Here is a 60,664-nt window from a genome sequence, read left to right on the forward strand (position 1 = left end):
TCAGAGCAAATTCACTCTGTTTGTATTAACTTTTTGAATGAGATCCTAGACTCTTTTTGTTATGAATAGTTCTAATCCCTTGCCATAGATTCTGATGATGAGGCTGACTTTTAGATGACCTATAACAAGCTCTTAAAGGAATTTGTTAAATTTACTAATTATCATAAAATTTCCCTTAAAAAGCTTAATGATGTTAAGCATAAAAATTAGTCTTTGATTACTAAATTTTTTGAATGACATGCCTCAATTGACTAATTGAAATCTGAAAATACTATGCTTGTTGAAAAGAATAAATCACTTGAGAGCCAAAGGAATCTAAGGAACTCTTACATAAACTCTTTAATGATATTTTGAAAAACCTTTTTTTGTATTCAAAAACCGGTGTGGCCATGTCTCTACGTCCACCTCTAACTTCAATGTACTATAAGTTTGCGAAAAAAATTATAAGACTATGAAATTTAAAAGAAAATAGAGACAATAAATTTTATGTAGTTCGGTCTATAACCTACCTATATAAGTTAAATTAAAGCATTAAGGGTTATATTTTGCTCCTATTCACTTGATGATATGATTTTGTACAAAATGCTCTATTTATAGAGCTTACAGATGATTTGAATTTATTCAAATTTAATCAAATTTCTTTATTTAGGATGGTATAACTTAATCAAATCTTCGTCAAATTTAAAAGTTTGAGTTTTATATATATATATAGATGACAGACGGCGACAACGTCAAAAACTTGCTGGAGTTGGTGGCTGATGACAGTAATTAGATGTAGTCGAAGGGAATGATTGGAGATGGGCCTTAACGGAGTTTTATATACATATATATATATAGATGACAGACGGCGACAACGTCAAAAACTTGCTGGAGTTGGTGGCTGATGACAGTAATTAGATGTAGTCGAAGGGAATGATTGGAGATGGGCCTTAACGGAGTTTTATATATATATATATATAGATGACAGACGGCGACAACGTCAAAAACTTGCTGGAGTTGGATGCTGATGACAGTAATTAGATGGCTGATGACAGTAATTAGATGTAGTCGAAGGGAATGATTGGAGATGGGCCTTAACAGTGAGTAGACTACCGTTAGCACCTTTCAATAATTGTGCCGATTGTGAACCCACACTTCTGTATTATTTGGAGCTGTTGGCATTGGAGTTGCAGTTTATTGGGAATGAAACTATAGCAAAATCGATTGATGCGAAAGAAAGTGGAATGTTTTATGAAAATTTTTTGTCTTTTATTAATTTTTTTATTTGAATAATAATATAAAATTATTTATGTAATGTAAAAAGTAAATATATTATTAATGGGACATGTCTTATTTATGGCTTCAGGATCTCTCTAAAAATATCATAACTATTAACTAAATATTCTTCGACGTCACTCTTCTACCAACCCAATTCCCAATGTCTCAAAGTATACATTTTGAAGATAATCCTTTGATTACAAGAAAAAAAAAAGAAAAAGAATGACCCATAAGATATCCTATGATTAATGTGTTTTTTAAGTTGATTAATGTGTCTCTGAGTTGCTACTTGTATTGTCACCGAGGATATTGAGGGCACTTCCATATAGTTTTCCGAGCAAGTAACACATTTGACCATGATAGTGTTGCTAAAGTATTAGCATTCGTTTAGAATTGAATAGTTCAATCGGTTAGAGACCATGCTTTATAAAGTGGAAGTCAATAGTTCAAACTACTCTCTATTTTTTCCTTTCTTTGTACAAATGTACCTAACATTTATTATGTTAGCTACTAAACAATTAAATTTGATTACAATTTGCTACATTCATTTATAATAAATTATATTAAAAACTATATAGTATCATAAGCAATATCCTTAATAAGATATTTTTCCTTCTATCTTGTTTTGTTTTAGGGGCAACTTCACTTATATTCCTATAAATATAAGCTCTTTTGCAATCATAACCTCGAAGTTTAAAGATTTGCCTAATGGTTACCCATATTTTAGCTCCTTTTAATTTCACAATTTTTTTTTTTTTTTTTAAATGCCCCAATTTCGGCCCCTTTTTCTCTCACCAAACTTTTTAGTTTAGTTTTTGAAATTTCAATTTTTTTTTTTTTTTAAAAAAAAGGCCCATTTTGGGCTTTTTAATAAAAAAAATGTTAAATTAAAAGGATTAAAATATGGGAACCAATATTTTTAAACTATATATATATATACACTTCAAGCGTTGTAAGTGAATTCCAGTTCTTTTTTTTTTTCCTTTTTTTTAAAAGGCTTGTAGACTTGTAGTAGGTTGCCCACTTGCCCTTATACACCATTGGGCTACAAAGCTGGTAAAAGAGATCCATGGGCTGTAAGTGTCAAAGAAAAGATCCATCGGCTGTATACCATGGGATGTTTGGACGGTTCACCATGAATCACCCAAGGCAGGGTGAGTGGAGCAAAGACAGGCCCATTTAAGGTGAGCCTGACGGTTCTAACGATTCAAGTAAATTTCCAAAATTACAAAAATGGAAGTCTCCCACCTACAATTATTCCCACCCAACGTGTATGGTGCCTATGGACACATGAGGAAATTAGTAAAGAAATTTGTGGGTATAATTCATTTTATAAAATCGATTCAAAAAGATAGGGTTGTTCATTGACTCCACTCCTTAGAACATGCTCAAGTAATGTGGGATAATTCCTGAACCCTCCCTCACCACCCCCCCTACAAAATATGCATGCCAGTATACATTCATTCTGTGGTAGGCTCTGATACCATGAAGAAATTCATAGGCCTAACTCATCTCATAAAACCAGTTCGATAAGAGAGAGTTGTCCACACCTTATAAACATACTCAAAATCTTGTCCACATACAATGTAAGATTATTCATCAACAGTTAAAAATAGGCCAAAGCCCAATTGAATGGAATCTTGGCTCGCTGGTCAAGATACGGGCCACCTTGATCATATATAAAAGGAGGTGGTGGTCATTAATGATGCCTTTTGGCAATGTTTATGTGATAATTTACTATATACTTTGGATGTTTACATTAAGTGGTCGATGAATTACACTAAACTTTGTTAAAATACTAATTTTTTTTTTTTTTTTTTAATATGTCCACACAAAAGAGGAGAGGGGATTCGAACTAGTGACATTCGCTTCATTAGGAACGTTAAAATACTAATTACACTAAACTTTAGGACATGTAAAATACTAATTATTGTTAAATTAAGAGGTCAAGGAGAATCACCACTTTCCTTGCATTTCACGTTCTAGATCAACATGCTCATATGGACCAGGGAAAACGGATCAGGAAATACATGAGGAAACAAGAAGGGAAATAGAAAATGTTGAGATAAAATAATTATAGGATCACAAATGAAGCAAAAAAAAATAGTATAATAGAAAATAACAATCAGTCACAGAAGACACCAATATTTAAGTAATTTGACTTAACAAGCCTTTATCCCCTGCGCAAACGATCTAAGAGAAATTTACTAACAAAAGGTAGAGTACAAAAAGTAATACAAACAAAACCATTTAAACCCAAAAGCCCCAATACACCCAAGCTCATAAACACACAAAAAATAATTAAATTACAAAAGAGAAATTAATTTATTAATTCTCTAAGAGCAGCTGCCTCTCGTTCTCTCTATTTCTCTACACCACACGGAGGTGTTTCCCTGCTGCCCTCTCAGACTCTCACCTCTCAATTTTTCTCTCTAACCCACAAGCTGCAGCACATTAGCACATTTTCACTCAAAATGGAGCTAATGCCCAGCTCTACCAAAATGACCAAATGGCTATATATAGAAGAGGAAAATCGGCCAAGGTGCTTCATAGTTAAAGGAAAAGAAATCTTCCTCTTGAAGAAAGCTGCTGGATGGTTCAAGTGCTTCGTGGTGAAGCAAACAAAATGCTCGTCTGCTAAGTAAGCTAAAGAGACAAAACGCGGCAGGAAAAAAAAAACCAATAAATAAAAGACTGAGGGCCACCATAAGACTTGAGAAATCAAGTCATTTTCAAACAGAATAGATCAGGCACTATTAAAAATTTCCCCTCCACCAACTTTCACCTAATTTGTAATATTTTCCAGATTTTAAAAAGTGATAATGGACCTCTTTAACTACCTAGCCTGTTTACTTAGCTCCACGTTATCCTCACAATCAACTTGAATATCAACATTTCAAGTCCATAAGAATTTTGTTAAATTCATAAAATATCACAAAGATGCGTACCTTACTACATTTTAATGGTATATATCCTTTGCTTTAAATACATCCGGTTAGTGAGAGACTAGCTTTTTCATGTACGAGCTTTTCAGTTTCTTCTAAAGTTTAGTGGCAGTTACTGTGAGCTTTTTCTTGATCAAGTTCCACAAGTTCTCCCTTTGATGATGTTGATAGCGCCTCACCATCCAAAATCTTCGCAAAGTCTTGTGCACCTAAGTTCATATCTTACAAAGTCTTATTGATGTGCTAAAAACTAAATTTATTCTGACCATCAAACTTTTTGACTTCAAAACTTCATCTTACAAAATTAGAAAATATATATATATATATATATATATATATATATATATATATCAAGCTATAATACCAATTTGTCGTTAGGATCCCCAAATAAGAAGAAATGAACACAATAAAAATAATCCAATAATAGATTACAATAAGATTTTTTGGTTTAATTTAACAATCTTACATTCAATCTCAAAAGAAATTTATATCAAAAAGATGAAATACAAAAAATAATAAAGAGAAAACTGCTTAAAATCTAGAACTCAAATCTCACTCTCACGTGAAAGAAAAAAACACATAACAAAAGCGACAACTCTTTTTAATTTTCTCTTGGTGGCGTGCGGCAAACCAATACGTGAGGAAAACAAACTCTCAGTTTTGCAGTGCTGGTCTATCTTACAAGATTTAGGTGGTGTTTGGCAAAATCCCCACACAGCGTAGACACTGTTCAATCAAAATTGTGGCTCTTTTCCCTGACGTGCATTTACCGTATTACCCTTCAATTGTTTCTTCAAAAACATCCCAGCGCCCGGCCATTTCCTCCAGGTCCCTTCATCGATACTGCGAGCCTTGTGAGCCCGTCTCACCCCCACCCCCAAACTTGCATCCTCACTCCCTCTGTCAAAAATATAAATACGCAAAAGAAACCCAGAGGGGCGAGGGAGAAGAGGGCGGAGGGTTTGAGTTGAAGACGAGGAAGAGGTGCCACGTGTGGAGGAGCAAGAGTGGGATGAGGAACCGCTAGAGGGCTGGAGATTGAGCTGAGCCCTTGAGCCGTAGAGGATGATGGCGGCACGGTCATAGGCTCGAACGGCATCCTCGGCGATGGTGAAAGTGCCAAGCCACTTGCGTGTATGCTTGGGTGGCTCTCGGATCTCGGCTACCCATTTGCCCCAACTCCGCTGCCAGACTCCACGGTACCTGAACTTGCTGTTGTCGAGGCCTCCTTTACCCTTGCATTTCCTACTGCTTGAGCAGTTATCGGCGGTGGCGATGGTTGCGGCCGCGTCGGTGTCTGTGATGAAAGAGAAGGAAGGGATGGGTGGGTGGGTGTCTTGGGGAGGGTGATGAGTGTTGTCCATAGGGTGAGGGAGCTTTATACACATTGTTTATTTTTCTTGTCTATCACGCAAAAGCTGGCCAGATTAGAACATTTCTTGGACAGCTTGTTGAAAAATACCCACAGAGCAAAACAGAAAAGAAAAGCTTTTTGTTCCTAAGCCTTCTATTGGTTCAAAAGTAACGCCATTTTTCTTGGAGTTTTTGTTTTGGCTCTGAAGGATCTTCATGTTTCAAGGAAAAAAAAATCAATAAGTGAAGGATGGAGAACAGGGTTTGGGACGCCTGTTTCGGTGATTTGGACATTTTTAGGAAAAAAAACTCAAAAGTGGTCAGAGAAAGATAAGGGCAATATAGTCAAAGTGTTGATGGTCAAAAGGTCAAAAGTGAACAGGGTCTGGACCATGGCTTTTGCCAAACGAAGCCTAAAGTGAGTCAAATCAAACAAGAAGTCAAAACGACAAGTTGAATTGATGATAGAAGTTACCTCACATCACATGCGCCTCTCTTGGACTAGTAGAAGGAGAAGTAAATTAATACTAAGAGCAACTCCTCTCTGCCCAACACATGACTTTGAGAAATTTAAGTCATTCACGACATATTAGTCAAATTTTCTTCTTTGGCTAGTAAAAAGAAACAAGTCATCTTTCTAATACTATTCGTGTCAATAAATAAATAAGATTATTTTAAAGGTTAAACATGGCTCTCGCATGATCATAAAATATAAATTATATTGTGAATACATTTATGAATATTAAATTTCACATTAAAAAAATATTTTTTTAAAAAAAATAGGTGGACAAATGACGGCTCTACTCGCTACTACACATTACTAGTGGAGACAAGAAAAAGCATTGCTTTATGGGAGTGATTGGACAGATGCTTCCATTCTAATGTTCTTAGTATGCAATCTTAAATATGATTTTTGGACTGTTTTTGAAAGCTGGATGTCCTGTCTATAACTTCATTGACTATTGAATACCTAGCAATTGTTTTCATATAGCGGAAATTCCCTTGCACCCCTTGAAGTATAAGTGATTTTAATTACAATTATAAGTTAGAAATTTAAAAAATTGTAATGTTGATATCCTACGTTTTAGCCTTTTTTAATTTCTTCAAATTTTTTTTTTATTATTACAATGCCCTCCCCCTTTCCTAATTTAGTGAAAATTCTGGTGACCGATGGCGTAGCCGTAGACTGACCCATGGTCATGTTGTGGGTGAGTCCAAGGTATGTTTCAATTTTCACTTTATTTTCTTTTAAATGGGGCATTTTGATAAAAATAAAATGGGTAGAATTAAAATGAGCTGCAACGTGAGATATCGACATTACAAATTTTTAAATTATGATATTATGATTACAAAACTACTTATTTTTCTAGGAGTGTAAGTGAAGTTTTCAAAGTTCGAATTAGTTGATTAGATCCTTTAATTTTAAGACCGTTAAAATGTGATCAATGAATTCAATAAATGGTAGCAGAGACGTGTGATTGTGATGCCGTTGCTATACGAGCTTCTTTTCTTCTTTATATATATAGGGGAGTGCTAGGGAGCCAAACAAATGAACTCAGAAAAATTTACAAACTAATGTGGTAAGGGCTATTAAATTAAAAAAAAAAAAAAAAAATGCAATTCTCTCTCCCTTGCCTACCACTTACAGTCAGCCACGTCAGTTTGAAAATTTTTCTGGGTTAATTTGTTTGGCTCCTAAGCACTCCCCATATATATATAGTCTTGCCAAATGAAAATATAAAAAAATTTACTTTTGTCTTTTCTATCACAGGTGTACTAATTTGCAAGATTTGCAATTTTTAAAGTAATGATTAAGTGATTAAATTTACTTTTTTCCTATAAATTTAAGTTTTTGAGACAAGTGATGATATAACATGGTATTAGAGCCAATTGTGACTCACGTCTCTCACATACATGTCTTCTTCTTCAACAGACCCCTCCCCTGCCCTCCATAGCTTGCAAAACTTTTTTCGAAACAAATTGAAAGCCGATAACTATCGCCTCTCGAAAACATAGGTTGTCCCTCTTGAAGTAGCCATTGGAGATCACTTTTCTCTCGAAGTATTTGATTTATCCTTTGCTATGTTCTATTACTAATTGGTTTGCATCATACAACATCTCGATATTTTGGTGCTTACCAAAATATTTGACACAATTTCAAAAAAAAAAATGATATTCCTCGAAAGTCTGACAATGAACTACATTATGCTCATAACATTGAAGTTATATTTTCAATTGTTTTTTCTTATGTTCGATAAAGTTTTGGAGATAAAACTTGTTTATTAACTAACAAATATCATCAATTTTGATGCAAACTTAGATCAAATTTGTTTTAGGCTATATGAAACCACGTTTATTTGTGAACTTAATTTTTTAGACCCCTTTTTTAAAAGGCAACTACTGGCAAGGGTCGAACTAAAAAAGTGTAAAGTATATTCATATACCACTTTTACAAATGAGGCAGGTTGATGTGTTCAAGTACGTCCGTCTCTAACGTCAATGTACCTGTGTCAACTACAGCTGGCTAGCGCTTACCAATTTTCCTATTTTTATTTTTATTTTATATTTTTATCTATAGTGTTTGAGTGAAACCATAAGTATTTTATGTTGTTGGGGAGATTGATAATTGGAATTCATAAAAAAAATGATATTTTGGAAAGTCTTTGAGTGAGTTTATAATATAGCATGCTAAGACATGACCCAACCCAAAAATTAAGCTTATGAGTTTTGAGTTATTTATAAATATATTTATGTTAAAAACAAAAAAAAAACAAAAAAACAAAAAACAAAATTTAAGATAGAAAACAAAATTGTAATCAAACGTAGCCAAAAGCTACTTTATTTGCAACTAGTTTTTCATTTTCGGCACACGTCTTTGCCACACGTACATGTTCGAAATTGATAGAGAAAGGTCTATTTCTCAATGATTCAAACAGGCTCTATTATTAATGACAGGACTCGATTTTTTGCTTTTTTGTCTGGTGCTCCATGCCCATCTCCATATTGGTATGTGCATTGAGCAATCCGAGCAAGGTTGATTGCTGTTACCACTAAATCTTCCCCAAATGGAGAATCAACTACTCGCTCTTCATTCATCTTTTTCCAAGTCCTATCAATCATGTTTCTCATGTGTTTGCTAGCAATTTCCTCGGAAACACCAGTTTCACGCATGTAGCAATGAATTGAATTTACAGTTTCTCCTCTCTTTAACTCTCCCTGTATTTCAAATAAGCAGCTAAATATGTTAGTATGAAGTAGTGCTTCCAAAGATGATCATATAGACCTTAAAATTCATTCAACACAAAAGACACTATGGAATGCTGTAAAATGAATACCGCTGAAGTACTGAGATCATTGCAAAGTCGAAAAATAATTGAAGGCCAACGCAAAAGGTCGTGGTATTTTTCTAAGCCCTCAAGTCCCTGCTTTGTGAACTCTTGATTCAAGAAAAAATAAGAATGAACAAGGGCAATCGCCCCCGAAACCGATAACCAAGCATTATCAAGATAGTCCTTGAAGGTTGGCATATCTTTGTTGTAACTCCACTTTGCTTCTTGTAGGAATGTTTTGCACAGGTCAGCCCACTAAAATAAAAGAAGAAACCCCAAGACTATTAGGTTTAATATTTCAATGGAAATTCTATTCATATAAAAAAAAAAAAAAAAAAAAAACAATAGAATGGTTGCACATACTGCTTTTGTTAGGTATGGAAGGGTGTTATCTCCTTTCTCCTTAAGTGTTTCATATACCATCTCATTAATAGTGTTGTAGAGAGCTAAGAAGCATAACTTCATATAGTGGGGAAGATTTTTCACGGCATTGATATCCCATCTGAAAACTCCATGCATCGAGAAATTAAGAGTATGATTCTCATAGTTGTATAACATAAAATTTATAAGTAAGGGATTCCATTACATTCCAAGTTTTTCTATCTTTTTGTCTCATATTTTTATTTTTATTTTATTTTTTTGGGTGGGGTGGGGTTGGGAAAGGGGAAATTAAGGGAATAGTTATCAAGAATTAACCTTTCAACCGCATCAGTAAATAGCTCTAATTCATCCAAGGTACCATAAACATCATAGACATCATCAATGGTGGTAACAAGAGCAGCCACTTTCGTTAACCCTTTACGAAAATTACTTAATTGAGGTTCAAAGGCCATTCCTATTGTCCAAAAATAGCATTCCATCAATCTATCTCTAGTGAAGCTCAACTTGTTTGCCAGGCCCATATCTTTCCACCACCTAAAAGTCATAAAGTGAAACCAAATAAGTTTTCAACTTAAGATTCAAGTCATGGCAAAGTCAATTTTCTACTTTTAACAAAAGTCTACCTTAATTGCTTATGTGAACAAATACTTCAAACATTTCTTACTTACCTTGACATATCTTGAAGTTCTCTTTGAAACACAGATTGCACTATGTTAAAATCCAACTTTGCAAGTTCAAGTAGAAGATAATTTGCATCTTCCCTCTTATTGTATGCCTCAATATACCACCGAGCTTCTAGCCTTAGCATTCTATGGTGTAATGGAACCTCCAATGCATGACTAACTTGTTCTGCCATGCTTTTGCTCACATCTCGTTTGAGGTCCTTGAGATGAATTCTTGTGAACGCCATGGCCTCGTCCAAGAGGCTTTCTCCTTCAAAAGCAAGATAAGAAGCTTCATATAGACTCAACATTCCTTTGACATCCTTTGTAAGGCTTTCCTTGAAATTCCCACTATCCTCCTTGAAACTGTTAAATGCATCTGCGTTTCATACAAATATGATATAAGAAGATGGTGAGATGAACATGGGAAATGAAATCAAGATGCTTTAATTAGCGAGTGTATCATATACGTACTTTGAGAGACCTGATAGCCTTGTTGTCTGAGGAGCCTAAAGCTTAAGGCAGTAGCATGGAGACTCTTCTCAATTCTTTCATCATTACAGCCTTTTGAAGATGCAAAGTTGTCAAGGGCTCTTGTTATTTCCCTCTCAAATCGGTATCCCAAACCTAATCTTTGAACATCATCAATCAGTTCAAGAGTTGCCAATAAGTCGGCACTTTCATTATGAATCATACTCCTCACATCCTCCTCCAGCTTCTTTGCCCTATCTTTGTACTTTTCATCCTGCATGCATGATCACAATTTGAGATATCTAAATATGTATACCGTACGTTAATGATAATAATTTTTAATCTTAAAATCGAAATCAAGGTGGGGGAAATAAATAAAGCACACGTTGGTGTTATACATATAAAGAAATGGTTCATGCTTACCGCATAATGATTGTTTAAGGACTGCACAAAATCGTAACTCCAGAAGCTTGGCTTGTAATTGGCGGACTGTCTTTCAACTTGTAAAGGGGAAGTTTGTGTTTTTGCTGAGCATCGGGACTGCCCACATTTGTGGTCGACAAGAAGAGGTGTCTTTATCATTGTGTTATTTTGGAAAGCCTTGAGGCAAAGAGAAACTGTGGGATAAGGGGAATACGCAGATTGGTGACATTCCACGTATGGTAGTCGTGAACCGCTATATATAGAATTTCTTTCATTAAGTACTTGTGGGACACTGGCCACCGACAAATGTTTGGTTGATCAGTTAATTAACATAGCGTACGTGAAACGCATGGGCTGCGATATGATGGAGAGGTTTTTTTTTTTTTTTTTTTTTTTTTTTTTTTTTTTTTTTAAAGCAAACAGGGGAAGGGGGAATATGATGGCGAGTTTACGTAGGGTTTATGGTTCCCAACTTGGGCAGCCAAAATAACGTTTTTAGCTTGATGCAATGTTCTAACTGGTCCCAATTAAGGATGTTTTATTGACATATCAACAGAAGTAACATCTTAATTAACCACCAAAGAGTCCGTTCACGATTACAAGGGTTATGATGTGTATATATAAAGTAATATTACTACACTTATTCTCACTTCTTCACACATATGTATTACATTTATAGGCAACTTTTAAAACAACAATTAGATATAATTATAAGATGAATTTTTATTGAATTTTAATTTTATGGTGGTTTTAAAAGTCTCTCATAAATATTGAAAAATAGATATAAAGAAGTCAAATTAAGTGTAGCATTTTCCTTCTCTTTTTTTTTTTTACATGTCTATAAAAAAAAATTAAACTAATAATCTTGATTAATTATGTCTCATCTGATTGAACTAGGGGATGGAATTAAGCGTAACATTACGAGTACTCATATATATGACTTGACTAATTTGTCAGTCAAGCTGTCGAGGAGACGTAGGTTTATTGGTAACATATATAGTCCGTAAGGTCTGCATCAAAATGTGAAGCACATATAGATGGGTACGTACAGAATTTTTTTTTCTTTTTTTTTTTTTTTTGTCCCAAAAAAATATTTATAAACAAATCAAATACAAAACAATTCTCTCTCTCTTACACACACACACACACACACACACACACACATATATATATATATATATATATATATATATATATATATAATCTAAAAATAAAAAATATGCCACAAAACATATTAATAAAACCAATAATTTGAAAGCAAAATATATGTAGGCCACAAAACCGATGATTTGAAAGCAGAGCTGATCAAGGCCACAAGTTTGGAGTAGACAAAATTAATGTATATATGGTTGTATATACGGGTTGTGAGCTGTCTGAGATGTATATATGGGTTGTCTGGGCCGTGATAGCAGAATTGTATAGAAAGCTGTTTGCTGTTAAGATTGCTTTGTTTCTTTGTGTTTGTATTGTTTTGCTGGTTTTAGATGCTTTTTTTCTAGTCTTCTTTGTTGGTTATTAGTAAAATTCATTCATAAAAAATAATAATAATAAAATCAATTTACATGTTATTATCATAATTAATTAAATAGCTGGCTTGTGAATCTAAACGTACGGTGGAAATTAAATAGAGATAGAGATTCTCATGGTACCATTTTTGTGGCCAATTTTTTTTTTTTTTTTTTTTGTTAAACGAGTGGGGTAGATTGAAGGTTAGAAATTTTAAAATCCTTTAAAGAAACTCACGGATTCTTTTAAGGGAAAGTCCACATATCCCCTCAAATTACCACTCAATTGACAATATCCCCCTTAAACTTTTAATTGTGACAATGTTCTCTCAAAATTACCAAAAATTGTCAATATTCTCCCAATAACGAAATTACACTTACTAAAATAAAAACAAAAATACAAAAACTTTTAGAAAAAACCTAAAACTAACCAAAAAAAAAAAAAAAAATCCAAATGGTGGCCAATTTTTTTTTTTTTTTTTTAAATCCATTTTATAAGAAAAAAATTAAAAATTTTCAATTTTTTTTATAAAAATTGAAAATTTTCGTTTTTTTATCTTTATTTTTGTCTTATAATTTTTTTAAAATAAAAATTTACGTTTAAAAATAAATAAAAATTTTCGTTTTTTAAAACTAAATAAAAAATATTTTTTTAAATAAAAATTTCTATTTAAAAAAAAATTAAAATTAAAAATTTCCGTTTTAAAAAAAAATGTTTTTTTTTTAATATTTTTTTAAAATTAAAATTTTTCATTTTTTAAAAAATCATTTTTTTTTAATTTATAGGGGTATTTTTGTCTTATGGATAAATCTATAGGGGCATTTTTGTCTTGTTGCTAGTCTTAGTGGGGGACATTGACATTGTTTTGGTTGTTTAGAGAGAACAATATTGTCACAATTGAAAGTTTAGGAGGGACATTGTCAATTGAGTAGTAGTTTGAGGGGGATATGTGGACTTTACCCATTCTTTTATTAAGCTGGAGTAAATTTGTCTAAAGTTTGGAAAACTACCTTTTGCCCTCATGAACTATAACGTCTTGGCACTTTCTCTCTATGAACTGTCAACTGTACTACTTTATCCCCATAAACTACCATTTTGTGCCCAAAATTCCCTTCTGTCAATCAAAGCCGTTAACTCAGATTGTCAACCCTTCACTTTGTGTCATTTTGCTCTTATTAATTACAACACATTGTCACTTTGCCCCCATGAATTATATTGTCATTTTTACTATTTGAGTTAATGACTTTGACTGACGAAATGGAGTTTTGGTTACAAAATAATAGTTCGTATGGGCAAAGTAGTACAGTTAGCAATTCATGCCAAAACGTTGTAATTCATGGAGGCAAAAAGTAATTTCCCTAAATTTATATTAATTCTCATTTTTTTTCTGCTGGATCAGGCGGTTCAGCTATAGATCGATCAAGGCCTATATATGACACTTGTTGCAAGAAGCACTGCAAAATAATTGCAGATGATTTAACAACGTTGACCAAAATATCATTTAGCCGGTTGGAATCTTCTTAGTGGTCCAAAGATATGTCAATAGTGACATCATGACCACCAGAGTCCCACCTATGACTTCAAGGGATATAGAATCATGCTATATTTACTCATACTTTTTCACATCTATTTTTCATTTTCATATTAAAATAATAATGGAATATAAAATAAATTTTTATTAAATTTTAATTTTATGATAATTTTAAAATTCACTTAAAAAATTTAAAATTTAAAATTTTAAAAAAACAAAACAAAAAAGAAAAAAACAAAAACAAAAACAAAGGGAGGAGAAAGAGTGTGCTCCTATATCTATGGCTGGACTAATTTGTCAGTCAAGCTGTCGAGGAGGAGACGTAGGTTTATTGGTAACATATATAGTCCGTAACGTCTGCATCAAAATGTGAAACACATATAGATGGGTACGTTTTTTATTTTTTTTTTTTGGTCCAAAAAAAATATTTATAAACAAATCAAATACAAAACAATTCTCTCTCTCTCTCTCTCTCACACAATATATATATATATATATATATATATATATATATATATATAATACTTTTTCAATCTAAAAATAAAAAAATATATGCCACAAAACATATTAAGAAAACCAATAATTTGAAAGCAGAATATTATATGTAGGCCACAAAACCAATGATTTGAAAGCAGAGCTGATCAAGGCCACAAGTTTCAAGTATACAAAATTAATGTCATTTAAATCGTACGTAGAGGTAGATATGAGATGACGAAGAAAACACATATATGTTTTGTCAGTCAAGCTGTGGAGGAGGAGACGTAGGTTTATTGGTAACATATATAGTCCGTAAGGTCTGCATCAATATGTGAAACACATATAGATGGGTACGTACAGATTTTTTTTTTTTTTTTGGTCCAAAAAAAATATTTATAAGCAAATCAAATACAAAACAATTTTCTCTCTCTCTCACACACACAAATATATATAATACTTTTTCAATCTAAAAATAAAAAATATGCCACAAAACATATTAATAAAACCAATGGTTTGAAAGCAGAGTTGATCAAGGCCACAAGTCCGGAGTAGACAAAATTAATGTCATTTAAATCGTACGTAGAGAAGATATCTGAGATGACGAAGAAAATGTTGAATCACTCCGGAAATGATATGTTTTATCATAATGTGAATGGCGGTCCCAATATTTAGAGAGACGTTGAATTAGCATCTGAATGGTCCCCACATCAGATCAGGAATATACCCAAGGAAACCTCCGCGTGCTTAAAAAACCTTCAATTTTAGTGACTAACCTTTAGTGACGTGGCCAAAAAAACGTCATTAAAGTTTAGTAAGGTGTGTGGCAAGTCAAAGTCGGTGTCTCACTAATGAAACCTTAGTGAGGTTTGAAAAATACACGCGTCGCTAAATTGGTGACGTGTGGGACTAATGGAACTTGAGTGGAGTTTTTTGACACGTCCATGTAAGAAAAGAAAAGAGAACGAAGATTCGATCTAATAATTTCCAGTTCATGAGGCGTGTCAATGTTACCAAAGATATTTTATTGACATGTACTCGAGAGAAGTTCGTGTCCCAGTCCCAAATAATGTATATCTCACATTAGAAACTTTTATAACTTTCATTAAGACCTCAAATGCGTTAAAATTGAAGATCTTGAGATTAAATTTTTCCTATTCATGCTACCTATACCCACCACCAGCCGCCAGATCTCACTGCTGGCCAGACCAGACCACATCGGCAAGCCAGACTCCACTCATATTCAGAGGCTTTTTTTTTTTTTTTTTGCAATATGCTCTACTCTTAGTGAGAGAGAGAGAGAGAGAGAGAGAGAGATTATCGGCGTGGAGGAGTGCTGTGGGCGGCGTCGTAGCCAGGGGAGGTGGTGGTGGCAAGTTTGGGTGGATGAATAGAAAAAGTGGGAAATAAGTTTTTTATATTTTTTACTTTTAACTCATATGAGTAATATGAATATAAAAATCAGGTGTTTTTTCTTATTTTTCTTAAGGTGTTCGATGTTGATTTGTCAGGCTGTTATTGGAGGGCACAAAAGTCTTAATTTGTGTCAAGACTTTATAGAAGTTATTTTTCTCAAATTATCACTACCAGATCCAAGCTCTAAAATTTTGATATTGTGTTTTAGCTAATATGAGACAAAAATGCGTTAATACCTTGTTTTCTCTTTATCTGAAATATATAATTTGTTTTTTTTATTAGCAACTTTGATGTAGCGTGACGTCGTGGGTTGCAAAGACAAACAACAAGAAAGAAAAAATTCTTCTTAAAATCCTCTATCAAGGATTCAAGGAAAACATAAAAGAAAAATCAACCTCATAGTATTTCTCTTTGATAAACCCATCATAATAAAAATCAACACTGCCTCTTATATATTAGGCCTATTGTATTTATAACAAAAGCAAACTTGGACTAAAAGTAAACCTAAGCCTATTATGGAAATTTCTAGAATAGTAAAGAAAAAATTACAATTAAATAAAATCATAATTTAAATAACTTAAATAATAAAATTTAAAATATATATATTTGATTGCTAGATTATTTGATTTGATGGAATAAAATCTTCATTAAAGTCCCTAATAGAGCAATCAAGTCTTTCGGTCTTGGATCCTTTGTAGCCCATTTTTACCTAGGAAACATCGGAATTAGCCAAACCTCAAGAAACATAACTTTGCAGATCTTTAAATTAGCTTTCCAATACCACCAAGCTTCTTTAAATCTGATATCCGAAACTCGAGATATGACATTTTTAATAAAACTCATCAATATAAATATATATATACACACACATCAAACTTTGAGGTAAACACTTGAACTTATTTATTTATTTTTTAATCATTTCTGTCTCCTCTATTTTTTTTGCCAGAATCATTTCTCTTTTCTCTTTCTTGTTGCATGGTAAGAAACCAAAAAAAAAAAAATTAAAAAAAAATAGAGAATTGAATAAAAAAATTTATTGAAATTTATATTAAATATATAGTAGGTAAAATAACATATAATACATTTTGGTTAGTTAAAATGCATTGGCAAAACAAAGTTGCACAATCACAATGGCTTATGTAATAAAGACTTGACTCATGAGGAGACGTGGGTTTACTGTCAACCTAGGATCGATTAGTGTTTGTCTTGTATCATCCGAATGTGGGCAGAGATGATGAGTTTTTGTAAGCCACTCGTAGAGGAAGATATTTTCGTTGCAACTCCAAAAAGAGACTTTGAATCATAAGCTTGTTTGAATGGAACTCAAAGGTGTCGCAGGTACGTCATGTTGGAATATATTCAATGTATTTTGATATTTATATGATTGAATTTATACCAAATTTTGTAATAATTTCTTTTTTAATATACAACGTCAAATAATTACTCAAAAACTCATCTTAAAACATTTTTATTGTATAAATAAGTCAATATTTATATTTTTTAACATGTTTGTAAAGTAATAAAAGTTCCAAAAAAAAAAAACAAACAAACAAACAAACAATTGACTGTAAGGGAAAATAGTCCATCCACATGAAAATCATAAAATAGTTAGATAAAATTAAGCTATGACTTGGCCTATACCGACGCTCCCTTGTATCTGTCAAGAGATGACAAGTCTTTGATCGATTGTCAACAGTAGCTTTAAGTTTCATATAAGTAAATAAATGATGAACTTTCAGATATTCGAAACATACCCAAAAGCTTCTCTGCCTGAAAATTAAAATCTAAAATTATGATTTATTAATGAGCGTTATGGCAAAGAAGGGATTATTGAGATACAATAATACTGCTTCCTACGACCATTCTAACAAAAGGAAACAGCCAAACAAGCAACCAAATTTGTGGGAGTGATCTAACTAAGAAGTTGGCCTTTCATGGAGCATTAAAGTTCACAAGAATGCCAGGCTAGCAGCCTAGCATGCAATGACCGTACAATATTTCCTACTCCTTATTTCATATCAACAACACTACTACTGTACGTTTAGATATCCAAGCCAGCATATTTTCCTTGAGGAGACAAGTTTTGGAGTAGTGTTAGACTACTTACACCGAGTGAACAGTATATACGGATTTATTGTTTTTAATTTTTTCTTTTTAAATCCGTACATACTGTTCATGATCCATAATAAGTACTATTCACTCACGCCAGGTGCGCTGTATATCATTACTGTACTTTTTGTGTTATTTTATTCTTCAAAAACCCGATCTCATTGGTAATAGGAGAATTGCCTCTATTATTTTCAATATAGTTGGTTTTCTTAGTACATTTGATAAGATCGAACATGAATTTTTATACTCACAATTAGATTACTATTACCAGTTCATTAACAGCTTTCTCACAATTTTTTTTTCCTAATCGGCGGCAATTTTGGGGTCGTCGCTATTGAGGACTAAATAGCGGCAACATGAAGTTGCCGCTAATTACCTTTTAATTCTTTTTCTTTTCTTTTTTTTCTCTTCTCATTAGCGGCGACTCCATTGTCGCCGCTAATGACCCCTCATCAGCGACGACTATGGGGGTCGTCGCTATTTAGGACTGAATGTTGCTGCTAATTGTTTTTAATTTTAATTTTTTTTTTTTTTTTTTTTCATGTTATTAGCGACGATTCTAAGAGTCGCCACTATTTACTCATCATTAGCGGCTACTATTAGCGGTGATATGAAAGTCACCGCTAATGGTCAGCCATTAGCGGCGACATGTAAAATTAAGTCACCGCTAATGACCCCTCAATAGCGGTGACTATAGGTGTCGCCACTATTCGTTTGGTCGCTAACGACCATATTGCTTATAGTGAATTACTGGAAGAGGTAAATATCTGGGATGGGCAACATGTTACAGATCAACCATCTAACGGCAGTTTTAAAACCAAGCCTTTATTAACATTGACTAACCTATATTAGCCTTAAAAAAAAAAAAAAAAAAAAAAAAAGGTGCGACGTGTTTTAAATTTGTCATTGAATATGTGAAACCCACAGAGTTATTGGTGGATTAACCCATATCTTGTACAGAAATGGATAAAAAATTAAAAATATATATTAGCCCATCTCCATGGAAAAACAACTACTGGTTCAGATTTAACCAAACAACTACAATTTATTCTCATTTAAATCTTTGAAGCAAACATTTGCTTAATTAAGCTATATATATGACTTCACTACAAAAAATTAGGTTATAATTAGCCGCTGATAGTTTTTTTTTTTTGGTCAACACTACAAGGGTTTAGATCCAAAAGCATATGTCACCACTAATGATTGGAAATTAGCGCCGATCCAAAAGTCTTGGTTAATGAGTTTCCGCGTCGACCCAAAAAATTGGAGTTCCACCATTTTGTGTCTTGGTTAATGAGTTTCGACACCCTTGCGTCCTCTGCTAAAATTCGCCTTGGGGATTGGACATAAATAGATATTGGGGTTGGAAACCTTCTATATATCACCCCATTCCCGTTTATCTCTTCCATCAATCACTTGCCATACAAGCCCATTTTTTAGCAAATCACAAGCCTACAATAAACTCTGTCATACAAATGATAGTCTTCTCCTCAAATTAGCTTGTAAAATAGTGCTATGTGTTAGGGATAGACACACCCTTGACTCAATGGTTGTGCAAACTCCACAGAATAATAATAGAATGATAAATGCAAGAGATCAACACACAGTATTTACGTGGTTCGGCAGTGGGCCTACATCCACGGGACTAACTCCGATCAATCCACTATAAACAACTTGTTACAGTGGTGTTTATTCAAGTTATGCAAAACTTGAGTTAATATAAGAGTAAAATAATACAGAGAGAAACAACCTCTGTTGAAACTAATATACACTCTCAGTGGTGTATTAAAACACTCTTTTCTTAACTCTCTCTCTGGAGTATAACTGAAGCTCTCTTGACTTCTCTTCTTGTGTGTGTTGTTTTTGATCTTCCTCAAGCATCAATCATCTAAGGCATAAGGCCCCTTGGCTATTTATAGCCAAAGTTAGAATCATCTAGATAATGAACTTAGCCCCCAAGTTTGAACCTTCTAGATGAATGAACTTGGCCTCCAAGGTAGAACCTTCTAGATGATGAAGACAAATTGAGAACCTTCTAGATAAATAGAGAATCATCTAGATACATCTTGAAGAAAACCTTCTAGATGGATAGAGAACCATCTAGAATAATCTTTGTAAAGAACCTTCTAGATGGATGGAGAACCATCTAAATAAATCTTTGTATGACTTGCTCCATTTTGTTTGATCAAAATCTTATTTTAAGTAGGGAAAAACATTGTCAGCAGGGAACAAATCTCCCCCTCCCTACTTAGAGGAGCAAGCCACGGCTAACTTCACTCACAAGAAGGTTAAACCGGCTAACTGAGAACATAGCTCATACTTCCCAGTCAGAACCACCTTAGTCAACATATCAGAGGGATTCTTTTCTATATGGATCTTTTCAAGCTTCATTTGCTTCTTGTCTATCACCTCATGTAGCCAATGATACCTCACATCAATATGCTTCGTTCGAGAATGATAAGTAGCATTTTTGCTCAAGTCTATAGCACTTTGACTATCACAAAATACCACATACTCATCTTGCTTTACTCCAAGCTCAAGAAGAAATCTCTTCATCCATAGCATTTCCTTGGCAGCTTCTATAGCGGCAATGTATTCCGCTTCTATAGTTGATAATGCAACACACTTCTAGAGTTTTGACTACTATGAGACAGCTCCCCCTGCAAAGGTAAACATATATCCGGAAGTAGATTTTCTGTTATCTAAATCCCCTGCCATGTCAGAATCAGTAAAGCCTATCAATTCTGGTTTGGAACCACCATACATTAAGCATAACTTGGAGGTACCCTTCAAATATCTAAAGATCCATTTCATAGCTTCCCAATGATCTTTGCCCAGATTTAAGAGAAATCTGCTGACAGTACCTACACCATGTGCAATGTCTGGTCGTGTGCACACCATGGCATACATAAGACTCCCAACAGCTGAGGAGTAAGGAATGACCTCCATTGCTTTCTTCTCTTCCTCTGTACACAGACATGAGTTTCTACTAAGCTTAAAGTGATTAGCAAGTGGCGTGCAAACTGTTTTAGCATTTTTCGTGTTGAATCTTTCAAGCACCCATTCAACATACTTCTCTTGTGACACCCACACCTTCTTGACTTTTCTATCACGTATGATTTGTATACCCAAAATCTGTTGAGCTGGCCCTAAGTCCTTCATGTCAAAGGACTTGAACAACTCCTTTTTCAAGTTGCTAATCATTTTTGCATCTTGTCCTACTATCAACATATCATCAACATATAGCAAAAGGATAATGAAGTTACCTTCATCGAACTTCTTGAAATAAACACAATGGTCTGCCTCAGTCTTGTTGTACCCGTGACCCACCATGAATGAGTCAAACTTCTTGTACCATTGTCTTGGTGCTTGCTTGAGACCATACAGACTTTTCTTCAATTTGCAAACCAAGTACTCCTTTCCTTTTACTTCAAAACCTTCGGGCTGCGCCATGTAAATCTCTTCCTTCAGATCACCGTGAAGGAATGCAATCTATACATCCAATTGTTCAAGCTCAAGATCCAAGCTAGCTGTCAGACCAAGAATGACTGTGATAGAACTCATCTTCACAACTGGAGAGAAGATCTCATCAAAGTCAATGCCTTTCTTTTGTGCAAAGCCTTTAACTACTAACCGTGCTTTGTACTTTGCTAGCTTTCCACTGCGATCCCTTTTCAGCTTGAACACCCACTTGTTCTTCAATGCTTTTCTTCCTTTAGGAAGTTCTACCAACTCATAGGTATCATTTTTTTGCAGGGAATTCATCTCTTCTTGCATGGCTTTTATCCAGCAGATTTTATCCTTATGAGATTGTACTTCTTGGAAACTCTCTAGCTCTCCCTCTTCAGTAAGCAAAATATATTCTGAAGTAGGATATTTGGATGACGGTCTCTGCTCTCTCGTAGATCTTCTAACCTGAGATCTTGAATCTTCCTGATCATGAGGATGCTCCCCCTGCTCAGTATCTTCATTATTATCAAGCAACTCTGGCTCATCACTGGGAGTCAATTCTGGTGTAGCATCATGCAAAACTTCCTCATCTGGAGTATGCTGAGAAGGATTGGAAGATAAATCAACTATATCTTCAATCGCAGCTTTAGACTTCTCAGGTTTATCTGCATCACCATAGAATTGGTCTTCATAGAAAACCACATCTCAACTTCTGACAATCTTCCTCTTGATTGAATCCCATAGCTTGAATCCAAATTCTTCATTTCCATAACCCAGAAAAATACAAGGAAGTGCCTTGTCATCAAGCTTCAACCTGTTCTCCTTTGGAAAATGTGCAAAGGCCTTGCATCCGAATACCTTCAGATGAGAATATGAGACATCTCTTCTGCTCCATACTCTCTTCGGTATGTCGAAACCCAAAGGAACTAAAGGTGAACGGTTGATTAAATAGCAGACTGTCAGAGTGGCCTCTCCCCAAAATGACTTGTGTAATCCAGCCATTTTTAGCATGCATCTAACTCTTTCTACAATGGTGCGGTTCATCCTCTCCGCAATACCATTGTGTTGTGGGGTGCCTGGCACAATCCTTTCATGCCTTATTCCATGCTCTAAGCAAAAGCTTCTGAATTTCTTCATAGTATATTCTCCTTCGTTGTCAGTATGGAGACACTTCAACTACTTTCTAGTCTCTCTTTCAACCATGGCATGGAATTGTTGAAAGATATCAAAGACTTGATCTTTTGTCTTTAATAGATAGACCTACACTTTCCTTGATGCATCATCAATGAATGTGACAAAATATCTATTGCCACCCAAGGTTGGAACTTTGATAGGTCCACAAACATCTGAGTAGACCCTCTCCAGAATAGTAGATTTTTTTTGTGAAGACGTTGCAAAAGAAACTCTATGCTGCTTCCCGAATAAACAATGTTCACATGGATTAAGAGCTTTACCTTTGTTAATAGGAATGAGCGACTTCTTTGCCAAAATCCGCAGCCCTTTCTCACTCATGTGACCCAGCCTTTTGTGCTATAAATTTGGAGATGAACTATCTTCCACAACGAACAACCCATCACGACACACCTTCATATGTGTCTCGTATAATGAACAACAAGACTTGCCTCTAGCCACCACCAAAGATCCCTTGGTGAGCTTCCAAACTCCTTTGCCAAAGTAACTTTCATACCCTTCTTTATCAAGGATATTACCAGATATGAGATTGAGATGCAGGTCGGGAATATATCGAACATCCTTCAAAATCAATGTACACCCGACATTGGTTTGAGCACGGATGTTACCAACCCCAACTATCTTCGAGTTGCTAGTGTTACCCATTCTTACCATACTAAAGTCTCCTGCTTTGTATGATGTGAAGATCTCCTTGTTAAGAGTAGCATGGTAAGAGGCAGCGGTGTCTACAACCCACTCCTCATCATTACCCGCAACATGCAAACAATCCCCAGCGCCATAAGATAGAACTACCACATCTTGCCCCAAACAAGTGGCAATTGTATTCTTTTCATCATAGTTTCTTTGGTTGTAGTCAGCTTGGTTTTGTTCTCACTTCCAAGCATAGCAATTTCTCTTCATATGACCCTCCTTGCCGCAATGATAACATTTTCTTCTTTCAATGGACTTCCCTCTTGACTTTGACCTCCCTTTAGATTTATCACGACTCTTGAAACCTCTGTTTTTGCTTCTGCCCCTGTTCTCTATGACAAGAGCTTGTGCACTGTCAGTCCCAACAGCCTGTCTTCTAGTTTCTTCATTGAACATGCTGCTTGTAACTTGCTCCATGGTCATCTTGCCATCGGGAGTAGAGTTACTCAAGGACACCACCAAGGTTTCCCAGCTATTTGGTAGAGAGCTCAAGAGCATCAAAGCTTGTAGCTCCTCATCAAGAGTCATCCTCATAGTGTTCAGTTGATTTACGATATTCTGAAAATCATTCAAATGGTCGAAAACTGAGGCACCCTCCTTAAACTTCAAGTTAACAAGTTGTCGAATCAAGAAGGCTTTGTTTACGGCTGTCTTTCGCTCGTATCTTGCTGTCAGCTTCTTCCATAATTCACGAGCATTGGTTTCATTGGAAATATGATGGTATACTTTGTCATCCACCCATTGCCGAATGAGACCAACTACTTGTAAATTTAATTTCTTCCACTCTGCATCTGAAGTCTCCTTTAGCTTGGCTGTGTCACCTTTAATTGGAGCATACATATCTTTATAGTAAAGTATGTCCAACATCTTGCCCTTCCAAAGTAGCCAATTGCTACCATTTAGGCTTATCATTCTGCAGCTTGTACCGTCCATTGAAATTGCACAACAATCTTCAAATGAAAGACGTCGGTGAATAGTACCGCATTACCATCAGCCTGGCTCTGATATCACTTGTTAGGGATGGACACACCCTTGACTCAATGGTTGTGCAAACTCCACAAAATAATAATGGAATGATAAATGCAAGAGATCAACACACAGTATTTACGTAGTTCGGCAGTGGGCCTACATCCACGGGACTAACTCCGATCAATCCACTATAAACAACTTGTTACAGTGGTGTTTACTCAAGTTATGCAAAACTTGAGTTAATACAAGAGTAAAATAATACAGAGAGAAACAACCTCTGTTGAAACTAATATAAACTCTCAGTGGTGTATTCAAACACTCTTTTCTTAACTCTCTCTCTCTGGAGTATAACTGAAGCTCTCTTGACTTCTCTTCTTGTGTGTGTTGTTTTTGATCTTCCTCAAGCATCAATCATCTAAGGCATAAGGCCCCTTGGCTATTTATAGCCAAAGTTAGAATCATCTAGATGATGAACTTAGCCCCCAAGTTAGAACCTTCTAGATGAATGAACTTGGCCTCCAAGGTAGAACCTTCTAGATGATGAAGACAAATTGAGAACCTTCTAAATGAATAGAGAATCATCTAGATACATCTTGAAGAGAACCTTCTAAATAGATGGAGAACCATCTAGAATAATCTTTGTAAAGAACATTCTAGATGGATGGAGAACCATCTAGATAAATCTTTGTATGACTTGTTCCATTTTGTTTGATCAAAATCTTATCTTAAGTAGGAAAAAACATTGTCAGCGGCCAACACTATGTGGATATATAACATTTTGACTTGATGATTACTTGCTGCGAAGGAGTTGGGATCGATTCTGCAAAAGCCGCCAACATTGGCCAATAGAGCTTTATTGAAGATCGCCGAATCTCTAAATCTCATTTCACCTTGAGCTTTAGAAAAACCCATTCGTTTTCCGCTCATCCAATGAATCTTGGAATTGTTCTCTTTATGCTTCCACTAAAACTTCTGCATCATCCCATTAATTTACTTACATGGAGTGGGTTAAAGTTGAAAGACACTTATAATGTAGGTGGAGATTGCTTGAACCACATACGGCTTTCAGTAAAACTTATATCCCTGCTTCCGAGAGGAACCAGACCTTCTAGTTGTGCAAATAGTTCCATACTTTATCTTTAATCCTTTTAAAGGCCTTATTAGTACCTAATCATGTCAAATCCTTTAATTTAGAGAGTATAAATCATATTAATATATTAATATGATTTATATCAGTGCTTCACATGCCACATTGTTTGTTACATATATATAGTTCATACGGAATAATCATATATGCTTGTGTATTATTATTATTATTTTAAAAGATTGTGTTTTGATTTTTCTTTGTTGTAATGTTTCATATAGCACACTCTGGTTTAGGAAATTAACTAAACCCTAAACGACGAGAAAATTATAGAATTTCCTGACAGTCTTTTTTACATTGTGAATTTTTTACTTTGATCAACCAAAAAAACTTAAGGGTCCCAAAAAAATGACGTCGAGAAAAAGAAATGTGATAAAAGAAAATAATAAAAAAATTAATGGTGTTTTTTTTCCCAAATTCATAGTGTTTTTGAAACGCTAAAAGTACATCTTTATTGTAGTAGTGAGTAATATGGTCACTGTCACATTAATAATTAATGACCAACACAATAAGTATTACGTAACTATTACATCAATTTAGAAAAATTATAATTAAATTATAGCACCGTTAACAACACTTTGAATCTATATTTCTAAATGTACTATAGGTAATTTTCGAAAATGGTTAGTACTAAATAATAATTAAACCGACAGTAAACCCCACACTTTTGTATATTTTTTATTATTATTATTATTATTCCAATAAAACGGCCAAAAAAAAAAAAAAAAAAAAAACGGAGGCCCAAAAGCTCCATCAATCATTAAAGTGTAACATTTTGTAGCTAGAAGACCTCTACTTTATTTGGAACCAAATATTTCATTCTCAGCACACATCTTTGCCACATACATGTTCTAAATAGATAAACAAGAGTCCATCACTCAACTAGTGCAATAGGCTCTACTATCAATGACATGACTCGATTTTTTGCTTTAATGTCTGGTGCTCCGTGCCCATCTCCATATTGGTACGTGCATTGGGCAATCCGAGCAAGGTTTATTGCTGTTACCACTAAACGTTCTCCAAATGGAGAATCAACTACTCGCTCTTCATTCATCTTTTTCCAAGTCCTCTCAATCATGTTACTCATGTGTTTGCTAGCAACTTCCTCATAAACACCGGTTTCACACATGTAGCAATTGATTGAATTTGCAATTTCACCTCTCTTTAACTCTCCCTGCATTTCAAATAAACAATTAAATATGTTAGTGTGAAGTAGTGATTCCAATGATGAATTAAACCTTAAAAATCATTTACCCAAAATGGATGCTATAAAAAGAATACCGTCGAAGTACTCAAATCATTGCAAAGTCGAAAAATAATTGATGGCCAACGCAAAAGGTTAAAATATTTTTCTAAGCCCTCAATTGCCTGCTTTGTGAACTTTTGATTCCAAAAAAAATAAGCATGAACAAGGAACACTGCCCCAGAAACGGATAGCCAAGCATTGTCAAGATAGTCCTTAAAAGTTGGCATATCTTTGTTGTAACACCATTTTGCTTCTTGTAGGAATGCTTTGCACAGATCAGCCCACTAAAATAAAAGAAGAAGATTGTTAGATTTAAAATTTCAAACAAAATGCAATTCATCTTTAAAAAAAAAATAGAAGTGGTTGCACATACCGCTTTTGTTAGGTATGGAAGGGTGTTTTCTCCTTTCTCCTTAAGAGTTTCATATGCCATCTCATTGACAGTGTTGTAGAGAGCTAAGAAGCATAACTTCATATAGTGGGGAAGATTTTTCAAGGCATTGATATCCCATCTTAAAACACAATCAAGAAATTAAAATTAAGGTTTGCTTATTAGTTGCATAACATAAAAGTTGCCAGTACGGAATTCCATGATATTACAAATTGTTCTTTGTGGGGGTGGCGGGGGCCGGGGGGAAGAGGATGAGAAGGGGAAGGAGAAAAGTTATCAGGTATTAACCTTTCTACAGCATCTGTAAACAGCTCTAGTTCATCCAAAGTGCCATAAACATCATAGACATCATCAATGGTGGTTACAAGAGCAGCCACTTTCGTTAACCCTTTACGAAGATTACTTAATTGGGGTTCGAAGGCTATTCCAACAGCCCAAACGAAGCATTCCATCAGTCTATCTCTGGTGAAACTCAGGTTGTTTGCCAGGCCCATATCTTTCCACCACCTAAAAGTCATAAAGTGAAACCAAATACGTTTCCACTTAGCGTTCAAGCCATGGCAAAGTCAATTTTCATCTTTTAACAAACGCCTACCTTATAGTGATTTGAATAAATAGTTTGAACATTTTTTACCTTGACACATCTTGAATTTCTCTTTGAAACACAGACTGCACTATGTTAAAATCCAACTTTGCAAGTTCAAGTAGAAGAGAATTTGCATCTTCCCTCTTATTGTATGCCTCAATATACCACCGAGCTTCTAGCCTTAGCATTCTATGGTGCAATGGAACCTCCAATGCATGACTAACTTGTTCTGCCATGCTTTTGCTCACATCTCCTTTGAGGTCCTTGAGATGCATTCTTGTGAATGTCGTGGCCTCGTCCAAGAGGTTTTCTCCTTCAAAGCCAAGATAAGAAGCTTCATATAAACTCAACATTCCTTTGACATTCTTTGTAAGGCATTCCTTGAAATTCCCACTATCGTTCTTGAAACTGTTAAATACATCTGTGTTTCGTACAAATATGATATAAGAAGATGGTGAGATGAACATGGGAAATGAAATGAAGAAGCTTTAATTAGCGTCTGTATCATATACGTACCTTGGAAGACCTGATAGCCTTGTTGTCTGAGGAGCCTAAAGCTTAGAGCAGTAGCATGGAGACTCTTCTCAATTCTTTCATCATTATAGCCTTTTGAAGATGCAAAGTTGTCAAGGGCTCTTTTTATTTCCCTCTCAAATCGGTATCCCAAACCTAATCTTTGAACATCATCAATCAGTTCAAGAGTTGCCAATAAGTCGGTATTTTCATTATTAATCATACTCCTCACATCCTCCTCCAGCTTCTTTGCCCTGTCTTTGTACTTTTCATCCTGCATGCATGATCACAATTTGAGATAAACATGTATACCGTACGTTAATGATGATAATGTTTCATCTTATTGGTCAAACGTGCCTTGTGTCTTGTCATGTTTAGTTGCAAAGACGCATTTTGACTTTAATTAAAAAATAAATAAATCAAATGATCAGTGGGGATGAGGGTTGAGGGGAAATAAAGCAAGTTGGTTACCGCATAATCATTCTTTAAGGACTGCAAAAAATCGTAACTCCAGGAGCTTGGCTGGTAATTGGCGGATTGTCGTTCAACTTGTGAATGGGAAGTTGGTATACTCGCAAAGCATCGAGAGTAGTGCCCATATTTGTGGTCGAGAAGAAGAGGTCTAGTTTTCAAGGGATATTTAGGTATGTTATGTGGCAAGGAGAAATTCTGGGATAAGGGGAATAGGTGTATAAGTGCCATTCCTCTTTATCTTATAATTAATTTGCCTGTAATTTTCATAGGAAGGCATGAAGCTCTATATATATATATATATAGAGAGAGAGAGAGAGAGAGAGAGAGGACCTCAGTAACTTGTTGGTCATTGATCTTCGGGGCAAATAATAATGTGGGTCACTGGATTTATGTGCGTTTTTCCTCAGCAAAACGAGGAACTCATTGGCGGAGGTACTCTTAAAGATTCTCATGTCCGATCCATCTCCTGATTGGACATATGTTGTAAACTTGACATGCAATTTGTCAATGATCATCATAAGCAATGGAGGAAGAGGCGTAAGTTGACAGTTCTCCTAATAATGTGAGTTGATAATAATTAAGCTCAATGACTTGTGGGTCACTGGATTTATGTGTGTGTTTCCTCAGCAAAACGTGAAACTCATTGGCAGAGTACCATCTCTCATGTGCGATCCATCTCCTGATAAATGTGTTGTCAATTACGAACTGTGTACGTAAAAAGTCTCGACATGTATTGTCATACGCATTGACAAGTCCACTTAGAATGTGAACCACGCAACCAAACTTGCAAACACGTAGTGCGATCTTTTCCATAAAAGCACCCATCAAACTTCACAAACTAATAACTATTCCAACAACATAATGTGGGGAATGTGTGCCTTGAACCTAGGGGTGGGACCTAACCGGTTTTGATGTGTTATATAAGGATTGGAATTCCCTTTCATGGTTGGGGTTGAAGTTTTTGTCTTACACAAAAGTGGGTTTCTTGTTGGACTTTTAGTAAGAAAAAAGCACGGACTATGTGCTCCTATATAAAGACAAGTGTTGTGCAGCAATGTGAAGAAAGCAAAAATCAAAGTAATATTTGCTTTGGTGGGCCAACAATAGATAGAAAAAGAGAGAGCAAGAAAGAGTGTCTTTTTCTCATTTTTTGTTATTACTCTCCTTTGGGCAAAGTGAGAATTGGGTGTATTTGGGGCTTTGGGTTTGAGTGATTTTCTCACCCTGTTCCTCTCTTGTACTCATCTTTTGATAATGAATTTTCTTTGGGTCATCTCCGTCAGTAGATGTAAGCTTGTTAAGCCGAACCACTAAATTTTTGTGTCGTGTGTAATTGCTTATCTTTGTTATTCCACATTCTTCTTATTTTTCGCATCTCACGGGTCTTGAGAAATAGGATTAATTTCCTAACACATAAAGGGTGCGTTTTTAAAAAAATAATCTGCAATTTTAAACCAAATTGCAATTTTAAAATCACAAAAAAATCTACGATTTTCATAAGCTAATTAGAAGGTGCTTATTTGAAAAAAGTGTGAATTTAAAATAAAATCACGATTTCTATTAAAAAGATATTTGGCGTAATAGCTACCTTTTTTTTAGCGGGAATGAAAAAAATACCAAAAATATCCACCTAAAATATATTAAAACCCTTATTTTCTCTTCTTTTTTTTTTTTTCTTCATCCTCTCTGTCTCGTTCATCCTTTCTCTGCCCTGTAGCAGTGTGCGTCGCTGTTGTCCATCTCTCCGCCCCTTTTCCAGGTAATAATCTCACCTAAATATTTTATCTCTCTCCATATAACTCCTTTGCTTTTATAAAACTTTTCACTATTTGGTGTTCGGTGTTATTTTATGTGGTTTGTGTGATTACTGTGCCTTTTTATATATACGTTTATGTTCTTCAACCATTTCTACAAAGTAAGGTTGTGATTTTTTTTTTCAAAATTTTATTTAGATTACCATGCATGCATAGTGATCTGCAATCTATCATAGTATGCAGTAATAGATCACTGTACACGCATAGTAATGTGATAGTGCGTGTATAGTAACTGTGTGAGGCTTTTTCTTTTTTTTTTTAAAAAAAAAAAAAATGTACAGCGACCAAGATGATGATTTTTCTCAGGTCACTGTGTACTGCATAGTAATATGTATAGTGACGATTTTTTATGGCTTCTTTTTTTTTTTTTTTTTAAAGGTACTGTATAGTAACAATTTGTGATGGATTTTTATTTTTATTTTTTAATGGGTAATGCACTCTAACAATTTGTGATATTTTTTTTTAATATATATTTTTAATGGGTAATAAACAGTGATAATTTATGATTTTTTTTTAAAAAAAAAATTTCTCATTATTAGTTTAATTTAATGGATTGTTCTTTTATTTTTTATTATATGTCTGTTTTGAATATGTTTCAAGAAAAAAAAATACAAAAAGAAAAAGGCATATAGAAACAAGTAATATAGCAATATATAATTGCCTAAGTAGAAAACTCAAAGTTAATGTCAAATTATAAGTCATTTGTTTGCATAGGTGTTAAAAATGGAGTTATAGACAATGTTAGTTATTTTACTGTTATAAAGAAATGTCCTTATTGGTAATTTGGTCATGAAACCGCAATTATATGCTAATGTTATCCAAACACTCAATTGATAAAAAAAAAAAAAAAAAAAAAAAAACTTTTTAGCATGTTTTACCAAATGCCTGTGCGATTTTAAAAAGTAACGATTTTAAAAACACAATTTTTAAAATCGCACTTCTTAAAATCGAAATCCCAAACAGGCCCAAAATATAACTATCAAAGCCAAAAACATAAACTTCAAAATAATCATCTCTATCATAAGATAAGACGTTCTAAATGTTTTGAAAAGTGACACTCTGATGTAGACTACAATGCCTGTGAGTATATGAGGAAGACCCGAAGGGATAAGTGTGTGAAGACGCCCCAGAAGATGGTGACAAGATCCCAGACTCGCGCAGTAAAAGAAGTAGCCCCAGGAATTGCGATCGATCGCACCTTGCTTGTGATCGAGCGCAGTTCCCCTGTTTTAGAGAATGGAGTTCTGGAACTGTGACCGATGGCCCCTGCTTCAACGATCGATCGCACGATTGAGCACAGAAGTCCCTGAAACTGCAACCGCACCTATGATCAATCGCAAGATCGAGCGCAAAAGTCTCTGGTAGTACGATCAATTGCACTCTACCTGCGATCGAGCGCACTCGGGGCCTTCTATGTTATTTTTCCGCTATTATTTGTTTTAAACCGACTTAGTTTACTTGTTTTACTTGGATTAGGGTTGTGGGAGCCCTAATTCCATTCTTTATTAGTATTAGGGGTTTTGGGGCTATAAATACATAATTATAGCCCCTTAAAAAGACGGTTTATGTTATTTGATCAGTTTTCCTTCAATAAGAATTACTCAGATGAGTTTTCTTCATATTTTTCTTAAAACCCTAGATAGACTCTATTGTTTTGAGAAGAATTCTCAGATCCTTAATAGACTTAAGATCTAAGAATTATTTATCCTTCTTCTTGTATTGTTTTATTCACTTCCACATAGTCAGGCTGCATCAGTTAGTATCAGAGCTCAGTCACTTTCCATGGCTCCAAACACAGGAGGGAGGAAGGGCAACCGCTTTGCAAGCTTACACAACGTGTATGAACGCGATGATTCAGTTCATAAAGAACATAAGGTGACACCGGAAACGAGAAAGAAGGGCAGATTGCGGCTATGAGGGATCAAATTGAAGACTTCACCACCCAACTGGCCGACGCACGCCTCCATGACTGGCGTCTACGTCGACTCCCACCACGCACGCCGGAGGAGGAAGACGAAGACGACAACGGGTATGGATCTGCAAACCCTTTTGCGGAGCGCCGAATGAGGGTCGTCGACCCCCTGCACAAGCTCATGCTAATCGGTGGGAGAGCGGGTTCAAACTTGAGATTCCAGAATTCCACGGGGGCCTGGAACCCAAAGAATTTCTAGATTGGGTGGCGGCAATTGAAGAGATTTTCGACTTCAAGGAGCTACCGGAAGTTCAGCGAGTTTCTTTGGTCACAACCAAATTTCAGGGAAGGGCCATGGCGTGGTGGCAGCAATTGAAGCAAGCTAAGGCACGCAAGGGCAAGCGAAAGTTCGACAATTGGGAGCAATTATTGGGCAAGATGTGACCCGCCTTTTTGCCACATAACTACCTACGCACCATGTATCAATGGCTGCAAAATTGGAGTCAAGTTTCGAAGTCCGTAGATGAATACATGGAGGAGTTCTACAAATTATTGACACGAGTTGATTTGTCTGAGACGGAGGAGCAATTAGTGTCCCAGTATATTGGAGGGTTAAGGCCACAAATTCAACACACATTGAACCTATTTGACCCCTCTAAGGTGTCAGAGGCTCATCAAAGGGCGTTGTTAATTGAGAAGGCGTCGGCACGTGGGTCATTCAACTCATTTGGACGTAGCAGCGGTGGAAGCTACAACCGGCCAAGGGTTCCGTTCACAACTCGGGAGGCCCCTTCCCAAGTTACCGGCCCAAGTAAAAACCCCACACTTGTGGGGCAGCCAAGCTGACCAGGGGCTGCAACTAGGCCCAAGTGTTTTCGTTGTGGAGAGATGGGCCACCGAATGGCGGATTGTCGTAAGGGTGAGAAGTATGGAAAGGCCCTACTCGTCGATTCGGGAGAAACCTTCGATGAACAAGGCAATGGAGAAGAGCAAGCAGCAAATTTTGATGATTACGATGGGGCCGAAGAAGAATTTGCCACTAGGGATGACACTCCTTTATTGATGGTGCGAAGGATATGTTATACACCCCAGAAGGTAGAGGGAGATGACAGACAGCGCCATAATCTTTTCCATACAATTTGCACGGTTGAAGGCAAGAGGTGCAAACTTGTTATTGATGGGGGTAGCTGTGAGAACGTCGTGACTGAGGAAGTGGTTCAGAAATTGGGCCTTACAACGGAGAAGCACCCTACCCCATATCGCTTGGAGTGGCTCAAGAAAGGAGATGAGGTAATTGTGTCTAAACGTTGCCTTGTGAGTTTTTCAATTGGGAAAAGATATAAGGATAAAGTGTGGTGTGACGTGGTGGCAATGGATGCGTGCCATATATTACTTGGGAGACCATGGCAATATAATAGGAATGCGCACCATGATGGAAGGAAGAACACATACAGCTTCTTGGTTGACAATGTGAAGCTCACTCTCCTTCCCGATCCGGGTGAATGTCCCAAACCGTCAACCGGAATGGGTCAAACATTTTTGGCCAGACATGAGTTCATTAAGGAGATGCTAAAAGCGGATTGTGGGTACTTACTAGTATGTAAAGAAGGAAAGAAGGTAGAAGAGGTGCCGGAAGAAGCCAAGGGGTTAGTCGAAGAATTTGCAGATGTATTTCCAGTTGAGTTACCCGATGAGCTACCTCCTCTTCGTGACATACAACACCAAATTGATTTGGTGCCGGGATCGAACCTACCAATCGACCACACTACCGCATGAGCCCCAAAGAGAATGAACAATTGAGGCGACAAATGGAGGGGTTATTAGCCAAAGGACACATTCGAGAAAGCTTGAGTCCTTGTGCGGTACTGGCTTTACTCACCCCTAAGAAGGATGGTTCATGGAAGATGTGCGTGGATAGTAGGGCCATAAACAAGATCACCGTGAGATATTGGTTCTCTATTCCCCGGTTGGATGATTTGTTAGATCAATTGAGTGGGGCAACGATATTCACCAAGCTGGACCTAAGGAGTGGATACCATCAAATTTGGGTGCGACCAAATGATGAGTGGAAAACAACGTTTAAGACACAGGAGGGACTCTTTGAATGGTTGGTAATGCCGTTCGGATTATCCAATGCACCTAGCACGTTCATGAGGGTGATGAACCAAGCTTTTCGGCCTTTTATAGGGAGGTTTGTCGTCGTGTACTTTGATGATATACTCATTTACAGCCCCAATAGAGATACGCACCTCCTACATGTGCGGGAAGTACTCCAAGTGCTCCGGAAAGAGAAGTTCTACGCATCACCAGCCAAGTGCTCATTCATGACAGATTCGGTGCTTTTCCTTGGTTATCTGGTATCTAAAGACGGGTTGGCGGTGGACGAAGCAAAAATCGCGGCCGTTCGGGATTGGCCCATTCCTACCACATTACACGAGGTACGAAGTTTTCATGGGTTGGTGTCCTTTTATATGCGGTTCATTCATGACTTTAGCACCATCATGGCACCTATCACGGAGTGTATGAAGACAGGAAAATTCTCTTGGAGTGAGGCGGCTACCGAAGCATTTAAGTTAATTAAACCTTGTGCCCATTTTGGAAGATTCGTCGGAGGAAGACGCGAATTCGAGGGCGAATTATGTTCAACGTGAGGAGGATGATGTAGACTACAATGCCTGGGAGTATATGAGGAAGACACGAAGGGATAAAGGTTTGAAGACACCCCAGAAGATGGTGACACAATCCCAGACTCGCGCAGCAAAAGAAGTAGCCCCTAGAACTGCTATCAAGCGCAGTTCCCCTGTTTTGGAGAATGGAGTTCTTGGAACTGCGACCGATGGCTCTTGCTTCGACGATCAATCGCACGATTGAGCACAGAAGTCCCTGGAACTGCGACCGCACCTGCGATCGATCGCAAGATCGAGTGCAAAAGTCCCTGGTAGTGCAATTGATCGCACTCTACCTGCGATCGAGCGCACTCGGGGCCTTCTATGTTATTTTTCCGCTACTATTTGTTTTACTTGGATTAGGGTTGTGGGAGCCCTAATTCCATTCTTTATTAGTATTTGGGGTTTTCGGGCTATAAATATATAATTATAGCCTCTTGAAAAGATGGTTTATGTTATTTGATCAGTTTTCCTTCAATAAGAATTACTCAAATGAGTTTTCTTCATATTTTTCTTAAAACCCTAGATAGACTCTATTGTTTTGAGAAGAATTCTCAGATCCTTGATAGACTCAAGATCTAAGAATTATTTATCATTCTTCTTGTATTGTTTTATTCGCTTCCACATTGTCAGGCTGCATCACACTCTAAGCACTCTTGTCAGCTTTTGCAGCCGTGGCAGCAACTTGCCCACAGAGCCGACCAGTCCTTCTGGCTGCCATAAGACCAACTTTCTGTCCGGGAGGAGCATCTCGGTGAATGGTACTTGCATGCCCAATATGCTGATGGTGACCACCACTATGAGGATGCTCCACAGGATTCATAGCAACACCACGAACCTTGGGCCAGCAGTTCCTCTTCACCCTAAATTTGTGATAGGCATTTCCTGCCTTCAACATGGGCTTCTCAGTCCTTCCTCCACCAGCAACCTGACCAACCAAAGCTCGGCAATTACTTGGAACAATCTTTTTGGCGCCAGAAGGAAGCTTGATTCTAGAGGAATATCCCAAAAAAAAAAAAAAAAAAAAAAAAGATTAATGACCATCAAAAAGAAATAGTAGCAAGGTGTCTCAATAATCAACACAAACAAATCCCCATCTTAGTTGGTATGCCAAATTATCCAACAATAGAGTAAAAAATTAAAACAGATTATGAGATATCTGTAATGCAAACCAAACGCATTGAATGTCAATAACAGCTAAATTGCTTATAAGAACAGAGTATACATGTTCCCAACTCTAACTATAGTTCCTGATGCATTCTCAAATACAATCCTAGCTAGGCAGCTCCAAATAAAGAATGTCGTCAATTTTTTTCTCCAGCATCAACTACTCAATATAGGACGAATGGAATACAGCCAAAGATGGACTTAGGAGGGACAGTCATGGGCCATGGCCTCCCCCCCCCCCCCCCCCCCCAAGTTTTGAATGGTTCTATATGAATATGTTTCAGAATACATCTTTAGGCCAAAAGAAATTTAGTTTGGCCCCTTAAAAAGGGGTTTTAAATATTAAGTACACAAACAAATGTGGTCCCATATGGCCTAGAAAAAAATGATCCCATATGAATTTGGTCTAAATTTACACCAAAATTGATAATATATGTTAGTTTGTAAACAAGTTTTATTCTCCAGACTTTACAGATCATGAAAAAAATAAAAACAATTGAAAATAAAACTTCAGCATTACAAACATAATGTAGTTCAACATTCACAGTTCTAAGGATTGTGCCAATAATTGGTAAGCACCAAAAGATCAATTGTCTACCAACTTATTTATTGACTTGTTGTACTTGTACTAACTATTTTTGTTTCTATCACAACTATAAACCAAGTATTTTCAACCACGAATATTGTCAAAGCTAGGCTTTGCAACAAAGTTAAAGATAAGTTTCTCATTGATTCATTGATATTGTACATCAAAAGAGAGATTGTTAGGAGATTTAATACATATTCAATCATAAATGATTTTTGGGATCTAAAATAACGTCAAATTCCATTTTAATAGGTAATTGAATTAAAAAATGAAATATATTTAAAATAATAATTATTTTGTGTCTTTTTTTTTTTTATATATTTCCTTAACACTTAATGAGCACTAATTTTATTTTTTTATATTAGTTAAATCTTCGATCTTAATATATCTTTCATCCATACTTTAGCCCCCTATCTTAATATATTTCTCATTCATGCTTCAGCCTCCATTGATAAGAATTCCTAGTTCCATACCTGAATACAGCAAAATCTGCCCTTAGAACAGCAAATCATTCACAAGTTCATCATTCACAAGTTCATATGAAACCTTACCAGCTACATAGGTAACTTACAAAACCAAAAATTCAAGTATTGCCTTTCCAAACTTTGGACCCACCAACTTGCACTTACCGTTGGAGTGTGTTCCAAAAACACTCTTATTTGTCCTTTATTTTATTCAACCTATTTATTTGTCTAGGAACTAGTTCCAAGATTATGAATAATTATTTGTCTAGGAAATAAATAACCTTGATTAGTTGGCACTAGCCATTGTACGCTAAAAGTTTTGGACCATTTCAAAACTAGCTTTTTACACTCCCACATGTTATAGCCGTTGATGATTGGACCTTTTTGCAACCGTGGGTTGTTAGCTTATTTTGTAAGCTAACTTTCTCTTCTATAAATTCCACAAAAGAGCACTTGAGATTATATCTCTTTCTACACTCTTCTTCTTCCTTTTATTGCTCAAATAAATTCTGAAATTATCTCACAAGAAAAGAAAAGGAATTGTTCTATTAGCCATCGATTTTGGAAGTAAGTCCTTAACAAAGGTAGACACAACAATCTAATCATTGGAGATTGCATATCAAGAGATCCAATCACACCGAATTAAATACTTGGAAAGCACGAATCAACCTTTACAAACAACGCTCTTACATGATTCAATAACATTGTGAGATATTTTCATATCCTACTTTCATCTCTTATATTTTACTTATCTTATTGTTAATTTACAGATAAGTATTATTTTGTTTCAACAAGAATTTGTGTACAATCCAAATAATTTCCCAACAACTTTTGATTCACCTTGGAAATCTGAGAGTCATTAAAATTCACAATCTTTGACTCTAAAAATTTTCCAATATTTAAAAGTGACATTCTCAGTTCTTCAATAATGACCACTACCTTGCACAAGATAAGCATCAAGCAAAAATGAAGGACTAAACTTCCATCTTTAATCCCAAAATTCTCTGCCCCTGTGATTGTACATAGATAGAGGTAAACAGAGAAAAAAGAGTAAAGTCATAACAACCTAATCACATTATTACTCCCAACCATCAACCCACTAACAAGAAACAATCACAAATCCAAATAACATTGAGAGTCAACATTTCCCACAGCAAATCACTTGATTCGAACCCATCAAATAAAACCAAAACAACAAAAACCCAAAATCACATTCAAAAAGAGAACGAAAATCGCATATACCTGGAAGTTCCATTATCAGGATTGTGACTGATCACAATAGCATAGTCCCCAGAGGCCCTAGCCAAGACCCCACGGTCACCCACATGGTGCTCGACGTTGCACACCACCGTACCTTCTGGGATGGCCCCGAGGGGCAGCACGTTGCCGACCGTGAGGTTGGCCTTCTTTCTGCAGTACACAAACTGGCCGGTGTACATGCCCTCGGCGGCCACGAAGAGCTCCTTCTGGAGCTTGTACCGGAAGGGATGGCGGAACTGGACCCGGGCCAACGAGGCGCCCCGACCCGGATCCTGGATGATCTTGGTGACCACACCACAGAGGTAGCCGCTATTGAGGACTGAATAGTGGCGACATTAAGTTGCCGCTAATTACCTTTTAATTAATTATGTTTTTTTATATATGGAGGGTCAATAGTATTGCCTCAAAATTCGTTTATTTTTTAAAATTTTTGTTTTTTTTTTTTTTTACCTTTAATTATTTTTTTTTTTAATTTTTCTCTTCTCAATAGTAGCGACTATGGAGTTGCTGCTAATGACCCCTCATCAGCGGCGACTTTGGGGGTCGTCATGTCGCCACTAATTACCTTTTAATTAATTTTTTTTTTTCTCTTCTCAGTAGCAACGACAATGGTGTCGCCGCTAATGACCCCTCATCAGCGGCGACTATAGGGGTCGTCACTATTTAGGACTGGATAGCAGCAACATTTGTCGCTGCTAATTGTTTTTAATTGTTTTGTTTTTTTTTTCAATTTTTGATCATGTTATTAGCGGCGACCCTGAGAGTCACCACTATTTACTCATCATTAGCGGCAATATGAAAGTTGCTGCTAATGGTCAGTCATTAGCAACGACATGTAAAAGTCGCCGCTAATGACCCCTCAATAGCGGCGACTATAGGTGTCGCCGCTATTCGTTTGGTCGCTAATGACCGTATTGCTTGTAGTGAATTACTGGAAGAGGAAAATATCTAGGATGGGCGACATGTTACAGATCAACCATCTAACAGCATTTTTAAAACCAAGCCTTTATTAACATTGACTAACCTATATTAGCCTTAAAAAAAATTAAATAAATTAAAAAAAAAAAAAAAAAAAAAAAAAACCTGAAGAAGGGTGCGACTTGTTTTAAATTTACCATTGAATATGTGAAACCCATAGAATTATTGGTGGATTAACCCATATCTTGTACAGAAATGGATAAAAAATTAAAAATATATATATATTTCCTATATATATATATTAGCCCATCTCCATGGAAAAACAACTACTGGTTCAGATTTAACCAAACAACTACGATTTATTCTCATTTAAATCGTTGAAGCAAACATTTGCTTAATTAAGCTATATATATGACTTCACTTCAAAAAATTAGGTTATAATTAGCCACTGATAGTTTATTTTTTTTGGTCAACACTACAAGGGTTTAGATCCAAATGCATATGTCACCACTAATGATTGGAAATTAGCGCCGACCCAAAAGTCTTGGTTAATGAGTTCCAAAAAAGTTAGCGTCGACCCAAAAAATTGGAGTTCCACCATTTTGTGTCTTGGTTAATGAGTTTCGACAGTACCCTTGCGTCCTCTACTAAAATTCGCCTTGGGGATTGGACATAAATAGATATTGGGGTTGGAAACCTTCTATAAATCACCCCATTCCCGTATATCTCTTCCATCACTCACCCGCCATACGAGCCCATTTTTTAGCAAATCACAAGCCTGCAATAAACTCTGTCATGCAAATGACAGTCTTCTCCTCAAATTAGCTTGTAAAATAGTGCTATACGGATATATAACATTTTGACTTGATGATTAGTTGCTGCGAAGGAGTTGGGATCAATTCTGCAAAAGCCGCCAACATTGTTTGGCCAATAGAGTTTTATTGAAGATTGCCGAATCTCTGAATCTCATTTCACCTTGAGCCTTAGAAAAACCCATCCGTTTCCCGTTCATCCAATGAATCTTGGAATTGTTCTCTTTATGCTTTCAGTAAAACTTCTGCATCATCCCATTAATTTACTTACATGGAATGGGTTGAAGTTGAAAGACACTTATACTCTAGGTAGGGATTGCTTGAACCACGTACGGCTTTCAGTAAAACTTATATCCCTGCTTCCGAGAGGAACCTGACCTTCTAGTTGTGCAAATAGTTCCATACTTTATCTTTAATCCTTTTAAAGGCCTTATTAGTACCTAACCATGTCAAATCCTTTAGTTTAGAGAGTATAAATCATATTAATATATCAGTGCTTCACATGCCACATTGTTTCTTTTATATATATATTCCTGACGTGCGTATGTGGCACGTCAAGAGGGTGCCTTGGGAAGGCCAGCGCCTGCTGGCCGTCCCATCGCACGCACCCACTCCTGATCGATCATGATTTTTTTTTTTTTTTTTTTTTTGATTTTCCCTCTCTCCCTTGATTACTCCTCTCTTCTCTCCCACCAGGCAGCCAAAGTCCCTCAGCCGAGTCAGCCCAGCCATTTTTTCTTCTTCATTTTCTTCTCCTCCCTCATCTGAAATCTCCCTCACTCTTCCTCATCTCCTGCTCTCTCTCTGTCAGCTCTATCTCTCAGCTGGCAGTACTCGCTCTAGCTAACTCACTCCCCATCTTCGGCGGCCACCTCCACTTCTCCGTTGCCGTCTCTGGCGATTCTCCGACCAAATCTGCTCCGCCAATCTCCTCCACCTCTCCTATATATATATATATATATATATATATATATATATATATATATATATTGTTTTATTTTATATATAATATTTTTTTATTGCAGAATATATGCTATATATATACATTGTGTTGTTTTATCAATTTTATGTTTTATTTTGTCATATATTCGCATGATGTTTCAATAATGCACTGGATTGAGTATTTGTGAGCATCTAATTGAGGTGAAATTTTTTTTCTTTTTTGGAATATCTATTAATTAATTATTTATTGTACGTTCGATATGCACATGCATGCAAAATGATGTTTCTCATGCTAGCTAGGTTTTTGTTTGAAAATATAATTGCTTTTTAAATGTGGCTCTGTTTTTTTTTTTTTTTTTTTTTTTTTTTGGTTTGTTTAAATGAAAAGGTTGGCTTATTAGTAAGGAATTTATAAAACATTATGTCAATTTTAATCTATCATTCATTTCAATATCGTTTTAATTTAAGACTTTGTTTAATTAATATTCAAAATTAATGAGTTTTTTAATATTCTTTTAACCATAAACGTTATGGATTAATTTGTAAGTTATAAATTCACACAGCGCGAGAATTCAATCCGAATTACATGGATTTAACAGGAAAAAGAGTTGGCAAAAGTGCAAACCTTGTCAAATTTAGAGAGACTTCAAATGAATAAGTAAAAAGTCATGACTTTGTTTTTTAGACTTTTTTTTTCACACTTTTGTTTTGAGTTTTTTTAACAAATCTAATCATAATTAAACACATATAAAACACTTGCAAAATATATTCAATTCAATTCTTACTTCATTCTATCTCACATATATTATTATTTTCAAACAAAAAAAACCATACAAAACGGATTAAAGTTTTGGTTAATTTGAGGAACTTATAAGCTTGTTCAAGTTGAAATATAACGCATTAAAATTAATATTACCTAAAAACTAGTTTGAATTTTGTTAAAATTGTGATTAATATGAAAGAAATTAATCTAATGTGTCAATAACCCAAGAAACGTCCGGACCAAAAATATATATTACGAAAACATTTACCATATTTGCAAGACACTCAAAATTCTTTTAACCTTTATATATATCATATAAAAAATAAATAAATACACCAAACAAAAGAGTTGTATGACCCATGCATGTCGTCACCTACTAATTAATGCCAAAGTCTAACGACATGTAAGCTATATTTATTGTATTTAGGGTCCTCATAACGAACCTAGCTCGGTAGATGTATTAGAACAACCTTATAAAATAACCTAGCTAGAATTAATTTGTTTAAGGTCTCCACCAAAGAAAATGCTAAAATTTAGATCAAGTATTTTTTTTTTTATTGGTTTTTCTAGATTAATTATAGGGAAATCATATCTAAAATCCTTAGGTAAACGCGCTTTTTTAAAAAACTCCCTGGGTATTTTTTTTCGGAAATTTAATCCCTGGGTCACTCGAGACTACTTAAAAACTCCTTACCGTTAATTTTTGTTAACTTCCGTTATTTGAGTTAAACGCACCGTTTTACTTAAGTCCACCTCAGTAGAATTTTGTATCCTACGTGTTCACATTGGACACGTAGGATATAAAACTCACCGTTTTGGACCATCCAAAACGGTGAGTTTGGCTTAAACTTGAGGGCTTATTTTTTGAAACCCTCAAGTTTCATACGGTCACAATACCAGCCTCCCGATACACCTCAAGCGGCAACCCACCGACGCAGACGCCACACCGACGCAGACCCCGCGGGCGACAGGACCCACCGGAGACAGAACCACCGGCGACAGAGGCCACCGGCGACAGTACCCACCGGTTAAATCACCCATTTCGGCGTCACTTTTCCGGCTAGGTTTCCGTCAAATCACAATATTTTGAATCGGAAAAAATCTGGTTTCGACGAAGGTATTTTCCGAAATTTCTTTGTGGGTTTTGTTGATTGACTGAAATGGAAGCCTTTAATAGTTGTTTTTTGAATTTTTTTGTTGTGTTGGAAGCATTTGGTCGAAACCCCATCCCCAACCTGTTTTTTGTCCAACATCTGTCCCCATCCGCAACTTGTTTTTTGTCCAACATCTGTCGAATATTGCACTTTTGAGCCAATATTAGTGTTGATTGGCAGTGGGTGTGGTCCATCTTGGTTGTGGTCCTGGAATGAGACAGTTGTTGTGTCGTGTGCACTGGCAGGTTTGGTCAAGGGGGATTTTGTCGTGTTAGGCAGAAGGGATTCTATCAATTTTTTTTTCTGTGGGGCTTAATTTCCTTCCATTTAATGTACAACTCAACTTGCTCAATATACAACTCACCGTGCTCATTCTAGAAGTGGATTGATGTTCTGAATTTGTAGAAGTCAAATTTGGTGTTTAATTTATCTGTTATTTTATTATGGGATTTAATTTGGATGAGGCATTGATAATGAAATAGTAATTTGAAGATGGTATATATATATATATATATATATATATACTGTTCTTTATATTTAAAAATGTTTTCCTTTAGTAGTTAGCTCAACCACATTTTACCTTAAACAGAAGGTTTTATTATCTCATGAGCTGTCTTCTAGGATAAATTGTCTATATCCTCTTGTGATAGCTTTCCAATATGAGATTTAATCTCTCACGCTCACAAGTGTATATAATTGTACCTATATTCAACTACTTTCTTGGATTACATGCCCTCCATGCTATTGTGCATGGTAAATTTCATGTCAATCTGGTGGGATTTACTATAATCTAAAACTTATTTATTTATAAGCTTGTTTAAAATTCTTTTTAAAGAAACTTTATCTTTAACATTTCCATAACATTTCCAGATTAGACAGTTTCTAATCTCTCATTCTCTTAATATTTAGCAAGCATGATGGACATGTATATTAATATAATGTAATGGTGACTTTGGCAAAATAGTGATCCTATGGAAAGTTATTAAGTAGCAAATGTAACTTAAACCTGCATCTTTTACGTATATTGATGAATTTTTGCATAATTTTAGGCATTGAATAGGTTAATGGTTCTTATAGAAAGAGAAATTTTTTACATGTATTGTATGCATTTGTTGAGCTTTCCACATATAACAATGAGCGAAAAGTGCACTTTGCACCTATAACATGCATGTGCAAAAGTATATGTTTATTATTACTATTATGTTTTGTCCTTTTTTCCCAATTGAATGGTTGCCAACTATGTCAACCTAACTTCCAAAATCAGCTTAAGTTGGGCATCTTGAGTCCAAAACATGCATGTATAATTTTTAATGATATATATATATATATCATTAAATCATTTCATTTCATGCAATAGATAGATATTATTGTTTTTTGTGTTTTCTTGTATTGACAAATATTTTTTCTTACACTCTTTTATATTTTTTCTTACACTCGTTTATATGTTTACAGATATGGCTGTCAATATAATCATGCACCACGGTGGAACAATGACACATACCCCATTTAACTACGTTGGTGGCGACGTCCATGAAGTGAAAGGCTATGATGTTGACTATTTTAGTATGTGGGAAGTCAAAGAGTTGGTTCGTGACTTAGGATACATGAGCGACGTTAGATGTTGGTATAATGTCGGTGATGGTCCACATAATCAAGTGATATCTTTAAATAGTGATGCAGACGTTGTAGATTTTGTAAATATTATGGATGAGTACAGAGCACAAGATGTTCATTTATACGTTGAACATATGGTGGACAGTGCTATAATAGTAGATGAGCATTTATTTCTTGAAGCTGTTGAAGGACAACATGGAGAAGGTGGTAGCGGGGTGGGTGAGATACCTAATACTGCCCAGCATGACGGAGATGGAGAAGGTGGTGGCGGGGTGGGTGAGATACCTAGGGCTCCCCGTCATGATGGAGATGCAGAAGGTGGTGGCGGGGTGGGTGAGATACCTAGGCCTCCCCTTCATGATGGAGATGGAGAAGGTGACAGGGTGGATGAAATACCCCGTGCTGAAGGTAGTATACTTATTTCTTATTTGTTAACTTAATTGTTTTTTCAAATAATATATCATGAGAGCACTTAGCCTTCCCTTCCTGAATGACTAACAACAAATTTGATTGTTTCTTTTAGGGATGGAGGACATACCTAATGCTGCACGTGAAGATGGAGATGTACAAGGACAAGGTGGAGAAGGTGGACATTCTCAATCAAAACATTTCAAAAGCCCCCGAGTTAAAACTAAGGCTGCCCGTTCTGTTACGCCATCCAAGAAACCAAGCGGGCAACCGACCACCAGCCGAGGAGGTACATAGAAATTGAAATTGAGTTGGACTCTTATGTTGTCACAATTATTTATGGTTTTTATTAGTTGATTCTTTTGTTTTAGGTTTTTTATTTTAATTTATTTGTATATATTTTTCAGTACGTAGAAGAAGAAGAAGACGGGTTGCTCAACCGGTTTTGCAGGACGAGGAAGACAATCAGAATGTTGGTGCGGACACCGTGCCCAAAACTGGTAAAAAAAAAAGTGGACGTGGTGGTAGGCCACGGAAGAAGAAAGTGGAAGAGGATATTGATGAAGTTATCAAGGAGTTGTTGACTGACTTCGAAGCAACAGATGGCGAGGATGAGGACCTTTTCTATGATGCTGCTGAGGTCAATAAAGAGAATGATGGGACGTCGAAATGGTGGGAAAAAGTTGACATTAACATAGGTGATAAAGGAGCCGATTTTGGGGAAGAGGAATCTGCTGATGAAAGTGATGGTCTTGCAAGTTTGCAAGAAAGTGATGCTGCCGAGGTTGGAAAAAAAAGGAAGCGGTATAGACAGTTCAATCTGAAACATGACTTGAAGATTCCAGTGACGTTTGAGCTTGGGGATCAATTTGCAGATTCAAGTTCCTTCAAGATGGCACTGAAGACGCATGCTGTGCAGAAAGGGTTTGATTACAACTACAAGCACAATGACACGAGTAGGGTGAGTGCAGTCTGTAAATTAGACCATTGCTCATGGAGGATTCATGCCTCTACTGATGCTACCAGGACTTCTTTTCAAATTAAGACGTACTACCCGATTCATATTTGTGGTAATCAGTACGAAAACTCCAGATGCGATGTTGAGTATCTTGTTCGTGCTTATAAGAGGGACTTCAAGGATGACCCCACGTGGACACCATATGCATTGAAACAGAGGGTGAAGAGAGACCTTAACATCGATGTTCCTATTGACCGTTGCTATAGAGCGAAGAAGGAGGCATTGCATCAAGTTTTTGGTAGGCACTCTAAGCAATATCGCCTCACACGGAGATACGCAATGGCAATACTCAGCACGAACCCTGGTAGTAGTGCTTTTGTACACAGAGATGGAGTATTCTTTCAGCGGATGTATATTTGTCTTGATGCATGTAAGAAGGGGTTCAGACATGGTTGTCGGCCCATAATTTGTTTAGATGCTTGTCATCTAAAGGGGGAATATGGGGGGCAATTGTTGTGTGCCATAGGCAAGGATGGCAACGACGACATGTTCCCCATTGCAATTGCTGTGGCTGAGGCAGAGACAAGAGATTCATGGCAGTGGTTCATTGCCATTTTATTGGAGGACTTATGCGGGCCAGAAGGCGGACTTGGTTGGACTATAATGTCTGACAGACAGAAGGTATTTAGTGTAAAATACTATTTATGTTCTTATTGTGTTATTTTATTCCTTTTATTCCTTTATGTTGTTCCATATAATTTAACATAAATTTATGTGTGTAGGGGCTTGGAATTGCAGTTGAGGCTGTGTTGCCACATGCTGAGCATCGCTTTTGTGTTCGGCATCTACATGCGAACCTCAAAGCGAAAGGCTACACCGGGAAAGCTATGAAGGATGAGTTGTGGGGGGCTGCACGTGCAGCCAATGTTTATGCGTTTGACCATCACATGCAGAATATATTGTCAATGGATAAAGGTGCACACGATTACCTTAGTGGTGTACCGAAGGCATCATGGTCCAGACATGCTTTCAACTGCCAAACCAAAAGTGATATGTTATTAAACAACTTGGCCGAGAGCTTCAACGCGTGGATTAAGGAAGCTAGGATTAAGCCTATACTGACTATGCTTGAAGAAATTCGTCTGCAAATAATGGCACGCTTCCAGCAGAAAAGGAATGGAATCCGGTCGGCTTTTTTTGTTTTATGTTTGTAATATAAAAAACAATTGGGGGATTCATTTTGGGACTTTATGTGCTTGTAAAATTCAATGTTGTTCATGAAGCATTAAACGTGCACTGTTGTATATTGAATTATATTTTGGAATTTCGTCATGGCAATTACTAATTCCAGATTGTATTAGTGGACGGATAAAATTACATTCTGTCTGCAAATTCTACTGTAGGGTTCAATATTTCAGACTTAAGAGCAACATACAAATAATCATAAATCGCCGCATACAAATAAAACTAATGCATGGAAATAGTTGTTCCAAAAAAGTAATCAGCCAACCTGATAATTACGTCTGGATTTTTACATAATTGTTACATAGAAGCCATAACCATATATCCACGTGGACAACATAGCTCAGTAAACAATATCCTTGACAACAACAAAATAGATAGTCTATTCCACTGATAATAATCTAATTGCCTCATTCTCATGCCTCAATGCCCCATCAACCTTAGACAAATCAACAGTACACAAATCACCAACAAAAAAACCAACAAATATGTTTGGATCTTTAGTTGTCCCCTAAGTAATGACACTTCACATTTCAGGGAATGAACTTGTTTATACAACGCAGGTAGGACCTCCCTTCCGCGAGCACAAGTTTCTTCGTCATACCATTGGAAAAAACGACATTGGCCAACTTTCTGTAATTACACAAAAAAATCTGATAATTACGAACAAGTACGAAGTAATAACTATTTGTTAAAACCAAATTATCCAAATTCAAATACCTTTTTACGGTCATACATAGCACACCCATAGAATCGCCTCCCAGGATTTTTTATAGTAGTGGATGTTATAATTGGGCTTGTAAGTCCGCACCTACACTGCACAGGTTCCATATCCTCTTTCACCGATGATGTTATAGATGCCGACGACATTGACTGTTCATTTTACAGTAAAACCCACAATTATTAGAAGTAATCACAGTTCCCTAATGGGTTTCACTAAATAAAATTCACAAACCTTTTTCATCTTCCCATCGTAGAATTCGCTTTCATTGTATCCTATCCCGAAATCTTTCTTCCTCCTGTTCATCTTATAATATGAACCTAACAATATATAACTGACATCTGAGAGAATAATCAAGATCATAAAAGAAAAATAAAATCAAGCTTCCCAAAAAATTATTCTCACTTCAATTTGTAATCTAAACAATACTGGGAAAAAAAATGTACCATAAACCCTAAACAAAAGATAATCACATTGTTTAAAATGTGATTCCCCTGCAGAAATAGTACTGCTCAATTTGTAATCTAAACAATACTAAGTTGTTAGTGTAGTAGCTGGAGATGGTATATGAGCATAGGCGGCTCCCTACAAACATGCAAATATGCAGTGTAATCAAACATGCAATAAAAAGAAATTAGCCGTAACATCCAACCACGTATATAATACTGCTCAATTGTAGAATGATGAAACTTCCCTAAAAAAATTTACGACGTCATCAAAACCCAACCAACCACAATCTATCATATCCCAACAATAATACCACTTTTTTCTCCATTGAAAAATACTTTTCTTCCAAATGTTAATACTAATATGATTAACATTTCTTCCAGTAATTGACCTTTCTTCTTATCAACTAAAAAGGTGGCAAAAATATTGGAGGACCTAAAAACAAATACATGCATAGAAAAGTATGGCATGAACTATTAGGTAAAAAAAAAAAAAAACCAAAATTTCAAAAAATACTGTTCAATTGTAGCATGATGATGCTGGCGTAAACTATGCACAAAGAATTCCTATTTTCATGTCCTCGACAATCCACCATTTGAGTAGAGAAGCAAAAAAATCAAATAAATAGTTATACAGATGAAAAAATCCCCCTTGACCAACTTGCCAGTTCACACGAAAAAACAACTGTCTCATTCCAGGACCACAACCAAGGTGGACCACACCCACTGCCAATCAACAATAATATTGGCTCAAAATCGCAATATTCGACAGATGTTGGACAAACAACAGGTTGGGGATGAGGTTTCAACCAAAAGCTTCCAACACAACAAAAAAATTCAAAAAACAACTATTAAAGGCTTCCATTTCAGTCAATCAACAAAACCCACAAAGAAATTTCGGAAAATACCTTCGTCGAAACCAAATTTTTCCGATTCAAAATATTGTGATTTGACGGAAACCTAGCCTGAAAAGTGACGCCGGAATGGGTGATTTAACCGGTGGGTACTGTCGCCGGTGGCCTCTGTCGCCGGTGGTTTTGTCTTCGGTGGGTTCTGTCGCCGGCGGGGTCTGCGTCGGTGGCGTCTGCGTCGGTGGGTTGCCGCTTGAGGTGTATCGGAAGGCTTGTATTTTAACCGTATAAAACTTGAGAGTTTCAAAGAAGAAGGCCTCAATTTTAAGCCAAACTCACCGTTTTGGATGGTCCAAAACGGTGAGTTTTATATCCTACGTGTCCAATGTGAACACGTAGGATACAAAATTCTACTGAGGTGGACTTAAATAAAACGGTGCGTTTAACTCAAATAACGGAAGTTAACAAAAATTAACGGTAGGGAGTTTTTAAGTAGTCTCGAGTGACCCAGGGATTAAATTTCCGAAAAAAAATACCCAAGGAGTTTTTAAAAAAAGCGCGTTGACCTAAGGATTTTATATATGATTTCCCTTAATTATAATAGATAAGTGTTATAAATACACCCTTTGGTACGGATGAATGTAGATACGCATGAATATGTATATATTTTTGGACATAAACAATTTAAACCTATATGAGAATATATAGGTTTATATTTTTAATGTGGTTCAAATATTTAGGTTTCGGTTTATGTTTATATATATGCATGTGCTTGAAATTAGGTATACAATTTTTAAGTCTTATATATTTATTCCTAATTTATGTACGTAGATAAAAATGGACAAAATTTGGATGACAAAGTCTCGGGGTACGATGGAATACAGAGACGAGTATAGATTGTTTGTAGAGTTTGCAATTAGTAACTGTAGAACCCCTGATGGATTCATCTATTGCCCTTGTAAGGTTTGTCGAAATAACCGGCACCACCCACCGGGTTTCGTATTCAATCACTTGACAGGGGGAAAAGGAATGATGCCGGAATACACAGTTTGGTTCTATCACGGTGATAAGCATGTACAGGGTCCTGATACCGGGTCTAATTCCAATCGCCTGGCCTCAGATGCGGGTGCAAGCGTAAATCAAGGTGGAGACATGAACGGAATGTTGCGTGATTTATTCGGCATGCACGAAGTAGTCAGGGAAGACAATTGTGAGCCTCAGGCCGTGGTGTAAGGGGGTGAGGAAATTGTTACCAAAGAAGCCGCTGAAGGCGAGGCACTAAAGTACTATGGCCTTCTTAAAATGGCGGAGAAACCACTTTATACTGGGACAAAACATAGCAAACTAAGTGCGACTGTTCACCTGTACAACTTGAAGTGCGTTGGTGGACTTAGTAACTCGATTTTCTCGGCTTTCCTAGAGTTCATCAATCAATTGCTGTCCAAGAGTAATGAAACTCTGCCAATTAATACATATAAGGCGAAAAAGTTTTTACGAGACATGGGACTAGGGTATGAGAAGATTCAGGCATGCCATAATGACTGTGTGCTATTCTGGAAGGGCAATACAAAGTTGGATTCATGTACCGTATGTGAAAAATCTAAATGGATGGAAGCAATCAATTTAGATGAGGACGGTCAACCCATATCGCCGGGCAAGAAACGTCCAGTGAAAGTGTTGCGGTGGTTTCCACTCATACCACGACTATAGAGGTTATTTATGTCAGAACATACAGCACGCTTTATGAGGTGGCATGCAGAAGGCCACACTAAGGACGGCGTATTGAGGCATCCAGCCGACGGCGAAGCATGGAAGTCATTCGACAATTTACATCTAGAGTTTTCAGCGGACAGCAGGAATGTAAGACTCGGACTAACATCGGATGGATTTAATTAATTTGAAAACATTAGTACATCTCACAGCACTTGGCCTGTAATGGTTGTGCCCTACAACTTGTCTCCTTGGATGTGCATGAAACAGACATCTTTTATACTATCATTGATTATCCCGGGCCCAAGTTCACCTGAAATGGATATAGATGTCTACTTTCAACCCTTAATTGAGGAGTTACAAGAACTATGGAATGTAGGGATACCCACATATGACGTCTCAAAGAAAAATAATTTTATTATGTGAGCGCAGTTGATGTGGACAATCAATGACTTCCCAGCATACGCAGATTTGTCTGGATGGTCTACCAAGGGTGAGAAGGCATGTCCTTGCGATATGAACTCGACAAGGTCGAAATGGTTAAAACATAGCCATAAATGGTGTTATATGGAGCACAGGCGATACTTGTCCATGGATCATCCGTGGAGGTGGAACAAAAGAACATTTGACGGCAACGTAGAATTAGAATGTGCCCCTGATGTGCTAAGTGGAGATGAAGTCATAAGCAATTAGAAGGGATGGTGTTTGGGGATGAGAACGCCGGTTAGGCAAGGCAGGCTAAGAAAGAAAAAGGAAAGAAGCAGAAGACGAATACTTCTAATGTAGTGTGGAAGAAGAAAAGTATTTTCTTTAGGTTACCGTATTGGAAAGATAATTTATTGTGGCATAATCTTGATGTTATCCACATAGAGAAAAATGTAATGGACAACATACTTGGTACAATACTGGACATTCCAGGAAAAACAAAGGACAACCTCGCCACCCACTTAGATTTGCAAGAAATGAGTTTGAGATGTACACTTCATCCATTTGTGGACCCGCAGGATGGTAAGACCTATATTCAACAAGCTACCCACACGATGTCCAAGGATGATAAAACACATTTTTTGAAAGTGCTACGAAATGTAAGGGTGCCCGACGGATATGCCTCGAATATTTCTCGTTGTATACGACTTAAGGACTGTACGATACTGGGGTTAAAGAGTCATGACAGTCATGTACTGATACAGCAACTTCTACCTATTGCATTGCGTGGATCACTTCCAAGCAACGTGGTTAGACCTCTTGTTGAGATGTCCATATTCTTCAGGTGCCTATGTTCAACAACATTGACCGACTACAGTGTGACGTCTGTATCACATTGTGCAAGATGCACAGGTTTTTCCCCCCAGCTTTTTTACGAGCATGGTTCATGTGATCGTGCATCTTGTCTGTGAATGCCGACTCGGTGGACCAGTACAGTATAGATGGATGTATCCGGCAGAGAGGTAAAATTTGTTTACGGATATTCTTGCATTTTTTGGTTTAAGGTGCCAATACATGACAAGTACTAACTAAACTGAAAATATGTATTGGTTCATATTTAAGAGCCTTGGAGTATTCAAATCTAATGTGCGCAACAAAACGGCTCCTAAAGGCTGCATTGCAGAGGGCTATATAGCAACTGAGTTGGTGACGTTTTGTTCGAGATATTTAGAGAACACACCAACCTTTCACAATAGGATACAAAGAAATTCGGATGGTTCAAAGGGAAATGAAACACGAGTCCGACTCGACCGAATCACAATGACACAGATACACCGGTATATTATGTTCAACTTGGACGAGTTTCATCAATTGCGGACGTAAGTCGAGATCTTTTACTGGCACATTGTATGCTCAATGAACTTGTGACAATATTGCTCGTATTGAATTATAATTAACATAATTTCGAATTGTAGGATGCACATGGATACACTTAGGCGATCATGCAATAGGGGACGAACAACAGAGACTCAGTTGGAAACCCAACATTATGACTTGTTCTGCGAGTGGTACCGTGTCTACGTAAGAATGATGTGATGTTTACTTGAAGCAATTGTCGGAGTTATTTGCGTGCTATTTTTAAAATCAACTAAAGCTAGTAACTGTACGTTTTCATTGTACGTAATATATTCACAGGTCGATCGATTGGACGAGCGATCCAGGAAGGACCGTTGTGGCAAAATGGTAATGCATTAGAGGGCCGAGGGAGGCAGCAGTCAGATACAATAGATATGTGGTTAACGGCAAGCTGTTTCGTACTATTGCATCTGATGCCGAAAAGATGACTCAGAACAGCGGGGTGTGTGTGCCGACTCTTGATGGCAACATGTACTACGGGAAGTTAACGAAAATACTTGAGGTTGAGTATTACGACAGGACTACGTACGTTATGTTTAGGTGTAATTGGGCAGACAACACGAGGGACAAGGGGTACAAGGTGGATGAGTATGGTATAGTACTTGTCAATTTCAAAAACCTTGTCCATACGGGAGAACTGGTTTCTGATGAACCGTATGTGCTAACTTCACAAGTTGACCAGATATTTTACATACAAGGTGATAGGTGCCCAGATTGGGCTTGCGCAGTAAGGACCAAACCTAGAAACATATACGACGTTGGTCAGGGTGAAGGACATCAAGATTCATGTGCCAATTACCACGAGTGTGAGCTTCTCATATTGCCCAAAATTTTTGATCACGATCTACAAGATCATATCGAATACGTCAGACACGACTTAGATCCAACCGAAGCGTATGTATATATATTAATATAATTAATTTTATATTTATGTTTTGATTGGTAGTTGTTCACCACATGCACATTACATCAACACACTTAATTAAGCTGTGCATTTGCTAAAATCTAATATATATCTCATGTAGAATTATGAGTCATGCATACTTAAGGTATTGAATATTTCATACATTGTATACGAAATTAATTGGGTTTGTGGTGTTTTTCACAGGGTACCATGAGTACTAGGGGGAAGAAGAGAGCACGCAGGGGCTCGTCCGTAGTGCGGCAGTCTATGTCGCATGGGTCTCCGGCAAGCCAACTTGATGACAACGAGCAACAAGACGTTGCTCAGCTTCTGGGGATGCAGGAAGGATATCGACCAGTTCTTCCAGGTACTATGGAAGGGGAGACCCTGTCCATGCTCCATACACTCGGACAGGCATGGCTCAGATGGGGTATTGGCTTGATTCGTACCCATACAGTGAGTTACTACAGAGTTCTGAGGGCGATGTCGAACGGCTATACACCCAGCATAGCGCAGGTATGCCTGGCTATTTTTTTTAAGATTCAAAAGTTTAAAAGTTTCTAACTATATTGGTGCAATATCAATTATATTTAACTACAACTACTATTTCATAGAATTCTAAACATTCTAAAAAAATACAAAGCAGGTCTAGAGGACAGTGAGACAGAGACCCAGGAAGACATGGTTGGTGGGACACAGGCCACGGATGACCCGCAGCCCACCAACCCTACTCCCGACGACCGGTTAGGCCCTTGGCAGGTCTGGACCATAAGTAATTGTATATGCTGTAATGTCATGCATATTGGGTTTTAATTTACTTGTTAGCTAGTATTGAATTCGAAATAACTTACATTTTCTAATTTTTAATTTGTTAGGTACCGATTCTGAAGGAAACACTATTATTGAGGTGTTTACCATTCTTGACTCGCACAGGCGGCCGGGAGTCCCCCCGGCAAATGGATCATAATGGAGTACAACGCATCATTCCAACCCATTGGATTTAGCGCCGTGAGGTTTAGACGGAACTGGAGACATAGTAAGGAGCGAAAATTTTGTCCGAATACCGGACGATTGGACGAAGGTACAGGACCATACCAAAGAGGATATTTGGAACGCCTTGATGGTATGTTTTTTAATAATATGTCAAACACCCATAATGTATATATGTATATATACGCTCTAAGTTGCAAATATATATGTGTGTTTATATCTATATGCATATACACATATTTTAGGTTTTTTTAATTTATCAATGTTGAACTTATGCAGACATACTTTTTCATCCCGCCTGAATACAACTTGGAAGCCGTCAAGGATGAAGCATTTCGGGATATGAGCTCCAAGCTGCGAACTTGGAGGCACAAGCTAAAAAAATTTGTGCCATTAAGGAGGAAGATACTCCGAACACTGTACGGGCAAGATTGGGGGGACAGATGTTAGGCAAATACAATGCCGTCGACTTTGATATCTTATTGGAGAGATGGTGTACCTAGGAGAATAGGGTAGGTCATGAGTCAAACTCTTTGTGTTGTGTAGTGTCATTAATTGTAATTGTGTTAGTATTAACATATTAAAAGTGTTAACTGTGTAGGAGTATGCGGCGAAAATGAAGTGCTTGTGAGCATTAAATGATTCACCACATTGCACCGGATCAAAGAGCTATTCCAGGTTGACACATGAGGAGGTAAGTGTGTAATTTATCCTATACTTATAGATGTAAACGTACATGTTATCATTTGATATATTTAAAAATATATGTATGTCTTATTTTATCTGCAGGCCGAACGTTTGGGCCATCAACCTACTCGTGCACAAAATTATGTCCGTTCACACACGAAGAAGAACGGTTCATATCCGAATGATATTGTGAAGGAGAGATGTGTATGCTACTCACCTTTCATATGTTGTTTTGATTGTATATTTGATAAATTATTTGCGATTAATAGTTGTGCGACCCACTGACTCAATAATTAATGTGACATACAGGAATGGATGAAGGAGCTTATACCCTCCAATCCTGCAGCATCGTCTAGCATCACAGAGGGAACGGTCAGGTGGGCGCCAAACGACGCATTCGCCCAAGCAATTGGAAATAAGCCTGAGTATGCCAGTAGGGTTCGGATAGCTGGACCAAATATTCTGCTTGTGCGGGGGACCATACGCTTATACTATACACCGTCACAGGCACGGTCAGAAAACGCCAGGCACTCCACGATATCACAAGACACACTTGATAGAGCGCTTAAGGCGGAGAAGGCGAAGCAAAAGAAAGAGATAGATGCGTTGTTGGCCGAGAACAATGCGCGGGTAGCTCAGCAAGTGGCGGAGCAGATGGCTGAGAACAATGTGTGGGTAGCTCGACAGGTAACTCAACAGGAGGCTGAACGTCAGGCAAGTTTTGACACCCGTTTCTGCCAACTAGAGGAAATGATGCGGTTTAACACCCCACCAGGCAACGCTTCCCCACCCATTGCGATGGTGCGATCGTCGGTCGACAGTGGATCAAGTAATGACTTTTTTTAATAGTCAATTTAGTTTTAGAACTGTCCCTATATATATATATGAACTTCTAAATAGAGTTTGGATATGTTGTAGTCATTCTCAATAATTAATGATGTTGTAAATCCTGCTTAAATTTGGTTTATATATCATGGTTGGTTTGGTGATGGATGTAGGTTAGAGCTTTGCATTTGAAGTGTTTATTTGTATTATGAGATGAACCACTATGGTCCTTGTAGAATATTAAGAATCTAGTGTATGTGATTGTGTGAGAGTATGAAACGATCAAGTCCACAGTAGATGAATATCATAATTTTATGTAGTTAATATAGCATGATTTGAATATATATAAACTCCTATGTGTTAATATCCTCAACAAATTAAAATATTACAGGAAGATTATCAAAATGCTACATGCATTATATTTATATTTCAAATTGTTGGCTTCAATTTGGTCTAGTATGAAATAGTGTTGGTTGAGATAATTATTTAGAGTTATTTATGGGCGTATAAATGGATATAACTGCATGGACCAAAGCAATACATGCATATCAATATCATCAAGAACAGTTGTTCAGAAACTTAATTTTGTAACTTTAAATATAAATAGATATAAATGCACTCAATTCTAGAGAGGGTGCTTTTCCTTTTTGTTTATCATCTCTTCCATTGAACCCCCAACATTAATAACCTATATGGAAGCTCTATAATTGCAATGGAAAAAAGAAAAAGATCATATGTCTCACATAATTACCATGGCAAAAACGAAGTTCATTTTCTCATGTCTATATATTATTGATTGCTCTGTGACCATGCATATATATATTGACTTAATTTTTTTCTTTTTTTTTTATATGAATTTTCTGCTAACTTCAACGTTTTACCTATTTTAGTTATATCATTTACTGTGGAAGAATCAACAACTGAATTTGGTGAATATTCTGGCATTTTTCTTTCACGTTACCGACGTGATTGTTTGTATTCGGGCTCAATGATTGTTTGTATTATCATTTGCAGTTAGTGGATTTTATTTGTTTGGTGATTGTTTTATTGGTGAATATTGTTTGTTTTATCATTTGCAGGTAATGGACATCGTCGACAGGATGCTATGGATGTCAATGATCGATAGTCTGGTTGATCATTTAAATGTCTGGTTGGCTATTCACACTTGTATATAAGTTACTTTGTTGATATAATTGTATTTGTGATAGTTTTATTGATGATAACAGAGATAATTAAATTGGTGTATATTATGTTATTTGTGGTTGGCCATTAGACATTTAAGCCATTTTTGGTGTGTTGAAGTTAGTTTTGGTGGATAGTTTGTGATTGATGTTAACGGATATGATGTATGTTATTTGATGGAAAAATTGTATATTATTTGCATGGATTTGATGAATAGATTGAATATCAGGTATTCGTAATACAAAATTCGGGTATAGTCCTGAAAAAATTCACAAAAAATATAGGAGGGAGGAAAAAAAATTTTAAAAACTAACCAAATTTGCTGACATGTCAAAAAATGACACGTCAGGAATTCCTGACATGCCAAAAATGGCACGTCAGGAATTCCTGACGTGTCCAAAAATGACACGTCAAGAATATTCTGACGTGTCATTTTTGACACGTCAGAAAATTCCTGACGTGCCATTTTTGCACGTCAAAAAAATTCCTAACGTGTCATTTTTTGACACGTCAGCAAATTTTTTGACGTGTTAAATCCAACACATCAATATTTTCTGACGTGTTGGATCTAACACGTCAGGAATTTCTAACGTGCCATATTTGGCACGTTAGAAATTGCCAATTCCTGACACCCACAATCTTCACGACTGAAACACGTCAGGATTGCCCCGTCAGTAGGGTTTACTGATGTGTCAGGTTGTCCGACACGTCAGTAAACCTATGTCAATAAAAAATCCTTTTTTTGTAGTGGTAGGAATCTATGTTTAATTGCTTTTTATTTATTTTATGTCAAGTAGTTAGATAAGAATAAAACTCTGATTGTTAGAGGTGTTTATCGTCTAGCAAATAGGAGTTATCATTTATTAGATAAGGAGTTATCTCCCTTTGGTAAAGGATCACGTATCCTAGTAGGTAATTAGGAGTTCAACTCCTACTTTATGTCTTGTTAGCCTTCTATTTAAATGCACGATCAGTCAATAAAAGTATGCAAATTTTAATCCTCAAACCTTGTGTTTGTAACGAGACCCAAGAATCTCTAATTTCCTACCGCTAGTTGTTTCAATTAGCAAATTAGCAAATATAGGGAAGAATAAGAAGCAGGATCCTGCTTCCTTCCCCGTTTCTACCCGAGTTACTCGATCTGTTACGCATTCATGTAACAATTTGGTATTAGAGCCAGGTTTCCTTCCAATGGCGGACCAAAGAATTGAGCGTGTGGAGCAGCAGATTTCCAATTTGCAGAAAATGTTCGAAGGCTTCATGAAATCTTCGTCAGAAGAGAAAGAAGCTGACAGAATCAATAGAAGGTTTGCAAAGCCAAGAAAGAAAGGAGTCAGGAGAAAATTCCACGGTTGGAAACTGTGATAGAAAGTCATACGGGCACTCCAATTCAGCAAGGCCCAAATTGGCTAAAATGGAATTTCCTAAGTATAAAGGGGTGGACGATCCCACAAGTTGGATCTGTAGAGTCGAGCAATTCTTTGAATTCCAACGAACCAAAGAAGGAGATAAATTACCCATGGTTGCTTACCATCTTGAGAGAGAGGCACAAATGTGGTATCAATTGTTTCGAGACAGCGAAGAAACCATTACTTGGGAATCATTGAAGGCTGCTCTCCATATTTGTTATGGCCCAACTGTCTTTGAAGACCACTTCAGCGATCTGACCAAGCTGCAACAAGTGGGCACCGTGAGGGACTATCAGCTTCAATTCGAACAACTCCTAAGCCAAGTAGGGAAATTATCAATTCCACATCAGTTAGGATGTTTTGTGAGGGGATTGAAGGGAAATCTGAGGACGGATGTACAAGCCTTGAAACCTAGTACGTTGACAGAAGCTATCGGATTAGCACGATTGTATAAAGCTCGCAATCAAGGGACTCGAAATCTTTTTGGCATAAACATTAAAGAACCTGACCCTCCACCTTTACCATCTTCTGCATTGACCCACTCCCAAGAACCAATGGTGAAACGCCTAAGTCCCACAAAACTACAAGCAAGGCGTGACCGTGGCCTATGTTTTAATTGTGATGAACATTTCATTCCGGGTCACCATTGCAAGAAGCTATTCCTTCTTGAGGGTATATATCCAGAGGAGGAAGAGCCCGGAGAAGATCGCCATGGTCGTCAAGAAGACACTGGAGCCCCTTTTGAATTCTGTTAAGATTTTCATATTTCACCCTTGAGGACAAGTGTGATTTTAAGGAGGGAGGCATGTTATGAATATGATGTGCTCTAGTAGAGTAGGAATCTATGTTTAATTGCTTTCTATTTATTTTATGTCAAGTAGTTAGATAAGAATAAAACTCTGATTGTTAGAGGTGTTTATCTTCCACAAATAGGAGTTATCATTTATTAGATAAGGACTTATCTCCCTTTGGTAGAGGATCACGTATCCTAGTAGGTAATTAGGAGTTCAACTTCTACTTTTATGTCTTGTTAGCCTTCTATTTAAATGCACAATCAGTCAATAAAAGCATGCAAATTTTAATCGTTTCAATTAGCAAATATAGGGAAGAATAAGAAGCAGGATCCTGCTTCCTTCCCTGTTTTTACCTGAGTTACTAGATCTGTTACGCATTCACGTAACAAAGCTATATATATATAGGACTTGTTCAATAACTTGTTGGACACTGGTAATCGAGGATCATTCGTAGGTCAATATCTTACGTGGGGTTTATGGTTCACAAAATCAAAGATTCTAATTTCTGATATCTCCTCATTCAGCTTTAAAAATTCCTATAAAACTTGTGGCAAGAAACAGTAGCTAGCAAGAAGATAATTGCAGATGACGAAGACCATATTTGGAGGAGACAAAACTATTTTTGTCGTTTAATGAATTTTCATCAATTGTAAATATATACGTGAATGGTCCCCAAGATTTGGAGTGATTGTGAATTAGCATGTGAATGGCGCAAAGCCGCCAAGGCATCTCAGGGTAAGTACATCGAGATATGGTACACCGTACACTACAAGGTAAGATAACAAGCTTCATATAGACTCAAATATTTAATGGTAAGGGATATTTAGAATGAAATAAAAATTTGATACACTAACGTGAGAGATTTTGAAAATTAGATGGTATTTACAAAATGTGTCTAATTTTATAAGGAGTAAGTGAAGTTTTTTCTTTTTAAAAAAAATTATTTTATGCAATCTTAATCTTTTAAGTAATATACTGATGCGACAAAAATACGGCCGCATTTTATTGGTCTTACATTGTTGCCAGCACATGTATTATTTTGCAAGTCAGATGGGTCACGTACCATAGAAATAATTAATGTTTAGTGTTGTGAGGCTATTATATTGCAGCTG

The 60,664-nt window shown here is 36.6% G+C and overlaps 3 protein-coding genes and 1 pseudogene across 3 annotated transcripts; 1 reads left to right on the forward strand and 3 right to left on the reverse strand.

Annotated features, from left to right (window-relative positions):
• Positions 1 to 8,479: 8,479 nt before the first annotated feature.
• On the reverse strand, positions 8,480 to 11,032 carry LOC132182729 (putative terpene synthase 12). The gene is made up of 7 exons (XM_059596053.2): positions 10,822 to 11,032; positions 10,402 to 10,672; positions 9,934 to 10,306; positions 9,581 to 9,799; positions 9,248 to 9,386; positions 8,891 to 9,139; positions 8,480 to 8,771 (listed from the first exon to the last, which is right to left on the reverse strand). Exons 1-7 carry the CDS (start codon positions 10,978 to 10,980, stop codon positions 8,484 to 8,486), a joined length of 1,698 nt encoding a protein of 565 aa, XP_059452036.2. The 5' UTR covers positions 10,981 to 11,032; the 3' UTR covers positions 8,480 to 8,483.
• Positions 11,033 to 26,050: 15,018 nt separating this feature from the next.
• Positions 26,051 to 28,739, reverse strand: LOC132182685 (tricyclene synthase TPS4, chloroplastic). Its single transcript, XM_059595999.2, has 7 exons — positions 28,509 to 28,739; positions 28,041 to 28,311; positions 27,573 to 27,945; positions 27,227 to 27,445; positions 26,921 to 27,059; positions 26,583 to 26,831; positions 26,051 to 26,475 (listed from the first exon to the last, which is right to left on the reverse strand). The coding sequence occupies exons 1-7, from the start codon at positions 28,737 to 28,739 to the stop codon at positions 26,176 to 26,178; spliced, it is 1,782 nt and encodes a 593-aa protein (XP_059451982.2). The 3' UTR covers positions 26,051 to 26,175.
• A 6,810-nt stretch (positions 28,740 to 35,549) lies between these two features.
• LOC132181665 (large ribosomal subunit protein uL2z pseudogene) lies at positions 35,550 to 42,856 on the reverse strand (annotated as a pseudogene).
• Positions 42,857 to 46,495: 3,639 nt separating this feature from the next.
• LOC148585250 (uncharacterized) lies at positions 46,496 to 47,163 on the forward strand. Its single transcript, XM_088516680.1, has 2 exons — positions 46,496 to 46,630; positions 46,732 to 47,163. The coding sequence occupies exons 1-2, from the start codon at positions 46,496 to 46,498 to the stop codon at positions 47,161 to 47,163; spliced, it is 567 nt and encodes a 188-aa protein (XP_088372806.1).
• Positions 47,164 to 60,664: the final 13,501 nt, after the last annotated feature.

The sequence above is a fragment of the Corylus avellana genome, chromosome 5 (assembly GCF_965113065.1).
Source record: "Corylus avellana chromosome 5, dhCorAvel1.hap1.2, whole genome shotgun sequence".
Classification (NCBI taxonomy): domain Eukaryota; kingdom Viridiplantae; phylum Streptophyta; class Magnoliopsida; order Fagales; family Betulaceae; genus Corylus; species Corylus avellana.

Coding starts and splice junctions, on each gene's coding strand:
- LOC132182729 (XM_059596053.2), bottom strand. CDS start 10,980: ATGATAAAGACACCTCTTCTTGTCGACCACAAATGTGGGCAGTCCCGA. Junction 10,673..10,821: donor CCTTAAACAATCATTATGCG/GTAAGCATGAAC, acceptor TCATGCATGCAG/GATGAAAAGTACAAAGATAG. Junction 8,772..8,890: donor ATGATCTCAGTACTTCAGCG/GTATTCATTTTA, acceptor TTTGAAATACAG/GGAGAGTTAAAGAGAGGAGA.
- LOC132182685 (XM_059595999.2), bottom strand. CDS start 28,739: ATGGCACTTATACACCTATTCCCCTTATCCCAGAATTTCTCCTTGCCA. Junction 27,946..28,040: donor AGGCTATCAGGTCTTCCAAG/GTACGTATATGA, acceptor TACGAAACACAG/ATGTATTTAACAGTTTCAAG. Junction 26,832..26,920: donor TTCCATACCTAACAAAAGCG/GTATGTGCAACC, acceptor CTTTTATTTTAG/TGGGCTGATCTGTGCAAAGC.
- LOC148585250 (XM_088516680.1), top strand. CDS start 46,496: ATGTTCCCCATTGCAATTGCTGTGGCTGAGGCAGAGACAAGAGATTCA. Junction 46,631..46,731: donor TAATGTCTGACAGACAGAAG/GTATTTAGTGTA, acceptor TTATGTGTGTAG/GGGCTTGGAATTGCAGTTGA.